General features: G+C 41.6%; 2 protein-coding genes across 2 annotated transcripts; both read right to left on the bottom strand.

The window, feature by feature from the left end:
• Nucleotides 1-11,049: 11,049 nt before the first annotated feature.
• On the bottom strand, nt 11,050-13,323 carry LOC122661031 (pentatricopeptide repeat-containing protein At2g17210). Its single transcript, XM_043856331.1, has one exon. The coding sequence runs from the start codon at nt 13,317-13,319 to the stop codon at nt 11,082-11,084; it is 2,238 nt and encodes a 745-aa protein (XP_043712266.1). The 5' UTR covers nt 13,320-13,323; the 3' UTR covers nt 11,050-11,081.
• Nucleotides 13,324-15,192: 1,869 nt separating this feature from the next.
• LOC122662145 (probable galacturonosyltransferase 3) lies at nt 15,193-71,378 on the bottom strand. The gene is made up of 9 exons (XM_043857710.1): nt 71,223-71,378; nt 51,501-51,553; nt 51,281-51,341; nt 18,511-18,570; nt 18,298-18,435; nt 17,993-18,118; nt 17,572-17,909; nt 16,540-17,485; nt 15,193-15,797 (listed from the first exon to the last, which is right to left on the bottom strand). The coding sequence occupies exons 1-9, from the start codon at nt 71,286-71,288 to the stop codon at nt 15,522-15,524; spliced, it is 2,064 nt and encodes a 687-aa protein (XP_043713645.1). The 5' UTR covers nt 71,289-71,378; the 3' UTR covers nt 15,193-15,521.
• Between the last annotated feature and the right edge of the window lie 711 nt (nt 71,379-72,089).

The following is a 72,089-nucleotide window of genomic DNA, read 5'->3' as shown; positions in this document are numbered from 1 at the left end:
AAAGGAGAGGTCAATGATGGATAATAGCATGCATAATGCACCACTTTGGAATCCTATCTTTAAATCCGAATGTTTAATGTTAATAATTGTGATTACTCGGTTTATTTTAGTTCATAACCATTCATTCCTCATGTGTTCTGGCGTGGGAATTGTTGCACTTTTGATGAGAAAAAGAAAGTAACTTTAAACATAAATAAAACAGATTCGTATCGGTTTCTGTAGAGATCGATATTGATTCTTGACCGGTACAATAACCAATGGTGAAAATATAAATAAAATCAATTTTCATTGAAATTTAGGGGTAAAACAGTCCGATCTTGACTGTTATCGTATCCATCAAGACCGATACCGATCCCGATTGACTGATTACTAAATCCTAGGTGAGTTAGCCGCTTGGGAATGACTGTGTGAGACCCATTTCAAGCATTTTAGTTCTGTAATCTTGAATTAGAGACTTGGATTAGTCTCAGATCTGATATTACAATAAGAATTATGGAACCATAACATTACAACGTACGGAAATGGGCCGGGGAAATATTGGGCTCCACACGGTCTTGTCCCAATTGATAATGGCTGGGCTTAGTGTCCAAAAAATTTACTGGGGGCCCACCTGGCTGAGCTTATAAAATCATTAGATACCTTAGATTCCTAAAGAGAGTGAGGATGTGAGATGGATAAGGGTTGAGAATCATTAGATTTAGGGTCAATAATGGGCCCCATAAACTAATGATACCCACCAACCTCCAAATTATTATTATATGAGAATTTTTTATTTTTTTAAAACTTTTGGACCTATCGAGCGGCTAGAGTGAGTACCCCTGCAACTCGTACTTATAGAGAATGAAGGTCCAGACCACCATTTGATGGGCCCATTGAGCCTTGGACTTTTGGTTTTTTTTGGGGTGAAAGCATGTTTATGGAGTGGCCCATCAAATAGAAGTAACCTGACATGAGCATGAAATGGATTTAACATTAGGTGTTTGGTTTTGGACCTTTCGAAGTCTACAAAATCTAAGCCTATATAGGTCCAAAACATATCTACACAAACCTATTCGATGCTTTACCAATTGTAGGTGATCCCACTCACCTCAACTATATTAAACTTTTTCATTTGTACTTTCAACAATCAATTATCAATTGGACAACCATTTCTCAAAGATTTATATTGCCACTTGGAAACATCCTTTTGAGTTGAAGCTTCCCCCCTCCTCCTCCTTTGGCCTGAAACTTTAGGCTGCGTTTGGTTTGATAGAAATGAATAGAAAAGAAATGAAAAGAAAAAAATAGAAAATATTTTTGTTTTCTTTTCTTGTTGTTTGATTGACATAGAAAAGAATAGAAAAAATATATATATTCTTGGTGATTGGATGACAAAGAAAAGAATAGAAAATTTTTTTTTTCTTTACTGTTATCTTAACATTAAAATAGAGTAGGGGTGTCAATCGGCTGATTCGGTCCCATTTTTTCGATTTCAATGTGGCTTTTAGGGAAATCAAAACCGAACCAATAAGGACTTTTTGATTTTGGCTCGGTTTCGGTTTTGATGCGGTTTGGTTTCATGTCGATTTCAATTTATGATAACAGGTTGACAACGGTTTGGATTCGGTTTGATACCGGGTTTTTTTAAACAAGTTGGATTCAGTTTGTGCCTATTTTTTTCGCTTTCTCTTTTCAACTACATAAAATATTTCATTAGCCCTACACTTAAAAAGGAGATCAATGGAAGAAGCATTGTTACAAATCAATTTCCCTATTTTCTTAACCTCATACTCATTGATTTGTAACAATTTCCCTTACAACCATAAATTTGCCCACTAATATTGAAATCAACTCAATTATTCATAACCTTATACTCATTATTTTTTTATCGATTTCATTCGGTTCGATTTTCGATTTGTTATCGGTCGGTCCAGCTTTCAGCCAGTTCCGTCATACCCCTGTCCAAAACCAATCCAATAAGGTTCGGTTCGGTTTGGGCTCAGGTTTTTTAAGTCGATTTCAGTTGGTCTTAACGGTTCGGGCTAGGTTTTGACACCCTTAAAATAGAGATTACAAAATTAAAAACGTCATTATTCACTCCTAAGTCCCACTTCTCAATCTTTGATTTCTGTGCTAGAAAGCGAGCAATCCCCAACAAAACATAGTTACAACACAATTTTAAAAGAGTTAACGTTAATACAATCCAACTGAATCTTTGAAAATATTTCATAGGCCTCCCATAACCAAACCACACAATTCTCCTTTGGAGCCAGAAATATTTCAAAAACCTCTTTTGTTATATCATCAAAGTTATTGAGATAGTACATGATAGAAAAATTTGAGGCGGGTGTGACAAGGACATTAGTAAGGTTAGTGAAGCGACAAGGGACATGAAAAAAATTAGAAATGGATAAAAGATTTGGAGATAGGTCTAGATTCTTGATCCACATTGAGACATTTACGAGAATAACATAAATACTGGGTTTAAATACAAAACAAAAAACAAGGCCCAACATAATCATGACCCATTGCAGCAAGTTCCACAGTAATAGTCGTTGTAGCTGCCAATGCCCATGTCATCAACCATTCCATAGTGTTCTCAGGATGATTCATCTATTCCATAGGGTTCTCAAGATGATCCATCTAGGCATTGTATATAATTTACGAGGATTTAGGCAACATGTGAGCAAATACAACATTAGGAATATTTTGGTATTCTAACTCATTCTTTGATTAAATACAAAACAAAAAAACAAGGCCCAACATAAACACAGCAGCCATGTACAGATAAAAATAAAGCATGATTAATGGCTATGAACATATATTACTCAAATAAGGAAGAGCTAAAATAGTTATAATACATTCACAGGGTTATGAACCAGTGGCATACAACTTACCATTCACTATTATCTATCGTTAGGCATATCAAAAAAAGCTAAGAGATTAAATGGTGGTTAAGATACAAATTTCATTTCTACAATGGAAAAGCTAAAAACATAAGGAAAAGAGGCAAAAAAAAAAAAAAAAAAAAAAAAAGAGAAATCAAACTACCAACAAAGAGAAATACCGGTCAGATTACATATGGAGTACATAAACATTGAATTTATAGTTTATAACCCTCTTTTTTAGGTGTTTGAACTAAACTTGTATTAATCAACATATAAGAAGGAAGAAAAGAGAAAAGAGCAACAAATCAATGAAGAAAATAATCCCAAATTTCCAGATTGGAATTTGATAGATCCCCTCAAGTCAAAGACAAGAGCTTATTTGACTCTAGAATCAAAACAGGGACAGAAATCAACACCCCGATATCAATTAAAAAAGCTTCTGAAATATGTGGAGAGAATCCTTTCTCTCATGTCTGCAAGTTTTCCACAAAGAAGATTCTGATTTCATGTTTCCTAACATCGACGATTACCAATCTTATGTTTCCTAGTGGCCAAACAGTGTCTCACTACAAGAACAAAATTAACAAAGAGTAATATCTGTTTCCCATTACTTAGTACAAATTTTCAAAAGAATCTTTGTTAGTCTTTCCATTTCCCAAACCAGCCATAACTTCAGCAAAAATTTATTTAGACACAAAGATTGGAAAGAAATTTTCAAAGTGATTGAAATAGAACTCTAAATCATGTTTGATGTACTATATACCAAGGCTTTATCTCGTCGTCATAAATGGAGATTCACTCTTAAAATCCTCAGCTCTATTTCGATTTTGACTGTTTTAATCTTCTTCCTATTTAACATCCAAGATGGTGATGGTGGTGTTGATCAAGACCTGGACCCAATGGTCCGAATTGACATACTAATCACTCACATTCTATTAAGTGGTGCCCTAATTCTCGAGATCTACCAAGGAATTCTTCTACTTAGAAACGATAGGACCTTGATCTTGCTAATGAAAAAGTATAATAAGCTATATAATCTTGTTCACAAGGTAATCCCATTCCCATCATCTCGGCTTGACCTTTTGTATGAGGTGCCAAGGTGGTCCAACTCCATGGGCCAATCCAATCTGTTAAGTATTTGCCTTCAAAGCATAGATGCCAAGACACAGAAGCTTTCATTCATTAAAATGAAGAGGTTTCTTTGGATTAAAGATATGTTTGAGAAGTTCTGGAGAATAGATGTTACTTATAAGAGAATTGATAATGAAATAAAAGAAGTAATCTTGAAGCATCTTTAGGACAGAGTTAGTATTTGGGAAGCAGAGGTTCAAAAATCTTGTTTATATGGGCATTTCCAGGGAAGATCATTTCAGAAGCTTTTTTAATCGTTATGGTAGGGGTGTGAATACCTAAACCGGCCCGACCTGACCCGGATGAGACCGAACCACACCGGACCGAACTCTTATTGGATCGGCTTTGGTTTGTGGGTTTAGAGCTCATTCGGTTTTGGGTCGGTTCGGTCTAAGCCGCCGGTGCACCGTTGAACCCGCTCGATAGTCCCGACCCGACCCGACACAAACCCTAGTAAAAATAAAAAAAACTAAATACCCTAACCCTAGTAGACTAATCCCTAAATCCCTTTCATAGTTTCACTCTTTCAACCGTTTCAGACTTTCAACCTTCAGGTTTTCGTTTTCATTTTTTCGACTCGACTCTCAGCTAAGGTACTAAAACTCGGGTCTTGGTACCAACTTGGCCCTTGGAAAAACTGAGTTGAGTCGAGATCTCACTGAGATGGTGAGATCTCGCCGAGTTGGTGCATTTTTTTTTTCTCGACTCGAAGCCTCAACTCGGTGGGTTTTAGACCTAGTTTGGATTTGAAACTTGGTATTCAGCTTATTTTAGACCATTTAAACACTATGACACTATCAGATTTTGCAAAAACAAAGTCCAAATATGAGTTTCAATTCGAACCATAGGTTGGTAGGCGATGACTTACTAAAAGACCCTACTCTACACATAATTTAGTAATAGAAAGCAAGCAAAACATTCAATTAATAGCTAAACAACTTAATTAAGAATTAGAAATGTTAAAGTAATACATCAAACTGTTTGACAGTGTTACAACTATCATCACATAAAATGACTTTGAATCAAGTATTCAGTCCCTGCTAGTGTCACATAGTCTTCACATAACAGTGTTGCTGTAATGTTGCATATAGTGCTCCACAACAAGCATATAAGAGTTCTGTCGAGTTAGGTAAGTAAATACATAGTAGATGAGTAATTTCCATGGGCCAACTCGAGATCCGAGATCTCGCCGAGATATGTCGAGTTCTGTCGAGTTAGGTAAGTAAATACATAGTAGAAGGGTCATTTCCATGGGTCAACCCGAGATCCGAGATCTCGCCGAGATATGTCGAGTTCTGTCGAGTTAGGTAAGTAAATACATAGTCGATGGGTCATTTCCATGGGTCAACCCGAGATCTCGACCTGAAATTAGATCTTGCCGAGATTTCGCCGAGATCTTGTATTATTTTGTATCGTATCCCATCTCATCTTGGTTTCCCAAAAAACCGAGAAACTTGCCGAGATCTCGCGAGTTCTCGAACTATGCTCTCAGCGGCATTCAAGGTAAGTGGTCAGTGGTCACTCAAGACCTCAACAAGGGACTATCGACTCTCAGCGGCAGCAGTCAGGCAACGGCAACGGCACAACCAGCTCTCAACTCTCGATTCTCACCCGCACTCAAGCAATCGGCAGCGGCAGGTTCGTTTTCACTTGAGGCTTTCCTTCATTTTTTCTCTCGTTGCTTCCCTCATGGCTCATGATATGTTTCGGTCACCTGGCCTTCTCTGGAGGTCAAAGCTTCATCCGACTTGTAACCGATTCATGAGGACTATATTTCATGTAAATGTAGAAGGCACTTTTCACAGAGGATTAGAAAATTGAAAGATGAGTTGTATATTTCAAGTAAATGTATAAGGCACTTTTCACAGAGGAAATCCAATGTGGGGTTGTGAATATTATGGGTGCAAGCAGCATCAGTTTTAACTTTTAACCTTTCACTAGGCAGAATTTCATTTTGAAATTACAGAACCGAATTACTCAATATCTATGCTAAGAGATTGAGACTCAATTTCTGCAGCATTAGTTATGAGTAGGTTGCAACTTGGGCTGTACAAACCTGACTGCCTTTGAAAGGCAAAATCTGCAGTGACCCAGTTTTGAATGTTTCTTAACTCATAAGGATAGGCTAGGGTTGAAGCCTCTTATGACCTTTCCCAAACTGGAATTAAGCTCAATTGCTCAAATATGGCGCATAACGAAACCGACACGAAACCAAACCGCACTGAAACCGAACAATCCTTATTGGTTTTGTTTCGGTTTCTCTAAAAGCCACACCGAAACCGAAAAGTCCGAACCGAAACTGGACCGAACTGACCCATTGACACCCTTACGTTATGGCAAGACTGAAGATTTGGATTTCCAACCCAAAACATTGCTAAGCCAGGAAATTAAGATTTTATTCAGAAATCTAATTCAATAACTAACAAGAAGGATTAAAAGTCTCTCCCTACTGGAAACAGAGTTTGATGTTAATAATTAATAAGAAATTGGGCACTTGAGAGGCCCCCTGACCGTGTAAATTAGTTGCGAAAATAATAAGTATTGCAACAAAGACTCCTAAATACTGAAACTAGTTGAAACATGGAGTTCAATTAGAAAGTAGAGGAATATGAGGAGAAAAGTGGCCATCGACAGCCAGATTGGATCTCCAATCTCCAAAAACCAGAAGAAGAAAAATAGTGTAGGGAAGAAGAAGGTATTCAAGAGAAAGCAGGAAGGGGAAGGAATGTATACCTGAAAGGCTGAAAGGCTTTACTCCTCGTCAGAAGCTCTAATCGAGAACTGCAAATGCTGTGAGCGGTGGGCTTACATTGGCCCTCGCTCAGCCCCTACAAGGGTGTTTAGAAGTGATGGGTGTTCCAGCGCCTTTGCCTTCACCTGCAGTTTCGGACAAAAAATCAAGCAAAAGAGTCACAAACAACCAGAAGAAAGAGCTAGGGAGCAAAGAAGAGACTAACAACTCAGATCTGAAGAGATCTGCTTAGAGAGTGAAGATTTCGGACTTTTGTGTTGAGAGATGAGAGAGATCCGAGAGATAGATTGAAAAGATGAGGGAGATCGAGCCTGAGTTCGTTTCAGGGAGGAGTAGAGCAAAAGTTTTCCCTCCATTCCTTGTGTGGAGGACGAGATTAGTTTTAGGGTTGGATAGAAAACTTTTGTAATTTTTATTATTATTATTATTTTTTTTAAACAAAATTTTCTTTCTTAAATTTATCAACCAAACAACCAGAAAATATGAAAGCCAAGAAAATTTGGAGAATCTTCTTTTCTTGGGTTCCAAACGCAGCCTTATAGATTAAGGTAGACATGTCTAAATTTGACTGCCAACTAAACTGCCATACGGCAAACATCTATGAACATGGAGACATTTATATTTTGAGACATTACAAATCTTCACAGCTTTTCACCAAACCTTGATCAAATCACTCTTCTATCTCTCTCAAACCCTTAATTTCTTCAAAATCTCTACCTTTTTCTTGAGACCCTAACTTTTCGAATGACTTTCGGAAGGAATAAGGGATTGCGTGATGAATCATCTCACCTTCAGGTTCCTCTCTTCGATTCTGAGAAAAATGAACAAAGTTGGGATCTCTTTGTAGCAAGAAATATCACGCAAGAACGATATGTCTTGGCTTAACATATTTTCCATCTCAACATCTCTGATTTATTTAATGGAAAAACAGGTGTAATCTATCCCTCACTTGTCTGCTATACTTGATTAGTATGGCTTTTCTACTGTAACATGCGCATAAAATGCCATGAGTCATTCTTCGGACTAATCTCTTTTGTCAAGGGAACACAATTGGAATTTGGTACTGCAGAACTAAACACCTTCCTCGGAATTAAGGAAATTAATATGTTCAAATTTTTTGACCCCTCTAGTCTTCTTCTTGCACTAAACGAGCATGATGAAATCTGTGCCACAATCTTCTCTACCATTCCTTCATCTCTAGAAATTAAAGCTCTAAAGATCTTTCGGTCTTCATTCTTGAGGATACCACTGCCAAAGTTGCAGTGATTTGATAGAAATTCATCATCCTCAAGAACCTGTAAACTGAATCTTCCAAGTTCTCTGCTACAGCAATTGCTTTGTCTAGTTCTAATATCAATTTCTGAATTTCAGATCATGTGGCTTCAATTTGTGCAGATTGATTAATTTCGGAATTGGCAGCCATTTGTTACTTTACCGGATTTGCATTCAAGTGATTCTCAAATATATGTGGTCTTTGGTTCGTAGTGGATTACAATAGAGAGGAGTGAATATGGTATGAATGAAGGAAGCAGGCCGGGTTAAATAATCGAAGTTTCTTGTTCATCTTCCTTTTGATTTCTGGTTTGAATATTATCGTAAGTTGGAAATTAGGGTGGATGATAAGAAGAACCAGTTAGGGTTCTTCAAGAGTAGAAATAAGGGATGGAAGGTTTTTTCTTGGTTTTTCTGATTCTAGAGCTTGAATGATTTTCTGGTTTTCAGAAAGAAAAAGAGACAAGGGATGCATTTTTTTTTGGCTAAAATGAACCTTATTTCTTGAAGAACCCTAACCTGCAACTGAAACCCTCTTCACCCCTTCACTACCTCTTCTCCTTCTTCTTTTAAAACCTAATCGAATCACAACCTGCAACTGCCACTGCCATTGCCGCTTCACCATCGCCAACAATACCAATGCTGCCCAGCCGCACCACATCCTCTTTCCCGCTACCAACATCGCCAGCCCCACTCAATCCCCTTTCCCGTATGAAGTAACTCAGCCCCTGCTGCTGTCATCCGTCACTATTTGAGCACTCTGCATCTCCAACCGCACACCTGCGATATCACTGCAACTCAACATCACACCAACCTCTGCAAGCCATTGCAACCCACTCCATCACTAAGCCATCTTGTCATCTTGCTCCTTCAGCCACACAAATCACCACAGATCCTTTTGTTTTTATCAAATTCTCTAAATGCCACCTTCCGAGTAATGGTTATGAGAGAGAGAAGGAGAGAGAGAATCTGTTGCGGTGGGGGAAGACCCTATGCACAAGGTCACAAAGCTTCTCCATCACAGAGGCTTCCACATCAGCTTTGTCAATAGTGAATTCAATCACAAACGCTTACTCAAGTCAAGGGGTCCAGACTCTCTCAAGGGCATTTGTTTATAATAAAGGGCAATATGGTCAGTATAGTAAAAAGTCTTAACGTTTTTCGAAACAAGTTAACGGCTTGGATTAAGTTATTAAATATTTAGAAAAGTAGGGGAGATATGTGTAAATAGTGAAGAAAGGTGGATGCATCGGGGATGTATCGGTAATTAATCGATATCTCAGGGGAGGTAAGTGTAAATTTCCCAAATAAATAAAACCACCAGGAAGTTAAATACAGAAGGAGAGAAAACATGCTCATCTGCTCTTATTTTATTCACATTTGTTTATGACCTTTAATCCTTTTGTTTTCTGATTACTCAGCTATTAGATTTCCCCTTCTTTTTTTTTGTTTCCTGTATGAATAAACTATTTTATTAGAAAAGAGGAGAAACAATGAAGATCACACATTATATAATGGAGCACAATAAAGCACCTAGTTTATCCGACAGATCAAGCAATTCGTTTAAATCAACAATAATAAAGGAGCAACAACGAATGAAACTAATATTAGGTGAGGCTAGAACCCATAAACCTTAGAGATCTTTATTTTAGGTGAAATCCTCCAGTGATATAATGATGAAATGACAATCAAACAAAGCAAGCCTAAGTATGGAACATGAAAAAGAAGAAGAAGGAAAGAGATGACAGCAGTGGGGAAACCTAGGGTTTTTTTCACTCATTGAAATAGATTTATTCTATTTAGATTCAAATCAGAAAAATACAAATGATCTATACCTGATTAGAGCAGAGTTGCTGAACTTATCTTGCTCAAAGCAGCTTCTGAGCTTCGTAGAGAGAGAAAACCAGCATCCTTTAGAGAGGTTGATCTTCCTTGGAGAGCTTCAAAGCTTCAGAGAGGGAGAGAGAGAGAGAGAATCAACGCCTCAGAACTTCTGAGTTTCTCAAAGAAAGAAATAAAGCTGCTAGGATTTTTGATATTTCAATTGAGAGAACACGACTCAAGCTCGGGTTTTGATTTTACTTCCAATTTTGGTCGGGAAATAAAAAATGCAATATCTACTTGCAAGGGAAATTTAATCTCCATGTAAAATAGATTTCACTGAAAACCAAACACTTAAAAAAATTCCCCTTGTAAACTAAATTTCACTTTACCTCAAAAAATTTGCATTCCCCTGACAACCAAACAAAGCCTCACAGTTTCAAATTAAAGTAACTCATGGTGTGACAGTCTATCAGATCAAAGACGGCTCCTCCTTCCTTATCTGTCTCAGAAACATGCTGTAGATTGGGTTCAGTACTTTAGGTTCACAATACTTCTGGCCCAGACATGCTCCCTCTTGGACCACTAGGCCTGCAAAACCAAACTTGATCCAGGTCATCTTGCTCGACTCTTCCTTCTATAGGATAAAAAATAATCAGATCAGCGAAGACGATAGCCAGAGCTTAATCTTTCGGTAGGTAAACCTGAACCTGCCAGTTGAACAACTGAGAGCAAGAAAGATGATTTCAACCTTCCCAAAGGGCCATGGTAAAGGCAAAATGTTAGTAATGTGACCCTCTTATCATGGATGTTCTGGACAATTGGAAAGCATGTGTTCCACTAAGAGAATTTGCTGCAACATATGCTTCATGTCAAAAATCCAACCACCTGCATAGGGACACAGATGAAATGTTAAAGGAATTACAGCTCGTTTGTTTACTGGTAAAGCCCATGTAAAGAAAAATCCTCGGGAAAAATCAGTACAAGGAGTATAATTTACTTGAAAACTATACTTAAACATAGCTTTCATCTGGAAACAAGAGGAGCATTGAAAGGAACCCAGAGAGAGTAAACTGGATTGGAGTACCTTACGGCAAGTTGATCGCTCTATTTTTCCAAAGTACTTTGCTTCTGGCTGCCAGGGGAGTGAGAGGTGTTAGCTGCCAGGGGAGTGAGAGGTGTTAAATGTAGTGGCACCTAGGCCCCGCCTTCTTGCTTCTACACGGGTAAATCAAACTTCAGCACGTAAAGGAATCTTCAAGTGTCTCGTTTCTCCCATCAATCTTCATAACACCATGCAAGTGCTTCACTACTGCATGTATCTCGCCAGCCTGCGGGTGAGTCACCTTTCCGGCTACAAACCTATGTGGCTTGTTCTCTAAGTGCACCAAGCTGTAACCCGCCACAACCTTGACATCCCTCTCCTTCACTAACCCTCTCATCCTCGCCACTTTGCCCCATAATCCACCTGCGGCATACATGCTTGATGCCAGCAGATAACCAGCTGATTTCGAGGGCTCCAACTCAAGTACATGCACTGCAGCTCCTCTACCAACTTCATTGTTTCCATAACTCCTACAAGCACTCAACAGAGCACCCCAGGCACTGGCTCCCGCCTTGATCCCTTCAGGCATATTCTTGATCATATACATTGCACTATTGAGCTTCCCAGCCCGACCCAACATATCAACAACGCATGAGTAATGCTCTAAACGAGGCTCAAACCCATGATTTCGAACCATCTTTTCAAAACAACAAAGCCCCTGCTCCACTAATCCCCCATGGCTACATGCTGACAACACTGAAAGGATTGTTACAGCATTCGGCTTCATACCCTGCAATTCCATCTCAGCAAGCAAAGCAAGTGCATCATTTGCACGACTGTTCATTCCATATGCTGCTATCATAGCACTCCATGATATTACGTTTCTCTCAAGCATGTGGTCAAACACTCTTCTTGAAAGATCTATCTCCCCACAGTTGGAGTACACATCTAGGATGGCAGTTCCAACTTCCACCTCCGTTGACAATCCTCTTCTAATTGCAATAGCATGGGCCCATTTTGACCTTCTCAGATCAGCTGAAACCGCACAAGCCTCCAAAAGGCTCAGCATGGTAACCGCATTTGGCTTCTCCTGCAACTGATTCATCTCCTGAAAGATGGTAATTGCTTCATTTGGCATCCCACAATGGGTGAAACCGGCAATCATTGTGCTCCATGAAATCATATCTCTCCTTGTCATTCTTTTGAACAGCTTCCAAGCAAGATCAACCATATCACACTTGGCATAGGCATCGATTAAAGAATTCAACACCAGATCGTTCAATTCGTACCCCCTACGGAGTACCATGGAATGAACAGATTGGCAGTGCAGTGGGTGTATGAGGTTCTTGATTGCTTGAAGAAGAGTAACCATGGTCACCTCATCAGCCTCGATTCCAGCCTCGACCATTGTAATAAACAATATTACAGCTTCTGAATTCCGCTTGTTATGGACAAATCCAGATAAGATAGAATTCCACGAAACAATATTCCTCTGAGGAACCTCACAAAAAATTTTAAAAGCCGAATCAGAATCATTACACTTAGAATACATACAAACCAACGAATTCTCAATAAACAAATCAGAACTAAAACCTCTACAGATCACAAAAACGTGGAGCATTCTTCCAAGATCAATGTCCTCCAGACTAGTGCAGGCTTTAAGAACATTTACTACCGTAAGGCCATCTGGTTGGACATGGGGTACAGAAAACATCTCTTGGAACAATCCAATTGCAACGTCAGCTTCCCCACAGTGTACAAATCCCCCAATAATCGCGCTCCATGATATAACATCTCTAACAGGCATTCTGTCGAACAAACAACGTGCAGATTCTATATTAGAGTAGTCCACGTACATACTCAATAGAGAATTCTGAACTGAAATAATATCTGAAAACCCACTTCGAATTATGAAACCGTGAATGATCCAAGCTTCATGGAGAGCTCTTAAACGTCGGCAAGCCTGTAATACGAGCACCAAGGTGGAGATGTTTGGTTCAAAGCCTGCAACCCTCGCTTCTCTAAACAACCACAACCCATCCTCAGAAGCACCTTGATCAAAGCACCCATGGATGACTATATTCCAAGAAACTGAGTCCTTACTCCTCAGGGAATCAAAAACACCCAAGGCAGAATCCATATCCTCGCTCTTCATGTAAAAATCCAGAGTGGAATTGCCGATAGAAGGGTACGATTCCAATCCCTTCTTGATAACATGCGCATGAATAGAATATCCTTGAGTCAAGAACCCAAGGTTGGTACACGCTTTGAGAATGGGTGGGAACACGGAAGGGTCCACTAGAGCTCCTGCTTCACTCATTTCATGACAGTTATAAAGTACTTCTTGCCATTGCCCCTTAGACGATGATTCCATGATTCTCAAACTCATAATTGCCAACTTGGAACCAGAAAATTTGGTGGGGATACGCATTCTCGAAATCAAAAGTTTGTAGGTTCACTAAGTTAAGTTCAGCAGAAAAGCTTTCCCAAGTCCCAATTGATTATTGAATGAAGGTCTTCTTTCGGACCAACGATTCTAGTTTACGGAAAGAGGGGGAATACTAAAGTCAGCCAAGTCGGGCTGGGATGTAAGGCGTTCTGACATTGTCACCACAGAGGATCTCTCTACTGCGAAATTCATGGAGAACACAAGCACTACGGCGCTAATTCTGTGGTCCGAACATTGAGCCCACTTATGAGTCCTCTCGCAAAGATGGAAGGGGTTTCAAAAAGAGGTTGTAAACCGTTACGAAGATTCATTCTCACGAGATGAACCATGAGATCGGGGTGAGCATGAAATTCAACCAAGCAAGTCAGCTTCGTCTGGGTTCGCCAACTCCTGTAACAGTCCGCTTCAAGCATGTTGTCGACTTGGCAGCAGGGTTTAGTAATCGGCATCGGTATCAGTCTCTGTTGGTACCGATCTGGATCGGTTTTGTTTTCTTCAAAAAATTTGTTTGTTTTTTGTTTTTTTTAGGGGCACTGTTCTCAGTGCTGCAGCGCAGACTGTGCATAGACACATGGGGGTGAGTGCAATGACCACCCTGACCCCTGCGTGACAGACCCATGTGCTTGAGCACAACCTGCGCTGCGGCACAGAGAACAGTCTCCCTTTTTTTTATTAATATTTTTATCCTTGTTTATATTGATCCACCGATAGATGATTGGCTAAGAATGGGTATCAGTCTCTACCAATACTGATCGCCCGATTGAACCGATTCCTCAAACCATGCTTGGCAGCAACAAAAAACACAAAAAACATGTAACACCCATAGGAAACAACAATTGGTAGGGCTGCTCAGGGGTTGGGCCAGGCTTTTTATAACCTCAGCCCAAGCTTGAGTCCCCTTAGCTGGGCACAGGCTCTATTCGGTTGTTACTTGAGACTTGAAAAATCCAACCCTGTCCCACCATCAGGGCTGGGCTAATCCTGATTGTCCCTGATCATGGGGTGTGACAACTATTGTGCTATGTTCCTTCCTTTTTGGTATGAATGTTTTAGTTCATATTAAGTTGTTTTGCAATTTTAATGTTCACTAGACTGACAATTTAGATTTTGTATTTTAATCACATGGGTTGAAATTCTATTTATTTTATTGGGCAAGAGATCTCTACTTGGTCGCATGGTCTCTACACAAGCGTCTGGACCAATGGTGAGCACACCTGGGTATCTACCCAGGGGACAGAGGTGTCATCCCATAGTGCCCAGTGAGAGGGGTGTAGAAAACTCCACCAAGTAGGGATCTTTTTCTCTTATTTTAATATAAAGTATCATTGCCAGTAAGGTATGGTATAAATACCTTTTTTCTCTTGACCAAAAAAAAAAGTATGAATACCTTCTTTCTAAAGTACCACTATATCTATTATTATGCGCAAAACTACACGAAACTACATGAAATCAGCCGATTTCAGGTTATCATAGTGATAAATCAACAAGAATTATCTTCATGAGATGCAAGGGCAAGGCTAGGCCGGGGAGAAGAAGAAGACGGGTCCGGGCTCAGCTCAAGGCCTCAACCTTGGCCCCGACCCGACTCAAAGTCAAAAATCCCCAGCCCTGAACCATTGGCCAGGGTATCTCAACCTAGGCCTTGTTCAGGCTCAAGCCTAGAGTGCCAAACTTGCACCCCTAACAATTGCAATGCAAATCGTCTTTTTGGGTTTTGGGAGCAGGGAAGGATGTATCTAATGGGAAAAAAATAAATTAAATTGACCAAAATACTTACGTTCCTTTTCCCTAACCTTTGCATCTAGGGCTATATCACATTCCAAAGGATCTCCTACAGTAGACATCGTTGTTTAGCAGTTGCAAGGAAGAAAAAGAGATGACCAATCCCTTGGATCAGATTCCAGAACCCAAACTATCCAGACAGGGTTGTCATGGTCTCATGGATAACCTCTTTCTTGGGCCTTTGGGGTCCATAGTCTATACAGTGGCAGAAGGGATCGCTCCTAGGTTCCTCCATCTTTATCCCTTCCTCAAAGAGTATTATAACAAGAATATGGACATCACCATGGATGGATGAGCAAATTCACAGAAAGGAATCAAAAGAATATGATATTCCTGAACTTACCCAGGCATCCCTAATTATAGAAAGAGCACATATTACAAAACACAAGTAAGAAAGAATGGTTATTCACTAATGCTGCATAGTCGAAGGTAAGTGTTATTAAATTGGACATATCTGGTCCAGTAGGACCTGTACTTGGTTACTGCCAGGTCCAGCCATGGCTTGTAATTCCCATTGTAGTGGATGACAGCAGCATTCTCTATCTCTGTTTGGTTGAGTGCTGGGTCATACCCAAGTCCCAACACGTGCCAGCTCCGATCCAGAGGATATGTCAAATTGTAGAATGTAATCAATCCGGGTGGCAGTGAACCTAGCTTCCAAAGAGTCCGGTCTTCATTCTACATAAATTTAGCTTAGCTCTATCAGCAGGCAGCATAAGCATTAAGAAGTTGAATGAAGAATTATACAAAGGAAAAATAAGTAAAGAGATCATCAATGTGGAAGCACTATAAAGAGCCTCCTCTGTTTGAAATGATCAATCAATGGGAAGACTTAGATTATACCATGAAATGCATCCTTCAATCAATTTAAACAGATATGAGAGTCTCAACAACTGCCCTTCCACAATGCGTCATCAATCTATTAGTAATTAAATTCTTAGGTCCTCTGTAATCAGGAAAGACTTTTTTTTGGGGGGGGGGGGGGTGTTGTGGAGTTTGTTCCTTTTCTCATTATTTTTGAAGAAGGAAAAGTTCACCACCACTCAAGGCTTCCAATTCCTGAAAAGAAAAATTCCTAATACCCCATACAACTCCACCTTCAACAAACACAGTACATGTTCCAAAAACCCAGAGGGGGGGGGGGTTAAAAGTGCAGATAGGGAATGTGCTATGGAAGTTGTTTGAGACATCCTTCTTGTTCCCCCATATGGAGCTTTTCATTGCTGGGAACACCAGGAACATCCAAGAATGTCTCTTGGAAATTTTCCCAAAACAGAAATGACTAAACAAGACAAATACATAACATGCAGCTTTTGCAAAATGATATATGTGCAATTCAGATAAAAATTATGCCATGTAAGAAGGTAGAAAACGAACAGTGGAGTAAAGACCCAAAACAGAAGAATGACAGCCTCCTTACCATGTCTTGCCAATGGTGATAAATTCCAGTGATATCTCGATTTTTCCACTCCTTCAAGTTGAAGATATTCATTCCAAATGCCCACCCACATGCATTTGGATCAAAATTTTGAGAGATCTTTGGGTTAGAGAAGTTGAGATACTTATCAAACCGATGGAAGCTCTCTTTACAAGTCTCCACTGCTCCATTCACCATTCCTTGCAAGTCAATAGACCAAAGAGGCGTTAAATCTTTCTGAACTACAATATCATCATCCAGAAAGAGGATCTTGTCTAACTTTGGGTAAACTTCAGGAAGGTAGAACCTTAGATGGTTCAGCATCGACAAATATTTGGGATTTCTATATTTGAGATTATCAGAACCAGCAGAAAGGGAAGATGGGTGATTAGCCTTGAAATAAAACTCTTTGATTCTTGCAGATTCAAGCTGGCGTAGAACCGAACAGTAAGAAGAATTGAGCCACTTAAAATCATCAATGTTCTCGACTTGGACTGTTGCATCTACAGGAGAATTGACAAGGAACCACATCTTCATGGCAGCAAAGTTCAGTTTATCAGTGACTATATGGAACACATGCTTCTCTGGTTCCTTTGCATGTAACACCGTAGAATTGACTACAACAGATGTGGCAAGTACATTGTCAGAGAAAATGGCATAATGGTAGAGAGAGGAATCTTCAAGCTTGTCTTTGTTTACAACTTCTTCACTTCCACGATCCAGCAAGAAATAGTCAGTTGTGAGCTGTAATGGGAGACAATGCAATGGCTTAGGAACCGTTTTTGCAGCAAGCTGGATTAAGAAAGCACTTTTCCTCTTTAGCTCATTTATATTCCGTTCGGTAGACTGCAGCATGGCTCTTAACTTCCTTGCTACTACAGCAGAGTCATATAATTGGTTCTTTGCCATAGATAAAACACGACCCATTGCTTTAGCTCGATCAAGTGCACTGAATATAGGAAAAAGAAAATATCATGGATATATCATTGAATTTGAACTTAAAACTGGTAACTGGGACATAGGTGTGCAAGCTACCCTGGGTGTAGCTCAGCATCAGAATTGGCTTCTCCAATAGCATGCTGGCTTTCTTTAATGTGTTCCATCAGGGATTCAAAGAGACCTAGATCATTCTTGGACCGAGCAATGGTTGCATATGCTTTGGCCATTATGTTTTGATCCCGCATAAGTTTCAACATGGAGTTAGAGTGCGGAGTTTCATATTCCTTTCTCCATATACTGTACTTTTCTGGGACCGCGGTTGTATTGAGCTGTTTTGACCGTTCAATAGCTGCTACTTGCATCTGTTTTTCTGCCTCTTTATTCTGGTTGATTAGTTCTGCAGTTCGGAGTTTTAGTCTTTCCTGTCGCATTTTCTGGAAGCCTCAAAAGTGTCACAAACCCAAACCCACCATTGATGACATATCAGAAGAATCTAAATAGAAGAATTGCTTTTTACCTGGCGTTTGAGCTTAACAGGGTTGATTGGAGACTCTGGTTGATACTGGATGCTTCCTCTCCCATATTGACGTTCAGTGACGCCTTCCGACGCACTCATCTCATGTTCGAACGAATCTTCACTTGCCTGAGAATAAAAAGTGGAAGAGAAAGATCAATCAACATCATACTTTCTTGAATCCTTATGTTGACCAAATAGAGCTGTTGAAGGTAAAATTTTCCTATATCTCAATTAGAATGGCTTTCTGACTTCTGGAGCTAATAGGACTCCAGCTTTATCTTTTCCCACTCTGAATACTGGAGTACCTGGCTAATTTTCAGCTCATTGTGAATTTTTTCATCAGGGTTCTCCCAGACCCATGAAGCTGATAAATCCTTGGATTTGACAGCACTAGTTCGAATAGCACCAAAAGCATCACTGTATGTCGCAATTATTTCGATGTCCTGCACAACAATAAATGACAAAAAGCATCATAACTCAGTCATCCCTGAGACAAAGGAAAAAGGTTTACCAATTACCTCTTCCCCAGGGTTATTGTCAACTTGATCAGCAGAACTTTTTCTTTTGTAATCTTCTTCCTGCTCGGCCATTTCATCCACACAGATAATGAGAGAAGGCAAAAACCATTGAGATGTCACAAAACAAGAACACAAGCGATGATTTTACACTCCTTGAAACAAATACAAAATATTCTTCCATTCAAAGCCTAAAATGGCATTCCATCTCAAGAAATTCACTAGGTCTTCTACTTACATTTTTATTCCAAGTAGCTCTTCATAGTTCTCCAAATACGAACAAATAAGTTGTTTTAGTAAACTGAGAATGAATATGCCAATACTTGTCCACACGTGATTTCATGTGTGTGCACAAATGTGCAAGTGTGGGGAACAGATACTTAATATCATTTTCAATATATTTCATTCATATATATCGATCAGCAACACCATATCAAGGTATTATTCATGAGAGACGATTAAATAGTACAAAGGAGAGTATCATGGTACAGATATAGCTGCATCCAAATACAAAAGCAAAACCAAAAGCAAAGGAAACCAAAATAGAAAAGATACACAGAAATTTGACATCACACAGTATATACCACTTCCAATAAGAGTCAAGGATTCAATCTTTTCCAATCAAATTTCCACTCGCATAAGTTCAATTCCATCCTACCAAAAAAAGTTCAATTCCAGATATGAGATCCAGTATTGGCACATAATTATGGGTTGTTTTGCTCTTTCCTAAAAGATTTCTTTCTCATCCTACAAGCCCCATAAGATAGGATGAGATACCATTCTCTGACTAATCAACTAACCTGGTCACAGAATCACAGCTCCAAACTGTGAGAGGTAAACTAAAATTCCATTCAATTCCATTTGTTGGATTGTATGGGCCAGAATACCGTGAGGGTATTTTGGACTTTTTACTACTTTTATGATATGTACAGCCATGTCGGCTTAGTTAGGGACAATTCTATCCATGTAATATTTTCTATTCATTATAAATATATGGCTTGGGGCCTGCCTTAGACTATCCAAGCATTCAGCTCTAATTCTATCATAGTTGTCACGGCGTCACTGCGATCCAAGTCGGTGGAGGGGTGTCTAATCGATATATCGACACACTGCCCGCCATGGCGTTGCCATGGCGATCATGTTGACCATAGTAGAATTGTAATTAAATCCAAAGTTGAATCGCAAACTAGTACATAAATCAAGATTTATAAGAGCAATGGCAAAATTGTTATTAAATCCAAAATTGAATGGCAAACTAGTAGATAAATCAAATTTATAAGAGCAATAGCAGAATTGTAATTTATCTGAAGTTGTAAAGGAGTGGCAGAACTGTAATTTAATGGAGTTAAAAGAGAAAACTGAATGGGCTAAACAGAATAGAAATAGAGAATATAGGGGGTTTTATATAAATAATATAAGTTGTCCTTACTTGCAATTTTAAAGACCTAATGTCTTCTTCAACCTTGCAATAACACGATAGAAAGAGAGGCAGAGAGGCGGTGAACTATAGTTCTTCCAGCAGAGGAAACTCCTTATGAAGACGATTCTCCCTGCAATTTCTGGAACAAAATCGCAGCACCAAGGTCTGCTGATCCCAATGAGAAATAGCCCCAAAATTCTGCTGGCAACCGAATGGTGAGATCTGAAATCAGATCTGGCGGATGTCTTAGTTGCAGGTTACTTCGAAAAATTGAATCTCACAGAAAGAGAGACTTCTGGATATGAAACTTCCAGGTATGGCTCACCCAAGAGAAAAGAACTGTAAACAACACCGAATATGAATGCTTGAATGACCAGAACCAATCACCCAGCCCCTTATTTATAATAAAGCCACAAATCATAACCAAAGTATGAATCCCCCCTAGTCCTATTCCTATTAGGAATTCCCACTTCAATTAGGAATCCCAAATAGAGATCGGATAGGGGAAAAATACAAAACAGAAATAAAAATACAGAAAAGATATAAAAAATAAAACACAAAACAACTAAAACAATAGGACTAAATTACCCCTGTCGGGTAAAGTAGCCCATCTCAACACTCCCCCTCAAGTTGGAGCAATGATGTCGATCATGCCCAACTTGACTAGATTGGGATGAAACTATTTCCCAGACAATCCCTTGGTGAAGATAACAGCAAGTTGATCAGCAGATGTCACAAAGGGAATACAAATCAGCCCATCTTCTAACTTCTCCTTGATGAAATGCCTATCTACCTCAACATGCTTGGTACGATCATGCTGCATTGGGTTGTGTGCTATGCTGATTGCAGCCTTGTTGTCGCAGTACAACATCATAGGAATAGGAACACCAAGATCTTATAGCAAACCTTTAAGCCAGAGTAACTCACAAATACCCTGTGCCATAGCTCGAAACTCAGCTTCGGCACTAGAACGAGCAACTACATTTTGCTTCTTGCTACGCCATGTGACAAGATTTCCACCTACAAAGGAGCAATATCCAGAAATAGACTTGCGATCCGCAGAACCAGCCCAATCAACATCAGTGTATGCCTCTATCTGTAGGTGACCATGTGCAAACAAAAGAATTCCCTTTCCAGGAGTTGACTTCAAATAGTGCAAGATACGAAGAACAACCTCCATATGAGAAGAGTAGGGATCATGCATAAACTAGCTCACAGTACTCACGGCGACAGCAATGTCAGGACAAGTGTGTGAGAGATAAATCAGTTTCCCTACAAGTCTTTGGTACCGGCCCCTATCAACCGGCTCACCCTCTTTTTCCTTGAGTCGAACAGTAGGGTCCATAGGAGTATCTGAAGGGTGGCAGCCTAACAACCCGGTTTCAGCCAATAAGTCTAGGACATACTTCCTTTGGGAGAGAAAAATGCCTTTAGAAGATCTGGCCACTTCAATCCCAAGAAAGTATCGTAGTTTCCCTAGATCTTTAATCTCAAATTCTTGTCCTAGGAAGGTCTTCAACCGTCTGATCTCATCACCATCATTGCCAGTAACCACCATGTCATCAATGTAGACTATAAGAATAGTGAGTTTTTCACCAGCCCTCTTTATAAAGAGTGTGTGATCAGCATTACTCTGCTTATAGCCCACAAAAATCATGGCCTTATGGAACCGGGCAAACCATGCTCGAGGTGACTGCTTCAACCCATATAGTGCATGCTTTAGCCTACACACTTGTCCTTGGTTTCTGTCACAAGAGAACCCTGGTGGAATGCCCATATACACCTCCTCATCCAGTGCTCCATTTAGGAAGGCATTTTTTACATTTAGCTGCTGCATATCCCATCCAAAGTTGACTGCACAAGATAATAACACACGAACAGTATTTAACTTTGCAACAGGTGCAAAAGTTTCCTGGTAACCAATGCTCTTGCTTTATACCTATCCACAGTGCCATCCACCTTCTGTTTCACCACAAACACCCACTTACATCCAACGGTTTTCTTCCCAGGTGGAAGAACCACAAGCTCCCATGTGTTATTTTTCTTCAAGGCCTCCATTTCTTCCATCATAGCTGCCTTCCACTTTCCATCTGATAGAGCTTCCTGCCAATTGTTAGGAATACGAACAGAAGAAAGAGAGGAAACAAAAGCACGAAAGGATGGAGAAAGGGAGTCATAAGAAACAACAAGAGATATGGGATGCTGAGTGCAAGTCCTGACGCCTTTGCGAAGAGCAATAGGTAATTCAGGAGAAGGAACATTACCAGGTGGAGAGGCAGGTTATGGATCCGGGTTCGACAATTGGATGGGTACTAGAGCAACGGTTGATTGAACCTGCTAATGTTTCCTTCCATAGGTCTTCACAGTACTTTCATCAATCCTCCTCTGAAATTCACTAATAGTCCTCTGGATAGGAGTCTGGACCGGGGTAGGTTGCTCCCCCTGAATAAAGATAGTCTCCCCCTGACTCAGGGGGAGTACTAGGGGTAGGCCGAACTGGTTCAGACTCGTGGTAAACAGACTGAAATAGAGGTGGAGAGTCAATAGTCAGCACATCTTCACTAACACCCTCCCCCTGAAGAGGTGGGGACTCATAATATGGAACACTTTCATGAAAGACGACATCCATGCTGATAAAAGTCCTGTGGGATGGAGGGTAATAACATTTGTACCCCTTTTGGGTAGCAGAGTATCCTAAGAAAATGCAGCGGAGACTACGGGGGTCAAGTTTACCAGGGGACCTTGTATTCCTGGCATAACAAACGCAGCCAAATACCTTGGGTGGGACTATAAAGGAAGAAGAGCCAAGTAATAGCTCAATAGGGGTTTCGGAATGAAGAACCCGACTGGGCAACCTATTAATTAAATAGGCTACAGTAAGGACAACATCTCCCCAATAAAGGGAAGGGACATTGCGAGCAAACAGAAGAGCTCTAGCCACCTCCAAGAGGTGGCGGTTTTTCCTCTCAGCCACACCATTTTGGGCTGGAGTATCGACACAGCTGGTCTGATGGAGGATTCCATGGGCAGCAAGTTATTTTTGGAACTGACCTTCCATATACTCTGTCCCATTGTCACTCCTCAAAATTTGAAGAGTGGCGTTAAATTTGGTCTTAACCAATTGGTGAAAATGCTGAAAACATGAACCTAGAATAGCAGTCTATAAAAGTGACATACCACTGATGACCAGAAAGGGAAACTTTTCTACTAGGACCCCACACATCAGTATGAACAATATGAAATAAGGAAGATCTTTTATCAGAAATGGGATAATTTGAACGTGTCTGTTTAGCCAAGACACAAGGCTCACAAAAAAAATCTTCCTTATTATAATTTTTAACTAATGCTGGAAATAAAGTGGATAAAATACCTAAAGGGGGATGGCCTGGCCTAGAGTGCCATTGGTGTAATTCAAAAGAGAAAGATGCTGGGTGACAGAACCTAGAAGGTAAAGCCTGTGTAGATGTAGGATCTCTATCAAACAGGTACAATCTACCATGCATTTTACCCGATCCAATCGTCTTCCCCAAATCCAGTTCCTGAAAAACACAATGAGTGGGAAAAAATGTCACTTTACAATTCAGGGATTTGGTGATACTACTAATGGAAAGAAGGTTAATCGTAAATTTGGGAATATGCAACACAGATGACAATGTAAGAGAAGGAGAACAATCAATGGATCCTTTCCCTGAGATGGAGGAGAGGGACCCATCAGCAATTTTGACTTTATCTTTACCAGAAGCAGGAGAATATGTATTAAAAAGACTGGAAGAACCTGTCATGTGATCAGTAACACCGGAGTCTCTGATCCAAGGAGTGGAGACTACTGATGCACAATGACTAGCAAAGGAAATACCTGTACAAGCAAAGAATGAACCTGAATTGGCAGCAGATGTAGTAGAGGCAGTGGATGTGTTCAACATACGCCAGAGAGCCTGGAGTTCTTCCTAGGAGAAACCAATGTCAGCAGTGGGAGTTGGAGCTACACTTTTAGTGTGATTGGCTTTGTTTTTAGACTTAGCACGACCACGTTTGGCCTCAAGATCAGCAAGCTTCCCATGTAATTTCCAACACTGAGCCTTAGTGTGATATGGTTTGTGACAATGCTCACACTTCACAGGCTCTTTGGCAGTAGTAGTAGCAGCAACACTGTCTAAAGAAGTAACGGGGTTGGAGTCAGTAGTCTGTAAGGCTGATCTCTCAACTTTGGGAGTAATCATCATGGCAGCCCTTCGTGTCTCTTCACTGTGAACATAAGAAAAAGTCTCCTCTAAAGTGGGGAAAGGAACCCGACCAAGGACTTGCACCCGAATAGGATCATAATCATCATTGAGGCCAACCAGGAAATCATAGACCCGAAACTGATCAACATAAGAATGATAGGCAGTAATGTCAGCAGTAGTAGTAGGTTGGAACCGAGCATAATGATCCAATTGCTGCCATAAACACTTGAGGGCAGCATAGTATTTAGTGACAGACATCTCCTTCTGAGTAGTATTTTGGAGTGTCTTCCTGATTTCATAAACCTGAACACCACTACCTGATCGACCATAAGTTCCCTTGACAGCAGTCCATATCTGAGTAGCAGTGTCAAGGAGGAGATACTGACTGGAAAGGTCAGTGGTTATAGAATTCAAAACAAATGACATCACCATAGCATCGTTGGCAGCCCATTTAGTACGGGCAGCACCTTCTTCAGTAGGCTGTTTGGTGGTGCCAGTAAGATGGCCAGTAAATCCCCTACCAGCCACGGTTAAGGATAGTGATCTGGTCCATATTAAATAATTTGTACCATCAAGCTTAATGGCAGCAGCATAGGGAAGAAAGTCATTCCTAGTTTGACCATCCCCTCCAGAAGTAGCAGTAGTCATATCTGAATCACCCATAATTCAGCCAGGCAGAAATCGATCCACTAATTTGAAAAAATCTTCAAAAAACTGAATCGAGTGTGAAGGATGGGTTTTGAAGTTGCAGCAATTTCAGCCGTCAGAATAGGCTGAAAATTAAATCGAGTGCTCCTCTAGTAGTGGGGAAGAAGTCCTCCAAAAATTAGCTCCTTCGGATGAGCTTAGAAACCCTAAATTTATCAAAATTTAGGAAAAAACACTGATTTGCAGAGAAATCGCAGGATGGGATCTAAATCAAGTTTGATCCAAAGCTGCAGTCTTCAATCAAGGAAGGGTGTAGACCAATAATGGTAGGAACCAATCTCCAAAAAAACAGAAATCAAACTATAGTTGAAGAAGTAGCTTGATCTCCAAGGATGGAGGGATTCTGCCGGCAGATTTAGGTCACACCAGTTGTCTTCGATCTTCAATGAGGTGTCATTGAGGGCAGCAACTAAATCTTCATTGGATCACCTCAAAGTTGCTGCCCTGAATGAGATAGAGAGTCCGAGAGTGGTGGAGAAGAAGAGAACCAGTAGCCGAGAGAGTTGGAGAAGAAAAACCAGAAAAATCGAGAGGGCTGCTTTTCAGATCAGGGGTGGCTCTGATACCATGTAAACAGCACTGAATATGAATGCTTGAATGACCAGAACCGATCACCCAGCCCCTTATTTATAATAAAACCACAAATCATAACCAAAGTATGAATCCCCCCTAGTCCTATTCCTATTAGGAATTCCCACTCCAATCAGGAATCCCAAATAGAGATCGGATAGGGGAAAAATACAAAATAGAAATAAAAATAAAGAAAAGAAATAAAAAATAAAACACAAAACAACTAAAACAATAGGACTAAATTACCCCTATTGGGTAAAGTAGCCCATCTCAACAAGAACTTATAAATCAAGTCTCAGAACCAGTCGATATGTGTGTAAGGATCCTATGATGGCTTTCCAAAATCTGGTAGTACCGCTCAGAAAGAAAAAACTCAGAAACCAGGGAACAGGGAGTGGTCTAAGGTTGGGGAAGAAACAAAAAATTAAAGAAGAAGAAATCGACGAGGGAAAGAGAGATAGGACACCATGGCGTAGGTCAATATGAACATTTTTCAAGCACCAGGATGCCATGGCGACCCCATGACAACTATGAATTCCATTCCTGTCAACATGGCATCAGAGCAGGTTTCGAATTAGGGCCTCTCCTCTCTCCTTTTTTTCAGCCTTCCTTTTCCCTTCTCTCTCTCTCTCTCTCTCTTCCTCCCTTTCTTCCCTTGTTTCTCTTATCCCAATAGGGCAGCACTGATGAGGTGATCAATCGATCAAGTTGCTGCCCTTTCTCACCTCATTCAATGCAAGAAAAATTCTGATCGATAGGAACCTCCCTGCATGCGATATCTGAAGCTTCAAGTTGTTTTTTTTGGATTGTTTCCCCCTCAACCTATTGGAACCAATTCCTTTTATCTTCAGCCAACTATTGTGAAGACCGCCTTGGATCGAATTCTCCCCAAATTAGGGTTTTCTCAAAACCCTGACATATATCAATCTTGGAGTTATAGGTTTCTATTGGTGCTGATATTTGAAGGACTGATCAAGCCCCTTTGGAACTCCACTCGACCAAAGTTTCAAGAGCAAACAGCAATTTTTTTGAAGGATTCTCCCCTCCATCGATTTCAACAAAAACAAGGTTTTTTTTCAAAACCCTGACAATGTCTGTCACACCCCAACCTGGTTAATAAGGGCATGGTGTGACTAGATGCCAACTAACACCCAATCAACCTCCAGGATGACAAGTACAGTACTCCCATTTATAGTTTATCATAACACAGTAATCAAAACGCAGCAGAAGAGAACAAATAATAATGATAACAGCAATAAATAGGAAGATCTGAGTAATAAACTTGATATTTATATAGATTAAAACTTGTATTACAACTATACAGTTCTTACAAAAGTAATACAAGTCAGAAATGTAACCAGCTACTATAAGCTTTACTATACAAAAGCAATTTATAAACACAAAAGAAACATAACCTGCTCCGTCAGGCCAGATCATAGGAACACGCACGCATCGCATATGCAGGACACATCGTGCATTTCAAACTCCTGCACCACACGACCCTCATCGGTGTGGAAGTCCGAAGCAGCGTTAGGTCCAACACCTAGTTTCTCAGAACCAACCATACCATCTGAAAAAGAGGGATATCCACAGGTTTGAGCTCCACTGAGCCCAGCAAGGGAAAACATGCAAGCAAATGCAAATAGTCCATGATGCATGTCTTAAACTAAACATGCAACTAGCAACAAATCTAGGTCTCATGAGGTTTAAGTGCTACTGTAGTAGGTATGATATTCTCAGTCCCGGAAACGCAAACCAAACATCGGTCACCCGAGAATACCACTCTACTATGGTGAAGACCTGCCAGTTCCGGAATGTACACATCAGACCCCAACAGACCCTCAATGTTAACCCTACTGTTTGTTCCCATTTTGGTAGTACTCTTCAGACCTGGGACAGTGAATGGCATTCCGGAATTACCCTTCAGACCTACCACGGGTTATCCAACACCTCACCCCTGTTGGCAAGGGTCGTAGTACTGGGTTTATGACAGCCTAACCATATGCATTTCTAACATGGATGACACATGAGGCAGTAAATAGTATAGTAAGCAGTTCTAGCATCATTTGTCAAACACATCAATATAGATCACAGTAAAAATTATGCAAATGCAGTATGAAATGATAACCTAGAATCATGCATTCATCTAATGTAAAAGAAAGCCCTACCCAAAGGTCTGATTTTGTTCGAATTCCTGCCACAGCTACAAAACTACATGACTAATACTACTATAATGATGCATGTCAATGGCAGCCAGCATAAACAGCAAAATAAGTAAGGAAACACTCTCAAAATAAATTAAAAATCCCTTACCTGGAGTTAGATGACTGTACAACTCTGTAGATGATACAACTCCCAAACAAACCTCACCCAACAGGAAATTACAATCCTAACAGGTGGTAAACAGCATGGATTAAACACTACATAAGTCTGGGATAAAGCCTAAACCATCCAGGATCCAAGCTGGGATAGTCGGGGCCAACCGGATTCAGAATTGCCCTGAATCCGGTGCCCTAGGGGTCACAGGCTTGAATCCGGTGGGTGAAACAATGTCTGATTTTTTAGGTCTAACTCATGGATCTTGCCATGCATGGAACCTAATCCCCCAAATTAACTTAGGGGAACCCAAGGGTACTGCCATGGGGTCATTTTGACCCATTTGCATGTATGATCAAGTCAAGAATTCCAATCATAGAGAATTAACAAAAGAGTTCTTGAAGTCTTATGAACATGGCAGATCACCAGAGAAAGAGGGCAAATGGGCACAAGAGGTTGGAGGTGATCCCCATTTGAGTTGGATGAACCCAAATTGAGTTAGGTTTTAGGGCCTTTATAGGTCAATCTATCTAATTTCAAGAGACTTGGGTTGATTGAGTCACAAACTCAAATGGAAATCAAAGAAGAAGGGAGGAATTGGAAATTTCAGAATTTGGATGGACCACCAACCTCGAGTTTGATGTGGAGCAGGTGGTAGTACACCACCAATGGTCCTCTCCCAAGCTCCCCAACTTCAATTGCCAAGAAATTTCAAGCCCTAGATCCTTCTTCCCTTTCTCCTCCTTCTCTTCTTCTTTTCCTTAGAGCAGAAAACGAAATTGCCTTGAGTTGAAATGAAATCCTAGACTAAGGGCAGCTTATATATGAGTAGGTTACTAAAAGCTATTTGGTTAGGCCCTAGGAGAATCAGTTTTTAGAAATAGCTTTTGTAAACTAATTAAACTAGAATTTATAGCCTAAAGTCCTATGTTTAAGTCACGGGTTAGACATATTATGATATAATTAAGGCCCCGGGCATGTTGGCACACAGGCAGCCCCGAACCACAAGGGATGTGGGTCCCACAAGAGAAAATTACGTTTCTGTGAGACCCACCTCTAATTTGAACCTTTTTGAACTTGTATGATTTTAGGTTCTGGTTCAATGTCCATGCTTGCCTCTATGTTGTGGGCTGCATCTGTTGTGGATTCGGATCAATCCGTTGACTCACCTATGGAGGATTCCGGGGAGCCAACACAGTTAGCTAACATTGAATCCGAAGATCCTGCCAGGTTTCAGCACATTAGCTTCATATGTCAAACATGCTGGATTGAGTATATGCAGAACCTCACAATCTCATAGGCCAGGTTTAGGTAAGAACTTATTCTTATATATAGGACTGATGTTTTAATAGTGTAATGGGGGGGCTGAATCGTGAATTTTCCCTTGTGGGACCCACATCCCCTGTGGTCTTGGGCTGCATGTGTGCCAACATGCCCGGGGCCTCAATTATGTCCTGTTATGTCTAACTAGTGACTTAAACATAGGACTTTTGGCTGTAAAATCCTGGTTTAATCAGTTTACAAAAATTCATTCTAAAAACTGATTTTCATAAGGCTGAACCAAACATCCATTAGTTATTACCTCATATATAAGCTGTCCTTAGCTTTTGAGATTCATTTCCAACCTAAGCCAAAATCGGTTCTGCCCTTTGGAAGAGAGGAAAAGAAAAGAAAGAAGAATCTAGGGTTTGTGAATCCTTGACAATTGAAGGTTGGGGAGTTTGGGAGAGGATCATTAGTGGATGCTACTACCTTTTACATAGCAAACACAAGGTAGGTGAGCCTTCCAAATTTTGGAATTCCTTTTTCCTCTCTTCTTCTTTGATTCCCTTTGAGCTTATGGCTCAATCTTAGGTAAGTTGACTTATAAAGACCCCAAACCCTAACTCAATTGGGTTAATCCAACACAATTAGACATCACCTCCAACCCCTTGTGCACCAATTGCCCTTTTTCTTTGATGATCTGCCATGTTCATATGGGTTTCAAGAATCCTTTGATTACCTTCTATGATTGGAACCCATGGATTGATCATACATGCAATTTGATCAAAATGATCCCATAGCAGTACCCTAGGGTTTCCCTAAGCTAATTTGGGTGTTGGGGTTCCATGCATGGCAAAATCCATGTGTTTAGCACAAAAAATTAGCCACTGTTTCACCCACCGGATTCAGGCAGGTGACCCCTATGGCCGACCGGATTCAGGACAGTTCTGAATCCGGTTGACCCTTGCAGTCCCAGCTTGGATCCTTAATGGGTTGGGGCTTACTCCTAGGTCTATGTAGTATCTAATTTATGTTGTTTCCTACCTGTTAGGACTATAAATTCCTGTTGGGTGAGGTTTTTGGTGGAGTTGTATCATCTTCGGACTAATACACTCATTCAACTCCAGGTAAGGAATTTTTGGACTCATTTTGAGTGTGTTTCTTTACTTAATATGTTGTTATTGTTGGCTGCCATTGACATGCATCAATGTAGGATTATTAGACATGTAGTTTTGTAGCTTTCTTTTGCATTAGATGAATGCATGGTTATAGGTTATCATTCCATACTGCATTTGTATAATTTACACTGTGATATATATATATATATATATATATATATATATGATGTGTTGACAAATGATGCTAGAACTGCTTACTATACTATTTACTGCCTCATATGTCATCCATGTTAGAATATATATGGTTAGGTTATCATAAACCCAGTGCTACGACCCTTGCCAACAGGGGTGAGGTGTTGGATAACCCGTGGCAGGTCTGAAGGGTATTTTCGGAATGTCATTAACTGTTCCAGGTCTAAAGAGTACTACCAGAATGGGAACAAATAGTAGGGTTAGCATTGAGGGTCCGCCGGGGTCTAATGTGTACATTCCGGAACTGGCAGGTCTTCACCATAGTAGAGTGGTATAATCGGGTGACCGATGTTTGGTTTGCGTTACCGGGACTGAGAATATCATACCTACGACAGTAGCACTTATACCTCATAAGACCTAGATCTGTTGCTAGTTGTATGCTTAGTTTAGGACATGCATCATGGACTATTTGCATTTGCTTGCATGTTTTCCCTTGCTGGGCTCAATGGAGCTCACCTCTGTGGATCCCTCTTTTTCAGATGGTATGGCTGGTTCTGAGAAACTAGGTATTGGACTTAATGCTGCTTCAGACTTTCATACCGAAGAGGGTCGTGCGGTGCAGGAGTTTGAAGTACATGATATGTCTTGCGTATGCGATGCGTGCGCGTTCTTTTGATTTGGCCTGACGGAGCAGGCTATTCTCTTTTGTGTTTATACATTATTTTTGTATAGTGAGGCTTATAGTAGCTGTTTATACTTCTGACTTGTATTACTTTTGTGACAACTGTATAGATGTAATACAAGTTTCAATCTATATAAATATCAAGTTTAGCACTCAAATCTCCTTATTTATTGTTGTTATCATTATTATTTATTCTCTTTCGCTGCATTTGATGTACTGTGTTATGATAAACTATAAATGGGAGTACTGCACTTGTGATCCTGGAGGATGGATTGGGTGTCAGTTGGCATCCGGTCACACCATGCCCTTATTAACTGGGCCGGAGTGTGACAGTTTCAGTCCCTATTACACTATTAAAACATCAGTCCTATATGTAAAATAAGTTCTTACCTAAACCCGGCCTATGAAATTGTGAGGTTCTGTATATGCTCGATCCAACATGTTTGACCTATGAAGCTTATGTGCTGGGACCCGGCAGGTTCTTCAGATTCAATGATGGCTAACTGTGTTGGTTCCCCGGAATCCTCCATAGGTGTGTCAACGAATTGGTCCGAATCCACAACCGATGCAGCCCACAATATTGAGGCAAGCATGGACACTGAACCAGAACCTGAAATCATACAAGTTCAGAAAGGCTCAAATTAGAGGTGGGTCTCACAATGTTAATCTAGGGGATTTACTTGTCAGCTACTGCTGATTTTTGGAGACATATATTCTCCCATTGAAAGAAGATTCTCCTCCAATTTTCAGCCCTTACCTTGAAGGAATTCTTGGGTTTCTCATCCCACCAACTTCTCTGCGATCATGGGTGACTCAGTTAATTCGACTGAAACTTCTGTTGGTGATGGCCAAGGCAAATCAGATTTTCATACCTTGCCTCCTAATCCAATCAAACTGGATGGTTCCAATTACATGTTTTGGTCTCGATCTGCTTCCTTTGCCATTGCTGGCCGTGGCCTTACTAGCCATATTAATGGTACCAGTGTTATGCCAACTGAGACTGGTCATGCTCAAGACAGATGGCTTGCCAATAAGGGGGTGCTCATGTCATACATCATTAGTTCAATGACTTCAGATCTTGCGCATGGCTTTCTTCTCCTTGATACAGCCTCTCAAATATGGACTGCTTGCAAGGAAACTTATGGGTAGCTTGGCAATGATGCCTAGGTGTATGAACTCAAGAAGAAGGTCCTTCACACTACTCAGGGAGAATTGTTAGTCTCCAAATACTATGCTACTTTGCGCAGCCTTTGGCAGCAATTAGACCACTTCTTTGGTTATCACCCTACTACAGCTGCTGACATTACTTCATACAAGAAGCATGTGGACAAGATCAGAGTTTATGATTTTTTAGCTGGTTTGAATGTGGAGTATGACAAATTCGGGTTTAGGTGTTGGGCCATAAACCTTTTCCGACCCTTGAACAATCCTATGCTTTGGTCTCCTTTGAGGAAAAACCGTAGGGCTGCTATGTTGCACCCTCCTATTACGTGCGACGATCGCCCCTCCGGACTCCGCCCGCTACTTCTCTTGCACTTGTTGGCACTCCTTCCGGTGATTCCACTATCGGCACTATTGTTTGTGAGCACTGTCACAAACCTTACCACACCAAAGAGAAATGCTGGAAACTTCATGGAAACCATGACTTTGAAACTAAGAGGGTGCCAAGAAAAAGCCAAAGAACAAAGCTCATCATACTGAGTCTGTTACCACAGCCCCTACTACTGATACTGGTCTATCTCAGGATGATCTACAGGCATTCCTACGTGTGCTAAGGACTTCTGTTGCTGCTGCCTCTACTACATCCGTTGCTACTGCCAACCCTTTTGCTCCTTCAGGTTCACATTTTACCTGGTCAAGTATTCCATTTGGTAGTCATTGAGCTTCTGTAGCTTCCCATACTTGGATCATAGATTCTGGAGCTATTGATCACATGATCGGTTCCTCTAGCCTGTTCAATCGTTATTCTTCCACTTCTGGGAAAGACAAGGTCAAAGTAGCTGATGGTTCCCTTTCTTCCATATCTGGAAAAGGAATCATCAACTGCACTTCCTCTCTTCCTTTGTCCTCTGTATTACATATTACTAATTTTACTACTAACTTTCTTTCTATTAGTAGTATTACTCGTGATCTTAATAACAAAGTAACTTTTTTTCCTTCCCATTGTGATTTTCAGGATCTAGGCTCTAGGAAGACGATTGGATTTGGTAAAGTACACGGTGGATTGTACTTGCTTGAAGATAGTCGTCCCTCTCCACCACCATTACCTTCTTCGCTACACCAGAACTCCTTGGTCTCTTCTGAACTTTACCAATGGCACTCTAGATTAGGTCACCCTCCATTAGGAATTTTAGCACATTTATTTCCTAGTTTGGTCACCCAATGTAATAAGGATGACTTTTTTTGTGAGGCTTGTGTTCTGGCCAAACAAACACGTTCAACTTATTCTTTATCAAATAAAAGGAGTTCTTCTTGTTTTCAATTGGTGCATTCTGATGTCTGGGGTCCTAGTCGTAAAACATCTCTTTCTGGTCATTGTTAGTTTATTTCTTTCATTGACTGTCGCTCTAAGCACACGTGGTTGTATCTTTTACACACAAAAAATCATGTTTTTGAATGTTTTCGGCATTTTCATAAATGGTCCAAACTCAATTCCAGGGAACTCTCAAAATATTGAGAAGTGATAATGGAACCGCGTATACAAAATCTCAATTTAAAAAATACCTAGTTGACCATGGTATTGTTTACTAGACTAGTTGTGTTGATACTCCAGCCCAAAATTGTGCGGTTGAGAGAAAAAACCGTCACTTGTTAGAGGTGGGCAGGGCTTTGATGTTTGCTAGACATGTTCCCTCTCAATATTGGGGAGATGCTGTCCTCACTGCAGCCTATTTCATCAATAGATTACCTTCTCAGGTTGTTGACTCCCGTAGTCCAGCTGCAGTTTTAATGGGGAATTCCTCTTTTGTTGTGTCTCCCAAAGTGTTTGGTTGTGTGTGCTATGCTAGAGATACAAAATCTCCAAGCAAACTTGAACCTAGGAGGTTACGTTGTATTTTCTTGGGTTATTCTCCAACCCAGAAGGGTTATAAATTGTTACCATTCCCCTTCCCGCAGTACTTTGGTTAGTATGGATGCTATTTTTCATGAGACCCTTTCCTATTATTCTTCACCACCGCTTCAGGGGGAGAGTTCTAGTGAAGATGTGTTATCCTTAGAGGTTCCTCCTCTTCTAGCCCCTACGGTTGCTGTCCAACCCCTTACGGCTGTTGTCCAGCCCCCTACGGTTGCTATCCAGCCCCCTATGGCTGCTGCCCAGCCTCCTTTGACTGCTGTCCAGCCCCTCATGGCTGCTGCCCAGCCCCCTTTGACTGCTACCCAGCCTCCTTTGGCTGTTCCCCCCTCATCTGAAGGGAACCCTTTACAGGGGGAGACCATGAAAAAGAGTGTTATTGATGTTCCTATTCAGGGGGAGCTGACTCTAGTCCAGAGAACTATTGGTGAATTTCAAAAGAGGATTGACAACTCCAATATGATCACCTATAAAAAGGGAGGCATCAGAAGGGGGCAGCTTCAATCCATTGTAGCTCCAATACCCATCCAGATGCCGGCTCAAGATCCAAATCCTTCCTCTCCAGGTAAGCCCTCTTCTTCCAACCTACCTATTGCTCATCGCAAAGGTACTAGGACTTGCATTCTGCATCCCATATCTCGTTTCGTTTCTTATAGCTCTCTCTCTCCTTCTTTTCGTGCATTTGTATCTTCTCTTTCTTCTGTTTCCATTCCTAAAAATTGGCAGGAAGCATCTACAGATGGAAAGTGGAAGACAACAATGTTGGAAGAAATGAAAGCACTACACAAAAATAATACGTGGGATCTTGTGGCTCTTCCTCCAGGAAAAAAAACAGTTAGATGTAAATGGGTGTTTATGGTCAAACAGAAGGCAAATGGGGCAGTGGATCGATATAAGGTACGTCTAGTTGCAAAGGGCTTCACTCAAACTTATGGAGTTGACTATCAGGAGACCTTTGCACCAGTGGCGAAACTCAACACTATAAGGGTGTTATTGTCTTGTGTTGTAAATCTTGGGTGGGATCTTCAGCAGTTGGATGTAAAGAATGCTTTCCTCCATAGGAAGCTTGAGGATGAGGTATATGTGGATATTCCACCAGGCTTCTCTAATGATAGGATCAGGGGCAAGGTCTGCAAGTTGAACCATGCTCTCTATGAGTTGAAGTAGTTACCTAGAGCTTGGTTCGGCAGGTTTCACAAGGTTATGATTTCAGCAGGATATAAGCAAAGCAATGTTGATCACACTTTGTTCATCAGACGAATTGGTGACAAGGTAACTATTCTCATAGTGTATGTGGATAATATTGTGGTCACTGGTAATGATGGTGATGCAATCAAGAAATTGAAGCACTTCCTTGGCCGTGAGTTTGAAGTAAAAGATCTGGGAATTCTAAAATACTTTCTAGGGATAGAGTTGCTCGATCTTCAAAAGGCATCTTTCTTTTCTCAAATAAAATATATCCTAGATCTATTGTCTAAGACTGGGTTGCTAGGTTGTCATCCTTCAGATACTCCTATGGAAGCTACTACAAGACTTTAGGAGAAAAATGGTGAACCTGTTGATAAAGGTCGTTATCAGCGATTAGTGGGCAACTAATCTACCTCTCTCACACACGACCAGACATAGCCATTGCTATAAGTTTGGTGAGCCAGTTTATGCATGATCCTTATTCCTTTCACATGGAGGCAGTCCTTCGTATTTTGCAATATTTAAAGTCTGCTTCAGGAAAAGGAATCCTTTTATCTCCTAATGGTCATCTGAAGGTAGAATCTTATATTGATGCCGATTGGGCTGGCTCTACTGATAGAAAATCCATTTCTGGCTATTGTTCCTTTGTGGGTGGGAATCTTGTCACATGGCGTGTTAAGAAGCAGAATGTTGTGGCAAGGTCCAATGCTGAAGCAGAGTTCCGTGCAATGGTACAAGGAATCTGTGAACTTTTGTGGGTTAGAGGATTGTTGTAGGATATCGGTGTTGCTGTCCATCTTCCCATGATACTTTATTGTGATAATAAAGTGGCCATTAGAATTGCTCATAACCTTGTCCAGCATGATCGTACTAAGCATGTGGAGGTTAACCGACATTTCATCAAGGAGGAGCTCGAAGCCGGACTCATCTGTGTTCCCTTTGTGAAGTCTGCTGATCAATTAGCCCATGTGTTCACTAAGGGACTAAGTGGCAAAGTGTTTCTTCCTATCTTAGTCAAGTTGGGCATGCATGACATATAAGCCCCAACTTGAGGGGGAGTGTTGGATTGTATGGGCCAGAATACCGTGGGTGTATTCTGGACTTTTTACTACTTTTATGATATGTACAGCTATGTCAGTTTAGTTAGGGACAATTCTATCCATGTAATATTTTCTATTCATTATAAATATATGGCTTGGGGTCTACTTTAGACTATCCAAGCATTCAGCTCTAATTCTATTCCTGTCAACACCATTCTCCAAAGCTATACTCACTGACGGGTGGTTACAACTTCTTATAAGACTCCAACAACTTAAAAATAGCAATTAAAAAGAAATAGAAGCTGTAGAAAACTAGGTAACTGAAAAACAACCAAATCCCTATGCATACCCAAAGCCCCTAAAATAAAATAAGATTGCAAAAATTACAAAGATAATCTAAATCCCCTAAATAATCCTACTGGTAACTACATCAGCGCGAAGTGCTGGGTGCAGAAATTTGGCCGAAATTACCGAAATATTTTGGTTTTCCAAGAAACCGAAACGAAATGGCTATCAAAATTTATATGCAAAATTTCACCGAAATAATTGGTTTCGGTAGAGGGCGAAATGGGGGTGAAATCTGAAATTTCGAACCTTGGAGACAAGGCACCACAACCATAATATAGGAATTAAATCTTCCCAAAAGTCTTACATTATGAGGTTTACTAGGCTGAAGAGACAAAACACTAAAAAATCTATTAGAAAACTAGAACTGCAGTGAACCAAAACTGAGAACATATGGCAGAAAAGTGATAGTAATAAGTCTCTCAATCCATCCAACAGATGGTGCTGAAACTATGGTCGAATGGAGGTTCTAATAGGTGGATTATGTGTCTAAAAGATTAAGGCAAACTGATGGTTAGATTAGGAGAAACAAGTGTCAACATAAAAAAGAACCTTAAAAAACAAAAAAAACAGAATTTAGTAACTCATACGAGAAGCAATAACTCACAAACTGTTGGTCAGATGCCTCCCAACAGTTAGTATGGATGGTAGAGGAGACAATATCAGAAAAGACAGGCCATCCAATGGCTGGATTGGAAGGACCGAAAGCACGAAGTTCCTGCAACTAGAATGGAATAAAACAAAAATTGCAGGATAGGAAAAACAAAAGAAAACTGGCAGAAAATAAGTGAGTAGTAGCAGCAGGAATAAAATAAGAATAAGACACAAAGGAAGGTTTAGAAATCATCCAATGATAGGCCACAATAGTGACGTTACTTGCTAGAACTGACAGAACAATAAAAGAAAAGGAGAGGAAGAAGAAGTAGAAGGAAGGGAGAATATGACCTGGCTTCACAACCAAGGCCTGCAAGAAAGGCATCGCCACCAGTCCCAATCCAAGGATTCACCACCTTGGAGCTGCTGCTGCTTCACCACAGCAGCCATCAACTTCCCAATGAAGAAGACACAAAATATTATAGCCAAAATCGTTTGGGGGGGGGGGGTGTTCTCTCTTTACTTATATTTATAACAATAAAGGCTGGATTACAATACAAGTAACTCTCTGTGTGAGAGTACTAAAATAACAACTCTTCTAAAAGGAAGATGTTATTGCTATTACATAAAAAGGAAATAATCAAAATAATAACTACTAGGTAGTTATTGACTTTAACTACAAAGAATTTATTACAAAATAGAAACTAAAATAAAAGGTAGTCACTAGGAGAATATTTCAGTGGATCTTCAAGATCCACACAAAATCTTCTAACAGAATATTCCACAGCAAAAATAAAAACTACCAGCAGTAGTCAAGAGTCACTGTTTTGGTTTCCTAACTGAAAACTAGAGGGAGCAAAAGAAGTAACTGAGAAGAAGAAGAAGAATAGCAGATTTGCAGTTGTCTGGTGGGATGTAGCTGAAATCTAGACAGAGATTTGAATTTAAAGCATTTTGATAACATCTTATACATAGTAAAAAAGATATTAAACAAAACTTACATGCAATTGTTTCAAATAGCACATTTATCATATTTTTGGAGTTTGATAATGCTAGGCAGATTCTCTCCTAAAAGATCAGAAGGATGGGAATATTATAAGTGGGATAGGAGTATTGAGTATAAGCATAACTCACAATTGGTTACACGTTCAGTCCCATAGTCCATGTCAGCACTATACCTCATCATGTGTTAGATTATTAGCCCAGTGAAATAGCAAATCTATGTTTCAAAACCTGCCCAGAAGACAAATTTCTTTTTCCACATGGTAGAAGATCCTTGGGCTGAAAGCCTGAAACTTGCCATGAGGCAGAAACGTATAGCCATTTCAGACAGCCAACTAAGCACACCATGCATAAGATTATAGAGTCCAGAAAACCTTTTGCAACATAATTTGTCCAGCAAAACAAAGTCCATCTATCTTATCCTTGTAATTGCAAATCGAAATTCGAACGAAATCTGTTGAAATTGGCAAAATACTTCTGTTTCCCTATAGGTCAAGGTATGGCCAAATAAGAAAGCTATTGTATTGCACATGACATCATTGCAATGTAGAAACTCTTGTGCATGATTTTTTTCTGAAACTATTCTCCATGGTTGATGTGTAAAAGACTGTAGGTTCTCTTCAGCCTGCATTATTGTATTTTCTTTACTGTTTTTTTCCCCTCTTTTGGTTATCCAAGAGAAACCGACTTATGGTGTTATCGAAACTCTCCAACATCTCCAAGGGATGAAGACGACATGAGCTCTCCAACACCTCCGACCATCTCGCCAGCCATCTCCACCTCCACCATCTACACTACCACCACCCCCACCCCCGCATACACCTTCGCCTCCATCATTTCCACCTCCATCACCCCCGCCTCCACCAACACACCCATCTTCACCCCTCCCACCGCTCATGCCAAACCAAAATCTTGGTCCTCCATTTGCTCGCAGCATCCTTCTTCCTCTGATACATCCCTCCACTTTGTCAAGCCTTCCTCCAAAGATGGAACTTCCTTTACCCATTGCCCCTCTGACCTGCTATCCCCTGAAATCTCCAAATGGCAAGTTTGCCTCGTAGGCCACTTCCTTGGACCCAGGCCCAACTTCAACGTTGTCAAAGCTTCCCTTACGAAGCAATGGAAAGCTCAAGGGGCTCTGGACCTTTTCCTTCTCGAGAATGGAGTTTTTATCTTCAAGTTTTTCTTCGACAAAGTCAAAGCTCGCGCTCTTGCTGGAGCTCCTTGGATGGTTGGGTCCAAACCGATCTTTCTCTGCCAGTGGTCTCCCTTTCTTCTGCTCCACAAGGTCGACCTCAGCTCCATTCCCTTGTGGATCACACTCCCTGGTCTCCCTTTACACTATTGGAGCCAAGAGTGCCTCAGCCGCTTAGGCTCGGTCATCGGATTCCCGCTGTACTCTGACGCTCGCACCTTGAAGATGGATAGACTCTCGTATGCTCGAATCTACATCGACATCTCAGCCGACAGTCCTCCTCCTTCTTCCATCTCCATTGTTGAAGATGACGGCTTCAGCTTCGAACAGCCGGTAAAATATGACTGGCGGCTCCCCTCATTGCATCCATTGCAAAGTTTTCGGCCACCAGTCGAAGGATTGTCCGGCAAAGCACCCCTCTCCTCCGCCTCCATCAACGATCTCGATGCCCCTGCGGTCGTCTCTTGTGCGACGGACCATCAACTCAGGTCTTCTTCCCCCTCTGTTCCTCCGCCGCCATCTCGCCCCATTGGGCTCTCTCGTAGAGGAAGATCTTCTTCTCGCCGTAGCATGAGGCTTCGCCGACGTGATCCCTCCGCTGCTTGTTCTCGCCCTCACAGAGTGTCGCCACTGCTTGCTGGTCTCGGGGTCCCTCTGGCCACTGTTGAGCTTGACGTCTCGTCTCTGCCAAAGCCTGCTCCTCTGCCCTGTGATCTGGACAAGGACCTCTCTTCAACCTCTCTGGTGCTTTCGTTGATGCTTCTGCAACTGGAGACGAGGCTCCCCCTTTGGTGATTGAAAAATCTCTTTTGCTGACTGGCTTGGCCCAAGACGACCTCTTAGCCGAGAATGGAAGATCTTCTACGCTTGCCGCCTCCTCTATTGTGACGCTGAACCATGCTTTGCCACTCCAGGCTCCTCCTGCCACCGTTGCTGCCGATGTTCAGGTCTGCGCCTCCTCCTGTGGGTCTTCTCTCGACAGACGTACCTCTCTGGTGCGATCGCCTGAGAACCTCTCCCCTTCTCCCCAACCCCTTTCCCCTTTTAGTAGTCGCCCCCCTTTTCTTTCTTTTCCTTATTCCCATTTACCCCCCCCCCCCCGTTTTTACCTAACCCATCACCCTACATCATATTGGGCCCTCCCCCATCCATGTGTCCTCTTAACCCTACCTCCAGTACGTCTTCTCTCCAACTTTTCAAGCCCACTCCCCACATAACCCCCAACCGGCCCATCTCTTCGCAGGCCCTTAAACCGACACCTATACCAAGCCCATCTCCCCTCCTAAACCAAGCCCACCTATCGTCATCTACCTCCGTTTCCCTTAGACCTACCCATTCCAACCTTCAAGCCCTTTTTTCTTCTAATCCGGCCCATTTGCCCCCCATCCTCAACAAATCCTTTTTCTCTTACAATCTCCCCATCGTTACCCCCCAGCCCACCTCTACCAAGCTCACCTACTCCTCCCCCCCTCCCAGACTGCCCTAACCCGTACTTCCTCTGACTCCCTCATCCCCTCCCCTCCTTTACCCTCTGACCAACCCGAGGCCTCTACCTTATCCGCTGAGCTGGCTCCCCTCCCCCCGGGTCCTCCCAGACCCTCTCCCCCGGGTCCTCCCAGACTCTCTCCCCCGGGTCCTGTCAGACCCTCTCCCCCTTACCGCCCTTATGTTCGATGCCCGGCTATTGCCTACTCCTGACGAAGATACCGTAGTATGCCCCCTAAGAGATCCTTACCCCTTGCACTTTAGCTCCCCATGTCTGCCGGATTCTTTTGGAATGTTAGGGGTCTCAACTCCCTATCTAAGCACCAAGACATTAGATCTTTTATCAAATCCACTCACTCTTTTTGCACTCTTCTAGAAACCCATGTTCTCCAAGAGAATGCTTCTCGCATTGCTGCCTCCATTGCTCCCTCTTGGTCCCTTCTCTCCAATTATAACAGTTGTAATATGGGTCTAAGGGTAAATCTGTCTTAGGGGTATTTTTGTCCTTGTACCTAAGGAATTAAGTATCGGAGCGTATCGTATCGTCTCGACCGATACGTCTCGGTATCGGTCATGGCCGAGACGAGACAGGTCGAGACGTATCTTTTTTTTTTAAAATGCAAATGTCTCGAATGTATCGGTATGTATCGACCGATACATATCGATACGATACGATACGGTCGATACGTATCGATACAGACGAGACATGATTTAAACCATTATTTTATTATTTTTGAAATAACGATACATACCGAGACGTCTCGATACGTATCGGCAACTTAAAAACCACATGGGCCCAAGTCTTCTCAAAACAGAAAACTCGAGCAGGAGCAGGCTAGCAAAAAAAAACAGTTCCAGCTTTGAGAAACCATAAAAAAACATCTTTAAACTTGGTTTTTGCCAAAGATTTGTTGAGGGCTTTGATTCCTTTGCCAAAAACGATCCTAAAGGAGGTGAAATCTCATCATTTGCTGCATCTAACAGCCCACATTCGAAATCAAAAGGTGTTCTTGAAGGGCAAGGTAGGTTTTTTGAAAAAAACTTGATTCTTTTGTTTAAATCTTTGATTTTTGGTATTTTTTTTGTTATGATTCAAAGGGAATATGTTGAACTAACTTAGTATTGCATTCTTTGTATACATTTACAAAGATTTGAGTTCAAAATCCATGTTTCTTTGCATTTTTTACCTAAAACCGAAAATTGCTTCTTTAAAATGATTTTTTTTTTTTTTTCTTCTAAAATTTAAAACAAATGCTAATGTATATAATATATGTACTATATTATGTATAGATCTATCACATTCCAAGAAGATTATATATTTACCCTAAAATCTATCACAATAGTCACTCCTATTGTTGAAGACCCTTACAGACATGACTTTGATCCACCCCGACATTCTTCATGGCAATTGAGTGACTTTACATGTAAGAAATTTCATCTTTTAATCTTTTATAACAATTTCAACGAGCCGCACTTGTCTGGTTATTGATTATTCACAATTCTCAATATATATGCATGATATATGACACAAATTGCTTGTTTATATTGTTTTTATTGTCCAAAAGTGTATTTTCATGTGTATTTTGATCATTTTCATGCGTTTCTGCACCGATCGATACGTATATCCGATACGATACGATACGATACGATACGATACGTCTCTTAAAATCGCCCGACCGATACGATACCCGATACCGATACTTAAATCCTTGCTTGTACCTATTCTAGAATGTTCTCTGTTATATTATAAATAATGTTGGGCTATGATCACATTGATCAAGCCAGTATTCTCGGAATTCCACATGGTATCAGAGCCAAAAATATTTCGGGGATATGGGAAGTAAAATTTTTTCGATTTTTTCTCTCTTCTTCCTTTTCTTTTTCGTCATCCTGCCCTAAAACCACCCACCGCCAGCCCCTCCACCACTTCCGCCAGCCACCGCCAACTCTTCACCGCCTCCGCCAGCTACCGTCGATGACCGCAGGCCCTCTCCCTTCCTCCCGCAACCTCCGCAAGTCCCTCCCTCCTTTTCCGCCACCTCTACACACCTGGGGGGGCTTCCACCTTGTTCGATTTTTTTAAAAATCCTTTGGTGGTGAGTTGACTCCCACCAAGGGTTCCTTTTTTCCCCTATACATGTTATGATTTTTTTTGGGGATTTGTCTTTGCCAATTTTTCTCCAGCCACCATGCCTGACGAGTCAGAGATCACGACTGCTTCAACTGGTTCTGAAGATTCCAACCAACGGGACTTTGTTCCCTTTTCGGTGAATCCCACAAAGTTGAATGGCAGCAATTATCTTCTGTGGTCTCGTTCCTATTTATTTGCTATTGGTTCCCGTGGGCTCTTTGGTTATATCACGGGCACTAAGGTCAGGCCTACAGAGGCTGGATCGGCTCAAGATCGATGGATGAATTTCAATTTTTGGTGCTGTCCTATTTGGTTAATTCCATGGACCAGACCATTGCTGGTCGTTATCTGCTCCTTGACACCGCTGCAAAAATTTGGAAGACAGCTCGTGACACATACTCTCAGGTTGGGAATGCAGCCCAATGCTATGAACTCCGTTAGAAGCTCCATACTACCAAGCAGCTGGAGTTGTCTCTGTCCCAATATTACAATACCATGTGCACACTGTGGCAGGAACTGGATTTTTTGGGCACATTTAAGGCTACCACGGATGTTGACGCTACAGCCTTCAGGAAGTGGGAGGATGGTTTACGACTGTTGATTTTTTGGCCGGCCTAAACATTAAATTTGATAACATCAGGTCCAATATTTTGAATCGGGATCCTCTTCCCTCTTTGGAACAGGCCTACGCCATACTTTTGGCTGAGGACACGAGGCACACTGCCATGGTTCATCCTGTCACTCAGGAACGATCAACCCTTGTTTCTGGTTCTCAATCTTCCAGTGGAAATTCCTCTCGTCCTCCTCCTACTGATCAGCCAACTAGTGATCGCCCACCTATTAAATGCGATCATTGTGGGAAGGACTGGCACATCAAGGATCGATGTTGGAAGCTTCATGGTCGTCCTGCGGATACTCGTGGGCGTGGAAAGGGGGGGTTCCAATCGGCCCAGTAACCCTCCTGCTAATTAGGCTGCTATGAAGATCAATCTGAACAGTCTCTTTCCTCTGTAATGGCTGAGTTGCAGAATCTGCGGGATATGGTGCATCGCTTGGACACATCTTCTTCGGCATCTGTATCTCCTTCCATGGCCGCTTCGGCTTTGGCTCTACTTGCTCCTTCCAATGCACCTTCTTCCACAGGTATTTCTTTTGGTGGGAATTGCACCTCGGTCATGCCTGATTCTTGGGTTATTGACTCGGAGGCAACCGACCATATGATAGGTTCTTCCTCTGTTTTTACCACATATAATCCTCTTTCAGGCCAGTCAAAGGTTCGGGTTGCTAATGGGTCTCTTTCTTCTATTTCTGGGAAGGGATCCGTTCAGTGCACCTCCTCTCACTCTTTCCTCTGTTTTACATGTTCCTAAGTTTACTACTAACTTGTTGTCCATTAGTAGTCTAACTAAGGATTTAAACTTGCAAAGTAATATTTTTTCCAACTCATTGTTTATTTCAGGATTTGGAAACGGACAGTACGATTGCATGTGGTAAGGTGGTTGGTGGTCTGTACGTGCTTGAGGGTTCCCTGACAGCATTGACATCACAGCCGGCATCTTCTACTTTTGATTATGCATTGCTTGAGTTGAATAATTGGCATCACCGTTTGGGCCATTCCCCGATTAGGGTTTTATCTGTGATTTATTTCCTAGTCTGGTGAAACAATGTAATAAACACAATTTTTTTTGTGATGCTTGCATTTTAGCAAAGCAAACTCGGAGTATTTTTCCTATTTCAGCTAATAGAAGTTTGAGTCCTTTTGGTTTAATTCATTTTGATGTTTGGGGCCCTGCCCGTTGTGTTTCTACATCTGGGTTTAGATGGTTTGTCACATTTATCGATTGTTTTAGCCAAACGACTTGGGTATATTTGATGCATAGCAAGAGTAATCTGTTCAACTGTTTTATGTTATTCCACAAAATGGTCCAAACGCAGTTTGATGCTAAGGTGAAGATTCTTCGCTCAGCTAATGGCAAGGAATATATGGATGGTGCTTTCCGTTCCTATTTGGACAGCCATGGGATCATACACCAGACTTCTTATGTTGATACACCCGCTCAAAATGGAGTGGCTGAAGGCAAGAACAAACATCTACTGGAGGTAGCTCATTCCCTTATGTTCACCATGTCTGTCCCTCCTCGTTTCTGGGGTGATGTCGTGCTTACAGCTACTTACCTCATCAATCGCCTTCCATCTCGTGTCTTGGGTGGCCGCTGTCCCTTGGATATGTTGGTTAGAAAATTCACTTTTGTGGTGCCCTCAAGAGTGTTTGGCTGTGTTGTGTTTGCACGAAATCACTACGTCCATGGTTAGCTTGATCCCAGAGGATTACGGTGCATTTTTCTTAGTTACTCATCAACTCAGAAGGGCTATAAATGCTACCATCCTCCTACAAGAAAGGTGTTGGTCACCATGGATGTTGTCTTTTGGGAGTCAGAGGCTTACTTTTCACCACCGGTACCTCTGCAGGGGGAGACTCAAAGTAATGAAGAGGTCCCGCTGATTGCTCCTTTAGATGTTGAGATACCAACCATTGAAGATGTTTCTATTGAACTAGAGGATGGAGTTACAAGTCAAGAACAAGAAGTGGGACAGATTGAGCAACAGGTGCAGGGGGAGAGACTTGTGAAGCAGAAATACACTCAGGGGATTGATTTTCCCACAGATGGTCCTCGATACAAAGAGAAAGAAACCACCACCGCTGCACCACCTATGCAATCGGCATCTGTTCCTACTCCAAATCTTGCTCCTAATCATACTTCTGGTAAGCACCTTCTTGATCCTAGTCTTGATTTACCCATTGCTGTTTGTAAACAAAAAAGAAGTTGCACTCAGCATCCTATCTCAAACTTTGTGTCCTACAACTCTCTAACTCCTGCCTTTCATACTTTCATATCCTCTTTGACCTCTGTCTCTATCCCTAACACTTGGCAGGAAGCAATAGCCGAACCAAAATGGAAGGAGGCAATGAATGAAGAAATGCTTGCCCCTGCGGAAAATCAGACCTGGGATTTGGTAAGTCCTCACATGGGAAGAGGCCTGTTGGTTGTAAATGGGTTTTTGTTGTGAAGCACAAGGCTAATGGTTCTGTGGAGAGATACAAGAATAGATTGGTCACCAAAGGGTTCACTCAAACCCAAGGAATCGATTATCAAGAGACTTTTGCTCCTGTAGCGAAGATGAATACTGTACGGGTCATCATTTCTTGTGTTGTGAATCAAGGATGGGAACTCCAACAACTCGATGTGAAGAATGCCTTCCTACATGGAGACTTGGAAGAAGATGTCTACATGGAGATACCCTCGGGTTTTACCTCTTCAGAGACTCGGGGGAAAGTGTGCAAGTTAAAGAAGGCCCTAAATGGTCTGAAGCAGTTCCCAAGGGCTTGGTTTGGCCAATTCCACAAGGCTATGATCCCGTATGGGTATAAGCAAAGTAATGCAAACCACACATTGTTTGTTAAGAGAGTGGGACAGCAAAGCAAGTTACCCTTTTGATTGTCTATGTTGTTGACATGGTAATCACAGGCAGTGATGCACATGAGATTCAGAAGCTGAAAGCTTATTTGGGCACAGAGTTTGAAGTCAAAGATTTGAGCAAATTGAGGTACTTCCTAGGGATTGAGGTTGCCTATTCAGCTAAGGGCATAACTCTCTCTCAAAGGAAATATACCTTGGATTTATTGAAAGAAACAGGGATGCTTGGGTGTAAACCAGCAGATACCCCTCTGGAGCCCAACACACATTTGAAGAGTAAGGAAGGTTAGCCAGTGGACAAAGGCAGCTATCAGAGGTTAGTGGGTCGATTGATTTACCTCTCACATACCCGGCTAGACATCACATTTGCTGTAAGCCTTGTCAGCCAATACATGCATGATCCTCACTCTTCTCACTTGGAAGCAGCATACAGAATTCTCCGTTACCTCAAATCAGCTCCGGGGAAAGGAGTATTGTTCTCTCCATAGAGCCATCTCCGGATAGAAGCGTACACTAATGCAAATTGAGCTGGCAGTCCTGATGATAGGAAGTCCACATCTGGATATTGCACATTTGTTGGAGGTAACCTAACTACTTGGAGAAGCAAAAAGCAAGCTGTTGTGGCTCGATCTAGTGCTGAAGCTGAATTCCGAGCTATGGTACAAGGTATTTGTGAGCTTCTTTGACTCAAAGAGCTTCTTCAAGATTTGGGGATGAGTGTTGATCTTCCTATGCGACTCTACTGTGACAGCAAGTCAGCAATCAGCATGCTCACAACCCGGTCCAACATGATCGGACCAAACATGTTGAGATTGATCGGCACTTCATCAAAGAGAAGCTGGAACTAGGAAATATTTGTATTCCATTTATTCAGTCTAGTAAACAGATGGCTGATATCCTTACCAAAGGAATCAGTACAAAATTGTTTTTTCCTATTGTTAGCAAGTTGGGCATGTTTAATATGCATGCACCAACTTGAGGGGGAGTGTTGTAATATGGGCCCAAGGTTAAATCTGTCCTAGGGGTATTTTTGTCCTTGTACCTATTCTAGAATGTTGCCTGTTATATTATAAATAAAGGCTGGACTATGATCATGCCCATAATCTGGCTGCTGACCGTTTGGCCCTTTGGAATGATCTCTCTCTCTCCTTAAAGCTGGGATGGATTCCCTCCCTTGGGGAATGGGTGGCGACTTCAACGTTGTCAGATTCCAATCTGAAAAAATTGGAGGTCGTCCCCTCAATCTTCCTTCTGTCAATGCCTTCAATGACTGTATCGAGGATCTCAGCATTGATGACCTTAGATGGTCAGGTTCTCCTCTCACTTGGCATAATCGGCGAGTGGGCACTGACCGAATTGCTTGCAAGCTCGATCGGCTCCTTGTCAATGAATCCTGGCTCTCCACCTTTCCCCATTCCCACGCCAATTTCCTCCTCCAGGGTTTATCTGATCATTGTCCCTGGCACCCTGCCACCTTCTTATTCAATCATACTCCTCCTTCGGTCCCAAGCCGTTTAAATTTTTTGATATGTGGACCTCCCACCCACTCTTCCTCCCCAGTCCCCACCTTTCTCCAAGCGTGGTGCCCTCCTGTCTTCTGCCCCTCCCTTCCTCTTATTGCCTTTGCTAGAAAGCTCCGCCACACCAAATCTGCTCTCAAGCTTTGGAACCTGTCCACTTTTGGTAATATTCCTTCCCGACTTTCCTCTTACCGGTCCGATTTACCCGAGTTCAATCCGGGCTCCAATCGGATCCGCTCCTCCTTGAGCTGGCTTTGGAAGAAAAAAAGCTCTCTGAGGAACTTTTCTCTCTTTCTCTCCAAGAAGAAAGCTTCTTACGCCAAAAAATTCAGAATCAAATGGCTGAAGCTAGGAGACTCTAATTCGGCGTTTTTCCATCGTTCCTTGCTAGCCAGGATGAATTCCAACTCTATTACCCAGCTCCTCGCTAGTGACGGTACCCTCATCTCTTCCGTCTTTGACATCAAGGCAGAAGCAGCCTCATTCTTCTCCTCCCTCTTTAATCCCATCCTTGCCCCCCTCCCCCATTCCCCCGAACCTCATTAATAAGTTTGTTCCCCCCTCCTTGACAGACTTCCTTCTGGCTATTCCCTCTGATGATGAGATCTCCAAAGCTATTCTCTCCCACAAATCCAACAAAGCTCCTGGTCTGGTTGGTTTTAGTATGGGCTTCTTCCTCAGTTGCTGGGACTCCATCTAAGGAGATCTCTTTAAAGCTATTCGTACCTTCTTCTTTAAACCCAGCCAGCTTGCCCATTTCAACCATACCTTCCTCTGTCTCATCCCCAAAAAGGATGGAGCCGCCTCCTTCTGATTTCAAACCTATCACCCTTTGCAACCTTCTCTACAAGTTCATTGCTAAAATCCTTGCCAATAGGATTAAGTTGTCATCCCCTCCCTGATCAGCCCCAATCAATCCGCCTTCATCTCTGGGAGAAGTATTGCGGATAACATTATTCTCTGTTCAGAGATTGTGCGAGGTTTCGATCGTAAATCTCATTCGCCCACTACCCTTATGAAGATTGATCTCCACAAAGCCTTTGATTCCCTCCGCTGGGACTTCATCTGTGATGCGCTCTCTCAAATGGGCTTCCTCCCTGCTTTCGTCCGTTGGATCTTCGCCTGCATCTCCTCTCCCTCCTACTCTGTCCTAGTTAATGGTTCCCCTGCCAAATTTTTCCATTCCAAAGTCGGTATCCGCCAAGGCTGCCCCCTCTCCCCCTTTCTTTTCTCCCTGGAAGTCCTTTCTCGGAGTCTCCAATCCAAAACGGATCTCCACCTTATCTCCCCCATCCCCAAATGCAAGCATCTCAACCTCACCCACCTGGCTTTTGCAGACGATCTCATGATTTTCTCAAAAGCCTCCCCCTCCTCTATCTCCGCCATCATGTCTTCCCTCCACCTTTTTTAAGTCCTCTCCGGCCTTCGTATCAACCTTCTCAAATCCAAAATTTTCCCTGGCCGGCATCCCTGACTCTGACAAAGATGCTCTCCTGCGTCATACTGGCTTCTCTATTGAAGCCCTCCCTGTCAAGAACTTGGGCCTTCCTCTCATCCTTGCTAGGCTCTCCAGTCACCACTGCACCCCTATGCTCGACAATATTCGCAAGCGTCTCCAGCTTTGGAAAGGCAAACTCCTCTCCTATGCGGGAAGGCTTGAATGCATCAGATTGGTCCTCCAATCATCCTACACGTACTGGTGCGGCATCTTTGGCATCCCCAAATCCACTATCAGAGCCATGGAGAACCTTTTCTGTGCCTTCCTCTGGAAACGGAAAGAAGCCTCCAAAGTTCTGCATCCAATCAGTTGGAAATCCATTTGCCTTCCTAAGGCTAAAGGGGGCTTAGGCATTTGCCGCATCTGGGATTCCAATACTGCAGGAATCCTAAAGCTTATCTGGAAAATCTCCTCTAGGCATGACTCCATTTGGGTCTATTCTCATCTCCTAAAAAATGACTCCATCTGGATTGTTCCCATCTACTCAGACTCCTCTTGGGTTTGGCTAAAGATTCTTCTCCTTCGCCCTCTTGCCCTTAGAGCTACCTCTACGGTCGTTGTTGATGGATCTCTAACCTCTCTTTGGCTCGACCCCTGGCACCCCCTTGGAATTCTCTATAATGTCTTTGGTCCTAGAACGATCTACTCCTCTGGCATCCCCAAATCTGCCCCCTTATCCTCCATCATCTCTCTTGGCTCTTGGCTTCCTCCCTCCCCTCCCATCCCTATCCTCTCTCAGATCTGGCCCACTCTCCCGCCCCTAGCCCCCTCTCCCCCAGCTCTCAAGGATAAGGTTGTCTGGCTCCCCTCCCCCACTGGCTACTTTAGCTTTAGTTCGGCTTGGAATTTTGTTCGCAACCCTAGCCCCCCCGTCCCTTGGCACAACCTAGTCTGGTTCAAAGGCCTCATCCCTCGTCATAGCCTTACGGCCTGGAGATCGCTTTACCTTTGCCTCTCGACCCAAGACTTCCTCCTTCACCGAAACATCCCTGTCTCCCCCTACTGCATTTTTTGTTGGAATGTTTTTGAGGACACTGCCCACCTTTTCTGTGCTTGTACCTTTACTTCTACCATCTGGAAAAAAGCCCTCCTATCCATTTGGCCTCACAGCAAGAGACACTTACCTTTTGATAGAGAATGCCTCTGGATGATCACGACCTACAAAGGCAGCACCCTCTGTGATATGGTTGGAAAGCTGGTTTTTGGCTCTACCGTTCATCACATTTGGATGGGGAGGAATCTTAGGAGATGGACTTCCAAGTCTAGATCTATTGACTTGATTTTCAAAGACATCTCTTTCGATGTCTCCTCTAAGCTCAGTACCTTACCCCATAGTTCTTTTATTGACACCCCAAGGAACAGGCACATTGTTGTTACCTGGGGTTTAGACCTCTCTCTTTTGCGGCCTCCCCTTTCTAGGATGGCCTGATTTTGCTCTCCCCCCCCCCCTCCTCTCTTCCCTCACCGCTCTCCTTGTATATCCCCCCCCCCCTTTTTCCCCCCTGCCCCCTCCTGGGGTTTGGTAATATATTTATTCACCAAAAAAAAAGAAAACTATTGTAGATTTCCCCAGGATTTCAAATCACTCCCCAGTAAAAATCTCAAACATTGATTAAGAGTTAGAAGACATAAGGTTAAAAGTCAAAAGGAAAACAGATAAAGTTCACATAGATTGGAAGTAAAGGAGACAGCGTTCCATTTATTCAATACTAAGGAGGAAGGAGGCATTGAAACCTTTCTATCACTGTATTGCACAGAGTCATGTAGCGGCTGGTAATCTTTGAGTTCCCTTCGACTGGAGGAAGCAAGCACAGCTCATAATTAATAGGGAATTAAAAGGTAGAATATCAATATTTATTGCTACAAACCAAGACCTAGAAGATTAAACATAAAAAGTACTTTAGCATGAGATGAACATGAGTCCATAAATAGATGCACTTTTGAGTGATCATACCTCAATGGTGTATCTAGCATATATGCACTAACTGGAGTCACAAGGAACGTAACCTACATGATGAATTCGGAAATATAAGTTTATATTCTCAAAAAGAAAAATTAGAATTGTCACACATCTTAAAAGGGAAGCACAAGATAAGTTATAAAAAAAATACCAAGGTGGAAAGCTTAAAATGGATAACAGATGGCTATATAAGAAAGCATTCAGACATGTATAATCTAAATCAATAAATTTGTTCTGATGAGTTTCTGGAAACCTAAGGTTGCTAGGCTCAGAAATCCAATGAAACCAGAATTGTAGTGACAGGTATAGAAACCAGAATTCAAGAGATCTATAAAAACAGATAAACCAAGGTTCTGGTTTTATCCAAAATCTGGTTGAAGGTCAATTATAGGGAGAAGAATGGTTTCCCAAAGTATGGTTCAAATCTGATGGACAGATCTGAAGTTATAGGTTAATCCTACGGGGTAGGATTCTAGAAACAGAGTTCAAGAACAGTATTAAATAACAGCAAGTTCAGAGATCTTAACATAGTAGCACTAATGATCTGAACTAATAAATAAATAATACTATGAAACTGTAACAGCAAGCAGCAACCAGAACTTGAAAACAGAATTTAGAACTAGTTGAGTGAAATCAGACTAGAAATAGGATTTTAAGGAATCAGTTCAAAGTTGAGATTTTGAAAAAGCAGGGTACTTTCGTACAAAAACCTAAAGGTTAATGTGAAATCAGATTTGAATTCCAGTGGTTAAAAGTTGAGTTTCAAGGAATTCCATGTTGGAATAGGAATTCAAGAAAGTTGAAGAAAAACTGGGTTTTATGCATAGATCAGATCCAGAACATTATTGGTAGACCCTGTTCTATCTCCTATGTCGTAGGTGCATTATACAGATGCCGGATTTGGCCATTTGCATCGTGGATGTAAGCACACTGCTGAACCACGTACATCTCTGTCTTGTGATTGTGCATGTGTATTCTGCTTTGGCATATTATTTGCTGCAGAATGGTTTGTGTATGTGGATGGGGTATGTTATGTGCGTCTGGTGATAGCCCCAGCTAGTGATAGTCGTATGTGTTTGTTGCAGGATGATTTGTATGTTATGTACACATGGTAGACCTAGCCACATGGTTGTGAGTGCATGTGGTTGTGAGGTGTGTATATCTGGATATGTGTGTGTGCCTTGTGCTTGAGTGCCAGTGACTGCTTACAAGTGACTTGTGGAGAAAAACGAGTTGGGATTGAATTTTGGGTACCACTGATTCACCCACCCTCTCAGTGGCCATCTCAGTTTAACAATTGGTATCAGAGCTCAGTCCCATTCATTGGCTATGTTACAATATCAAAAACCTTGTAACCAGATTAGAGAGAGAGAGAGAAGAGAAAGAAAGAAACAAAGCTGTCCAAAGAGGAGAGGACAGCCTACGGCAAGAATAGAATAACTTGTTGCAGGACTGCTCCCTCATATATATATATATATTATTGAATCATAAAATAAACAAAGTACAAAGGACATAACTACCCCTGTACCGCACGACACTGTTCACGTGAACAGTGTCACAGCCCACACTGTTCAAGATACTGTTCATGTGAACAGTGTCACAGCCCATAAGAACAATTTACCCCTGGAAGCTCAACACTCACCCTCAAGCTGGAGCATATATATCACCCATGCTCAGCTTGTTACAATACTGACGAAAATTAGAAGCAAACAAGGACTTAGTGAACACATCAACAAGTTGATCTGATGAAGAAACAAAGGGAGTCTCAATCAGTTTCTTCAATATTGCACTACAAACAAAGTGACAATCCACTTCAATATGCTTGGTTCTCTCATGAAAGACAGGGTTACTAGCAATGTAGACGGCTGCTTGGTTGTCACAATACATCTTCATAGGTGTTGGCACACGAAAACCCATCTCAAGAAGTAAAGATCGAATCCACATCAACTCAGCAATAGTATGAGCCATGGCTCTGTACTAGTGTACTCTGCCTCAGCACTAGACCTGTCAATGGTGGTCTGTTTCAATATAAAAAACCTTGTAACCAGATTAGAGAGAGAAGAGAAGAGAAGAGGAGGAGAAACAAAGCTGTCCAAAGAGGAGAGGCCAGCCTGCGGCAAGAATAGAATAACTTGCCGCAGGACTGCTCCCTCATATATATATATTATTGAATCATAAAATAAACAAAGTACAAAGGACACAACTACCCATGTACCCCACGACACTGTTCACGTGAACAGTGTCACAGCCCATAAGACCAATTTACCCCTGGAAGCTCAACAGGCTAAATCAGCTGAGGGAGATCCGACAGTGTTGGAGATGGCATTAGTTGAAGGTTTGAGCATGTCTTCTACTATGACACTGGAAGATAATGGACAAAACTTTGCAATATGAAAGAACAGAATGGAATCATATATTGACAGTTTGAGCTATGATGTATGGGAAGCTGCTATGAAAGGTTCAAAGAAGAACTCCAAGTTTGACTCTAAGGCTAGAAAGGCAATTTTGAGTGAACTGGTTGACAGTGTGAGGGTCAAGGTCAGTGCATGCAAGTCAGCAATGGATGTGCGGAACAAACAACAGAGTCTTTATGAATAAGTCAAACATCAAGGTTAGGCAGTCAGCCAGTGAAAATTCTACATCAGAGGCATTTTATAGATTAACAGATGATTGCTCTTGCAGTCATTTAGAAGGAGGAAGAAATGGACCATCTTCTATAATTTTTGGTGAAAAGGAACATCATTTGATGAATGAGCTTGATGAAGAATATGATATTGACGAAATACAGGCATGGGTTGATTGGGAAGGAGAGCTGATTACAGCTTTGGATGGATTGAGCTTGGAAAGAAAAAAAAAAAAAATACTCAAGAGTTACTTCAAGAGATCTCAAAAATGCAAATGAGATCATCTCGAGGCTTGAGGTCTAAGTGAAGGAGTTCAAACTCATCACTGAAGAACTAGAGGCTCAAGTAATTAGAAGAGATGAAAGGTGCAACAATCTTGAGGAAGAGAGTCAGAGACCACTGTACTGAGGCATGGTTGTCGGAGTTGAAGGAGTCAAACATTCACCATTTGGCAGCAGAAAGGAGTGACTCAGTAGTTGAAGCACTTGAAGTCTAGCTCAACAAGCAAAGTAAGACTTGCAGCAACTAGGAGGATGAGATCACAACCTTGAAGTTACAGATGTCAGATATGAGTCGAGAGTTGTGTTGTCTTTGGAAGTTTGAAGAAGTATCTAATAATTTTGCAACAAAGATCAGAGTCTTGCAGACACAACTATCAAAGAAGAACCAATCATGCACTCCACATATGGCCAATGAGACATGTAGACAGCCAAGTCTGCAACCATTAGCTTGTGTACGTTGTGAGTCTTACTGTGAACATCAGGTCTGACCTGAAGCTTTCCACCAGACAGTTTCAGCCATTTAGTGGGATTTCATCTCTTGTTATTTTGTGTGACCACCAGTTGGGTTCAAGAGGGTAGGAGATTGCGAATCATGCCCTGAGTTTCTAAGGATTTGGACTCAAAGAAAGAGGGTCCGATTGAGTCTTCTATTCATGGGGAGTTTGAAGCTTGTGAAGATGTACCAAATCCATTACCTGCTGCCCAACCTGTTCCTGTTCAAGGAGGACCTTTTTTGGATGTAGTTCAGGGGGAGGAACCTACTCCTGGCTCTGTTAGAAGACAGGTTGAAAAACTTCAGGGAAGACTTGATCGACCAGACCTTCGCGTTTCCACTCGAACCTCTAAAAAGCAAGTTGAACCACCACCCCTGCGGCACCTTTACTCATCCCATCGCCATCTCTTGAACCAGAGCCTACTAGTCCGGCTGGTAAGTCTTCTTCTCTTGAATTACCTATTGCTGCCCGTAAAGGTGTTCGATCATGCACCCAACATCCTATATCTCATGTTGTTTCTTATGATTCTTGTTAAGATCTATCGTTTTATGTTTACCATATTCTGGGGGTATTTTAGTCCTGTTTATGTTTCTAGTTATTTCTATTGTCTTAGGCGTATTTTGGGGTAATTGATTGTATTTTAATTATTGCTGAGATTATAAATAAGACTCCCCTCCCCACAATTTGATTAATCACAAATCGTGGGAGAGTTTCATACTCTCTATCGATCTCTCTCTTCTCCTTCTCTTTGTTCTCTATTTTCTTCTTCTTCTTCTTTGTTCTTTACTGCAGATTAGCCTAGGGTTCTGTTCTGTTACACGGTATCAGAGCCCTAAGTCTGATCCACAGTCCTCCTTGGTGTTGCGGTTTTGAATCCTTCTCCTTCTCCTTGCTCTCTTGCCGTGGTCCACAGCAACCAAATGCTGTATTCTCTTGTCTGACCCCTAGTCATACACTAATCGACTAGGGTTCCCTGATATTCTGAAGACTGATCGTGTTTTGCACCTGCTGCTGTCCAAGATTACTGCAAATTGAACTGGTGTTTATTTTCATCTGAGAAATCGATTTCTCAAAACCCTGTGAAATCGATTTTTTCTCTTCTCCTGGGAATTCTTCTTCACATTGGCTGCTGGTTTGGGGATCTTTATTCTCTTTATTTTGGTGATTATTTACACCAACAATTGGTCACATATTGGGCTGTTTTAGCCTCCTCTGCAGATTGTCGATTTTTACCCTAATCAGGGTCTTGGCTGGAATCGATTTAGTGCCTTATTCCCCTTTATTGCTGGCTGTTGCTGCTCTCTATCTATCCCAGGAATTATTTCACAGTTTTTACTTGGTCTCATGGCTGAATCTAAGCCTCCTACAGACAACTTCAATATTCAGATTACTACCATTAAGTTAAATGGTGCCTCCAACTACCTTCTTTGGTCTCAAGCCTTTGAAGTTTATGTTACTGCTCGCTGGAAGATATCTTATCTCACTATGACACCACCAGCTCCTACTGATGACAAATATGATGATTGGAAGGCAGAAAATGCCACCCTTCTGTGTTGGCTTTGGAATAGCATGGAACCTTCCATTGCCTCTAATGTTATGTTTCATAAAACTGCCAAGGGAGTTTGGGAAGAACTCAAGGAGAGCTATTCTCAAGATACCAATCTGTCCCGAATTTAAGATTTGTATGAGAGGTTTTTCTCTTTCAAGCAAGAAGGAAAGTCTCTTGGCGAATATTACAATTCACTGAAGGGGATGTGGGAAGAACTCAATGTGTACCAGCCTATATCTACTAATGCCTCTGTGATTAAATCCCAACAATCTGAATTTTTGGTTGTTAAATTGCTCTCTGGATTGGACTCTGATCTTCAATCCGTCAAGAGCCAATTACTGGCTGGTGAGAAGATTCCATCTATGAATGAAGCATATTGTCGAATCCAGAGAGTTGTTTCTCCTACGGTGGTGAAATCTGATTCAGCCCCTGTCTCTAAAGAAAATTCTGCCCTCTTCACTTCTACTGGAGGGCGTGGTCGTGGTGGTGGTACCTCTTCTCGAGGTCGTGGTTTTGGATCTGGTCGTGGACGTGGGGCTGGTTCTAGTAGTCGTGGAACTGGTTCTCACCTTGCTGGTTCGTCTTCTGGTGATAGTGGTTCTCGATGGTGCTCTCATTGTGGTCGTCCTAACTACACTATTGACAAGTGTTGGCTGAAACATGGCAAACCACAATGGGCACGAGAGCAGTTTGCAAACGCTGCAGTTTCTGATGGAGCGGCTGATTCTGTGCATCCTCCTGACACTACACATGGGTCTTCCACCGATAGTGGTAGTTCCTCCAATGACCTAGTTTCTCAGCTCTTACAACGCGTTCAGCAACTTGAGGCATCTTCATCTACATCTACAGCTGTTCTTGCTCATCCAGGTACATCCACTGCATGTCTTGCCTCCTCACCTTCTCCGTGGGTCATTAACTCCGGTGCCTCCTCCCACATGACTGGTAAGCCCAATTTATTTTCCTCATTTACTCAGTCTGCTGTCCCATCTCGGATTTCTATTGCCGATGGGTCCTTTATACCTGTTACTGGCAAGGTTTAAAGTATCGGTATCGGGTATCATATCGGTTGGGTGATTTTAAGAGACGTAGTGTATCGTTTCGAAGATACGTATCGAACAATACAGCTACGCATAAAAATGATCAAAATACACATGGAAATATACTTTTGGAACAAAAAATAATATAAATAAGCAATATATAATAAGTGCCATGCATAAAACCTAAAATGGTGAATAATGTATAACCAAACAAGTGCATTAAATTGAAATTGTTATAAGAGATGAGGTATCTTACATGTTGTAATCGTTTATAGCCATGAAGAGTATTGGATGATTCAAAGGATGATGTTGTAGCACTCTTTGATTCGTTTTTTTAGTTTAAAAGTGTGTAAAACCAAGATTAAATGCAAGATTTTAGACTCTTGGTTGAGAGTTTTCCTTCATTTATTTGTTAGATTAGGAGTTGTATTGAGCCTGTGAGTGAAAATGGCCTTTTTATGGAATGTCTCGATGGTATCGGTACGTATCGGTATGTATCGGTGTGTATCGGTATGTATTGGTAATGTATCGGTATGTATCGAGCCGTATCGACAGATACGCATCGATATGTATCGATACGTATTAAACCACCCACAGAACCCTTTACTGGATGTATCGATGGTATCCATAAGTATCGGTCGTATCGTATCGGCCCGTATCGGTCGATACAATTCGAGACAATTCATTTTTTTTTGAAAAGGGAGACGTATCGGTATGTATCGTATCGGTATCGACCGATACCGATACGTATCGATCCGTATCGTATCGTATCGTATCGGTCGATACTTTAAACCATGGTTACTGGTCATGGGGACATCCCCTTATCTTCAGTTTTTTCTTTATCTGATGTTCTTCATGTACCTAAGCTTCCTCTTAATCTTCTATCTGTTAGTCAATTAACTAAGACTTTGAATTGTTGTATAACCTTTCATCCTTCTCATTGTGTCATTCAGGATCTTGCAACAAAGACGAAAATTGGTGGCGGGCATGAGAAGGGTGGCCTCTATTATTTTGATTTGGCATCTACTTCTACGGCAGCGGTTGCTACTTCTTCTAGTGTGTCTCCGTTACATTGGCATTATCGGCTAGGACATCCTTCATTATCCAAGCTGCGTCATCTTGTTCCTAGCTGCAAATCTGTCTCCCGCATTGAGTATGAAGCTTGTGAGCTTGGCAAGCATCATCGTACTGTGTTTCCTTTGAGTCCAGAGTCTAGGAGTACTTCTTTGTTTCAATTAGTTCATTCTGATATTTGGGGTCCTTGTGGGGTCAAGAGTCGGTTAGGTTTTTCTTATTTTGTTAGTTTTATTGATGATCATTCTCGTATGACATGGCTGTACCTCTTGAAAGATCAATCTGAATTTGTATCTACTTTCAAACAGTTTTATAATGAAATTCGTGTTCAATTTGGTGTTCATTTGAAAATTTTGCGCACTGACAATGCCCTAGAAATAATCCAACGTGAGGTTTCCTCCTTTTGTTCTGACAATGGCATCCTTCATCAAACTAGTTGCTCCTACACACTGCAGCAAAATGGTGTGGCAGAGCGCAAAAACCGCCATTTGTTAGACATTACTAGGTCATTGATGTTTCATATGAATGTCCCTAAGTTCTATTAGGCAGATGCGGTATTAACAGCTTGTTTCTTAATTAATCGTATGCCTTCCTCTATTCTTAATAATCAAATTCCTTTTAATATTGTTTTTCCTGCCCGGGCTGTTTTCTCTCTTCCCCCTCGTGTCTTTAGTTGCCAATGTTTTGTTCATGTGCTTCGCCCTGGTCTTGATAAACTATCTCCTAGGGCTATCAAGTGTTTGTTCCTTGACTATTCTCGTACCCAAAAGGGTTACAGGTGTTTTGATCCCGTCTCTCGCCAACAGTTTGTTTCTACTGATGTTACCTTTTTTGAAAACTCCCCTTATTTTGTTGGATTTTCTGTTGCCCTTGGTCTTGAGTTTGATACTAGTGGTGGCGATAGTGTTGTTGCTGCCCCTGTTCCTCCTATTCCATTAGTTGCAAATCCTGATTCCACATCCGTTAAGGTCTACATGCGCCGTGCCCAACAGCAGCCGCCATCTTTGCCATCTCAAACTATTGTGGCTGCCCCTCCACCGCCACCAGCTGACTCCTTGCCTGCGGATCCAACTTTAGACATTGATGATCTCCCCATTGCACAGAGAAAAGGTACTCGTACTTGCACCCAGCATCCTCTTTACCCATTGGCTAATTATGTTTCTGTTTCTCATCTTCCACTCCATTATCGTGTTTTTGCTATTGCTTTACATTCTACTTTTCTTCCCACCTCTTATACGTCTGCCTTGTCCCACCCTGGGTGGAAACTTGCTATGGATGTGGAAATGGATGCCTTGCTTTCTCGTAAGACCTGGTCATTGGTTGATCTACTGCCTGGTAAAGATCTTGCTCAGTGTCGTTGGGTGCACACGGTTAAGTACAATCCAGATGGCACTGTGGAGCGGCTCAAGGCCTGTTTGGTTGCCAAGGGGTTTACACAGACCTATGGGGTCGACTACTTCGAGACCTTCTCTCCTGTTGCGTGGTTAAATTCTGTCCGTATTTTGCTTTCCCTGGCCGTCAATCTTGACTGGCCTCTATTTCAGATGGATGTGAAGAATGCTTTCTTATATGGTGATCTCCAGGAGGAAGTATATATGGAGCAACCTCTTGGTTATGTTGCTCAGGGGGAGGATAGTGTCTGGGTTTGTCGCCTTCATAAGGCAATTTATGGACTGAAGTAGTCTCCCCGTGCGTGGTTTGATAAATTCAGCAGTGTTGTGGCTGGTTGTGGGTTTTCTCAGTGCTATTCTGACCACTCTATCTTTGTTAGGCGTCAGGGGTCTAACGTGGTCATCTTAGCAGTCTATGTCGACGACATTATTGTTACCGGTAATGATGCTTCTGGAATTGCACAGGTGAAGACGTATTTACATGATAACTTCCAGATCAAGGATTTGGGTAATCTCAGGTACTTTCTTGGTATTGAGGTTGTTCGCAGTTCTCGAGGTCTTAGCATATCTCAGAGGAAGTATGTCCTTGATTTACTTGATGAGACAGGAATGTTGGGTTGCACACCTATTGATACTCCTATGGATCCCCATGTTAAGTTTGGTTTTTCTGCTGATGACAAGGAATTTGGTGACCCACATCAGTACTGACGCCTGGTCAGTAAACTTATCTATCTTACAGTTACTCATCCCGATATTTCCTTTGTTGTGGGTGTTGTTAGTCAGTTCATGCAGACACCTAAGCAAATACATTGGGATGTTGCTTGTCGCATTTTACGCTACCTCAAGGGTGCTCCAGGTAAGGGGCTTGTTTATTGTCGCCATGGTCATACCAGCATTGTTGGGTTTTCTGATGCTGATTGGGCTGGTTCAGATGGCGATAGAAGATCGACTACAGGTTATTGCACTTTCTTTGGAGGGAATTTGGTTACTTGGAAGAGCAAGAAACAGACCATTGTTGCCCGTTCGAGTGCAGAGGCTGAGTACAGAGCTATGGCTCATACAGCTGCAGAATTGATGTAGGTTCGTTCTTTTGCTCATGAGTTTGGTTATTGCAGTGATCAACCCATGGAGATGTACTGTGATAACCAAGCTGCCATCTATATTGCCAACAACCCCATTTTTCATGAACGAACCAAGCACATTGAAGTTGACTGTCATTTTGTTCGAGATGCTGCTCAGAAGAAGCTGATTACTACCCCTTTTGTTCGTTCCCAGTTTCAGCTTAGAGATATGTTTACAAAGGCTCTATTTCGACCTCAGTTCTTGAGTGGTTGTTCCAAGCTGGATCTTGGTGATGTCTACGCTCCAGCTTAAGGGGGAGTATTAAGATCTATCGTTTTATGTTTAACATATTCTGGGGGTATTTTAGTCCTGTTTATGTTTCTAGTTATTTCTATTGTCTTAGGGGTATTTTGGGGTAATTGATTGTATTTTAATTATTGCTGAGATTATAAATAAGTCTCCCCTCCCCACGATTTGATTAATCACAAATCGTGGGAGAATTTCATACTCTCTATCGATCTCTCTCTTCTCCTTCTCTTTATTCTCTATTTTCTTCTTCTTCTACTTTGTTCTTTACTGCAAATTAGCCTAGGGTTTTGTTCTGTTACAATTCTCTTTTTCCTTCCTATCATGATTTTGTGTCTTCTCTTTCCTCTATTTCTATTCCTCATAAGTGGCAAGAAGCATTTGCTCATGCAAAGTGGAAAGCAGCTATGGTGGCAGAGATGAATGCCTAAGGAAAAATAATACATGGGACCACGTTGTTCTTCCTCCAAGAAAAAAACCAGTTGGATGTAAGTGGATGTTCGTAGTCAATCAGAAGATGGATGGCACAATTGACAGATACAAAGCTAGACTGGTGGCTAAGGGTTTTACAAAAACCTATGGGATTGATTACCAGGAGACCTTTGCTCCCGTTGCAAAATTGAGCACTGTTTGTATTCTCTTATCCTGTGCTGTGAATTTTGGGTGGGATTTGAAGCAGCTTGATGTTAAAAATGTTTTCCTTCATGAAGAGCTTGAGGAGGAAGTATATATGGAGATTCCTCCAGGTTTCTCATCCGACAAAACTCATGGGAAGGTTTGCAAACTGAAGCGTGCACTCGATGGGCTGAAACAGTCTCCACGAGCTTGGTTTGCTAGATTTCACAAGGCCATGATTTCAATAGAATACAAACAAAGTAATGTTGATCATACCTTGTTCATCAAACGGTCTGGTGACAAGGTCACTATCCTTATTGTTTCTGTCAATGATATTGTGGTGACAGGGATGCAGAGATCTGTCGTCTGAAGAGCTTTCTAGGCCGAGAGTTTGAAATAAAGGATCTAGGGACATTAAAGTACTTTCTCAGGATTGAAGTTGCTTGTTCTTCAAAGGGCATCTTCCTCTCTCAAAGGAAGTATGTCTTGGATCTTTTGTCTGAGACTGGTTTGTTGGGTTACCATCCCTGTGATACACCAATGGAAGTTGGGACTCGATTGAAGGATAAAGTTGGTTAACTGGTTGATAAAGGTCGTTATCAGAGGTTAGTGGGGAAATTGATTTACCTCTCACATACTAGACCAAACATTGCATCTGCAATGAGTTTGGTTAGTCAGTTTATGCATGACCCCTATTCTTCACATATGATTGTTGTTCTTCGCATTCTCCATAATTTGAAGTCAGCTCCAGGAAAAGGGGTTCTTTTGTCTCCCCATGATCATCTTCGTATTGAGGCATATACTTATGCAAATTGGGGTGGTTTTTCTGATCGAAAGTCTACTTCAAGGTACTACTCATTTGTAGGAGGAAACCTTCTCACTTGGCGCAGCAAGAAACAAAATGTTGTGGCAAGGTCCAGTGCTGAAGCAGAGTTTCGGGCTATGGCACAAGGATCTATGAGTTATTACGGATACAGGGTTTACTTCATGATCTTGATGTTACTGTTCGGCTCCCAATGATGTTGTATTGTGATAATAAAGCCGCAATTAGCATTGCCCATAATCCAGTACAATATGACCGTACAAAGCATGTGGAGATCGACAAACACTTTATTAAAGAAAAATTGGAGAGAGGACAAATTTGTATGCCTTTTATGAAAACCGATGATCAACTGGCTGATGTTTTCACTAAACGCTTGTGTGGAAAATTATTTCATCATATTTTGTGCAAGTTGGGCATGTGTGATATCTATGCACCAACTCTTGAGGGGGAGTGTTGAGTTATGTAGTCCGAGGGGCATTATAGGGTTTTTTCCCTATAGCCGGCTAATTAGAGTATTCCTAATTAGAGTTGGCTATATGGGGATTCCCAGTTAGAGTCTGAATAATTGTAACTCTTTTTTATTATAAATAAAGGGCTTGGTGATCCTAATGATCACTCAAGCATTCAGTTCTAAAGGCTGTTAACACCTTATCCTACTTTCCATAAAATAAAGATTACAAGATAATCTCTAAAGTAATTAAACCTCTAATTATCCTACTGGACCGAAACTAAATTTGGATCTGGTTCATCTCTGTCTGGATTCCCAAATGGGTTTGATCCGGTCAATGGAAGTGCCACTGCATCGCACCCTTTTCCCCTTTTTGACCAGATCTAATATGGTGGTGCCTGAGCAGAAAGGTGACCTGTCAAATTGGGTATCCTAAGCAAGGATTGAGGTTTCAGTTTTGAGGCCAGTTTCGGCCAGGGCCAAAATCGAGATACCTCTGGTTTCGATCAAGTTTCGGTCAAAACCTGAGATTTTCTCGCCCAATTGAAACCTAGGTTTTGAGGCCCAGAAAATGGTTTTTTTTTCCTACCTAGTTTTTTACCATTTTACACCTATTCCATGAATTAGTTTCACAAAAAAAACACCCAAAATGGTACTTGTGGTTTGGACCTTGGACCCAAGATTGTTAGTGTACGTTGAATGTTGTTGTACACTAGCCCTACTATAAACACTAACTACACATAATTTAGCGACTAGAAATGTAAATATGCAATTAAAACAATCAAAACATACATTAGGTTATGGAAAGACAAGCATAGAATACTCACCACTTAATATATGGAGTGTCTAGGCGGGTCTAATCCACAAGCTACAACCACTGAAGATGTCAGTGACGCTCCTATGAATACAGCACATATGTATCCCATGACATTTTTGTGCCCAGCACTGTGCAGTCTATGCCTATGTACTAATTCTTCCAAAAATTAGAATTTGGGAAAAAAGCCTACTAACTTCAATGTTCAGTCACTCAAATAAAGTGACCGAGAAGGGTTGAATGAGTAGAATGCCAAAAAAGTAGGAAGAAATAAAGAGACTTAACCTGGAAAAATATCCCTTGGCAGTGTCGAAACTTGCAAACTCCCAGCTCTTGGTTGAAACCTGTTGAGTTATGTAACCCGATAAGGGTATTTTGGGTTTTTTTCCTTGTTTATTCCCTGTTAAAAGCATAGTCGGCTATACAGGGACAGTATTGTAATTCTGCCTTATAAGTGAATGTTATAAAAGAAGGGGCTGATTGTGAAGATGAACTCACTCAGGCCATTTCATATTTTCTCCTCTCTTCTAACATGGTATCAGAGCTAACCCTATTCTGAACTGAGTTTCCAAACCCCAGCGTCCTTCTATCATCTCTTCTTTCTACTCCCCTTCCTTCGATCTCTTCTCTCCTCTTTCTCTTGGTTCTTCTCCTTCACCCTAGGGCAGCATCAATGAGGTGATCTTACGATCTAGTCGCTGCCCTCAAACCTACCTCCTACCTTTGTCATGATTTAAACCTTTTTCTACCTGATAGATGCTGCCTTCTTCCCTGCGGTATTGAACCTTTTCCAAGATTCTTGAAGAACAAAGCCTCTACTCTTTATAGATTGTTCTTCCCCCTTTTGGACCTTCATCTGCATCCTTTTGCAGCATCTATCCATCCATCCATACGCCTTATCCTTCTCTGGAAAGCCTTTTTTCTCCTAATCGATCTTCACTTTCAGGTTTTTTCAAAACCCTGAAACTTATCGATTTTTTGGGTTTGGAGGTTTTTTTTTCCCCTTTCAGCTGCTGGTTCTTTTTGGAGGAGTTTATTTCACCTTAGAGAATCACTCCCCATCCCTTCCAACCACTTGTTTGAGTTTCTTTCAGATTTCCCTTTCTCTGAATCGATTTTAGCATACAAGCGTGCTCAACAGATGTTTGATGAATTGCCTCTTATAGTTCTCCTTCTCAGATTGGTGTGAAATTTTGTGGAAGAAGGACTTCTTCCATCATCATTGCAGAGTACTCGATCAAGCTTTCAGCCTTTTTCGTTGAAGATTTCTTGGGGATATTGCTGTTGTCATTTTCAGCAATTAATTTCTTGTGTTGCTACCTTTTGTTGGAGCATTTCCTTGAATCATCATGACAGGTTCAGACTCCTCTTCTGCAATTTCTGGGCTTGATGGACAGTCCCGGACAGAGTTGCTTCCCCTTGCTGCTCCTATCAAGCTCGATGGGACAAATTACCTCAAGTGGTCTCGGACTACTTACTTGACCATTGCTAGTTGTGGCCTTACTGGCCATATCCTTGGGACTAACACCATGCCGGCTGAAAAAGGTTCTCCACAAGAGAAGCGAATGTCACCTGATGTTATGGTGATGTCTAACTTGCTCCAATCTATGCAACCAGATCTGTCTGACAATTTCTTGCTTCTGGAGACAGCCCATCAGATCTGGAGTGCTGCCAAGGAGACTTATGGACGTATTGGGAATGCTGTTCAGGTGTATGAGATTCGCAAGAAGGCCCATGACCTCACTCAGAAGGAGTTGTCTGTCTCTGCATACTATGCTGCCCTCAATAGGTTGTGGCATCAATTGGATCATTACTCCGACTATCAGCCCTCTACACCTACTAATATTGTTGCCTACCGTAAACATGTTGATAGTATCCGTGTGTACGACTTCTTGGCAGGTTTGAATGTGGAGTATGACCCTATTAGAATGCAATTGCTGAACCAGTCTCCCTTTTCCTACACTAGAGCAGTCCTTTGCCATGGTACATACAGAGGAGACTAGTCGGGCTGCGATATTACATGCTCCTACTGTTGCTAGGTCTGCCCTACAGACTACTTCCAGCCCCACTCCCATTATCATTACTGATTGTGGTAATGTTGCCTCCAAGGAGCCTGTCAAATGTGAAAACTGCAACAAACCTTATCACACCAAGGCTCAATGTTTGAAGCTACATGGGAAGCCTGTTAATTTTGAGTCAAAACGAGGCCGGGGGAAGCTCAAACCGAAGGCAAATCTGACTGAAGCTGCTGCTCCTACTGCTACAGCCCCTTCTACTGACACTGGTTTTACTCTGGATGAGCTACTAGCCCTTCATCATATGCTCCAAACACCTTCCGCTGCACCTTCTACGACATCTGCACCTGCTGCCTCTTCTGGTTCTTACTTTGCCTCAGATATTCCGGTCAGTAGTCATTGTGCATCGGCTGTCTCCAGTCCTTGGATAATATAGACTCTGGTGCCACTGACCACATGACTGGTTCCTCCCATGTATTTCATCATTATTCTCCTTGTTCTGGAAAAGATATTGTTTGAGCGGCTAATGGTTCCCTTTCTCCTATTCATGGAAAGGGTTCCATTCACTGCTCTCCTACCATCACACTAAATTCTGTTTTGCATGTCCCTTCATTTCCTACTAATCTCCTTTCCATTAGTAGTCTAACTAGAGATTTGAACTGCAAAATAACTTTCTTTCCCTTTCATTGTGTCATGCAGGATCTGGTCAAAGGACACACAATTGGGGGAGGTAAGGTACATGGTGAACTCTACATACTTGACACGGGTCAGACTTGTCCACCATCAGTTTCATCCTCGGCTCATCAGTTACATGCCGCAACTTCTTCGGATCTCCATCTATGGCATTGTCAGCTTGGCCACCCTCCTTTTCGAACTTTAGCTTTTTTGTTTCCTCAGTTAGTTAAAGGTTATAACAAGGATGAGTTTTTATGTGAAGCCTGTGTTTTGGCAATCAGACTCGTTCTATTTACTCTCCAATAAATAAAAGAAGTACTTCTCCATTTGCTTTAGTTCATACCGATGTGTGGGGCCCTGCCCGTTTTGTTTCCATTTATGGCCATAGATGGTTTGTTTCCCTTATTGACTGCTTTACTAGGACTACTTGGGTGTATATAATGCAGCACAAGAGCGAGGTTTTTCGATGTTTCCAGCTTTTCCATCATATGATTCAGACCCAATTCAATGCCACATTAAAAATTCTGCAGAGTGATAATGGCAGAGAATACATGTAAGGTCAGTTCCAAACCTATTTGGCAGAGAATGGCATCCTCCATCAGACCAGCTGTGTAGACACCCCTACCCAGAATGGAGTTACCGAAAGGAAAAATTGGCACCTTTTGGAAGTGGCTCGGGCCATTATGTTTGCAATATTGGAGTGATGTTATCCTTACCGCTGCCTACCTCATTAACCGTATGCCTACCCCTGTACTTGATGGGCGTACTCCTGTTGACCTCCTTCAAGGCTCTTCCTCTTTTGTGGTCCTCTAAAAATTTTTTGGTTGTGTTTGCTATGTTCGCAACCATCATTTCATGGTAAGCTCGATCCTCGGAGCATTCGGTGTATATTTTTGGGCTACTCCGCTACCCAGAAAGGATATAAATATTATCATCCACCTTCTCAGCGTACATTTGTTACCATGGACATTGTCTTCCATGAATCCCTGGCATATTATTCTCAGCCACCTCTTCAGGGGGAGCATGATCCAGTATTTGAAGATGTGTCTGCTCATCTACCAGATCCAATTCAAGGGGAATCTTCTTCTATCCTTCCGGCTCCTATTCAGGGGGAGCCTTCTTCTCCAGAGCCTCCAACTTCAGTCTCTAGTTTGCTTCCTATTCAAGGGGAGCGCAGACCTGTGAGTCAAATTCCTGTTGATCAAGTCTACACTCAGAAGCACAAAGAGCAAGTTGAGACTTCCACTACTATACCACTTCTCCAATCATCAGAACTTGATCCAAATCCAGATTCCGCTGCATTACCTAGTAAGGATCCCTCTCTTGATTTACCTATTGCTGCTCGTAAAGGCATTAGATCTTGCACCCAACATCCCATCACCAATTTTGTGTCCTATAATGCTTTGTCTCCTTCCTATCGTGCATTTGTGTCCTACCTTTCCGCTGTTTCTGTTCCTCACAAAATGGAAGGAGGCAATGGCAGATCCAAAGTGGAAAGCAGCCATGTTGGAAGAGATGACGGCTGGCCTTATCTAAAAATGAGACGTGGGAGCTAGTGGTTCTTCCTTTGGGCAAGAAAACAGTGGGTTGCAAATGGGTGTTTGTTGTCAAACAGAAACCTGATGGAACAGTGGACAGATATAAGGCCAGGCTGGTGGCCAAGGGTTTTATTCAGACCTATGGGATTGATTATCAGGAGACATTTGCCCCAATGGCAAAATTAAACACTGTTCGGGTTTTGCTATCATATGCTGTCAATCTTGGCCGGGATTTGCAGCAATTGGATGTGAAAAATGCATTCCTTCATGGAAAGCTAGAGGAAGTTTATACGGAGGTTTCTCCTGGTTTTTCTTGTGACAAGACTCATGGGAAGGTTTACAGACTAAAGAGGGCATTATATGGGCTGAAACAATCTCCTCGGGCTTGGTTTGGCAGGTTCCACAAAGCAATGATCTCTGTAGGATACAAACAGAGCAATGTTGATCACACCTTGTTCATCAAGCGAAATGTAGATAAGGTCACTCTTCTCATAGTCTCTGTCGACGACATAGTGGTGACTGGCAATAATGCAGATGAAGTTTCTCACCTGAAGACTTTCTTGGGACGAAAATTTGAAATAAAAGATCTAGGACAGCTCAGGTACTTCCTAGGGATTGAAGTTGCCCGTTCTCCCAAAGGCATCTTTCTCTCCCAAAGGAATTATGTTCTAGACTTACTCTTAGAGACTGGTTTGTTAAGATGTCACCCATGTGACACCCCTTTGGAGGCTACTACTCGTCTACAATGTGATCCTGTTGATAAGGGGCGCTATCAATGGTTGGTGGGAAAACTAATCTATCTCTCCCACACTAGACCAGACATTGCATTTGTAGTTAGCTTGGTTAGTCAGTTTATGCATGATCCCTACTCCACCCATATGGCTGTTGTTCTTCGTATTCTCCACTACTTGAAGTCAGCTCCAGGGAAAGGGATTCTCCTATCTCCACATGATCATCTTCGCATTGAGGGTTACACAGATGCTGACTGGGGTGGTAACCCTGACAGGAAATCCACTTCAGGCTATTATACCTTTGTAGGAGGTAACCTTGTCATATGGCGAAGGAAAAAGCAAAATATGGTGGCTAGGTCCAGCGCTGAAGCAGAATTCCATGCCATAGCTCAGGGCATATGTGAGCTATGTGGCTTCAAAGCTTACTCCAGGATAAGTGGTGGTTCTATTCATCATCCAATGATGATGTACTATGACAACAAAGTAGCGATCAGCATTGCTCACAATCCAGTGCAACATGATCATACCAAGCATGTGGAGATCGACAAACACTTCATCAAGGAGAGTTAGAAAGTGGGCAGATTTGTATACCTTTTGTGAAATCTGATGATCAACTTGCAGATGTATGCACTAAAGGGTTAAGTGGAAAGTTATTTCATCCTAGTCTAGTCAAGTTGGGCATTTGTGATATCTATGCACCAACTTGAGGGGGAGTGTTGAGTTATGTAACCCGATAAGGGTATTTTGGGTTTTTTCTTTGTTTATTCCCTGTTATAAGCATAGTCGGCTATACAAGGACAGTATTGTAATTCTGCCTAATAAGTGAATGTTATAAATGAAGGGGCTGAGTGTGAATATGAACTCACTTAAGCCATTTCATATTTTCTCCTCTCTTCTAACAAAACCAAGTGTCGAAACTTGCGAAACCGGGTTGAAACCTAGTACAAACCAGTTTCAACCCTTGGTTTCGTCTCGAACAAGGTCGAAACTGTGATGTCTCGGTTGAAATTGCAAGTTTCAACCAAAACTAAGAACCATGATACCAAGGCAACGCCTTAACAACTTTGCACATTTGCACAAACACATTCATTTTTTATTCTATTTTTCAAGTCTTGCCACTCATCCATCTCAACATCTTCATCAACTACACTAGTAATATTACTATAAATTAAGAAATAAGTTTTATAGATACTAATGATGAAGTACTTACTATATTAAATTCAAAATGTCAATTTCAATTTCTTGGGAAAAGAAAAAATAAATGTCGTGGGTTTGCAATAAAACTCCAACTTCATTAAAAAATGATCGATATAATTTACGAGGTTAGATACATCATAGCCCAGCACAAAGCATCTCCGAATGCATAAAGCATTTGTGAGCATCCTCCTCATGAGGATGGTTCCTTAAAAGAAAAAGGCATAAAGTTTGTTTCTTCTTGACAAATTCTTTGGTACAGGAGAAAAACTGTATCTGAGAATGACAATTGAATGGCCTGCCAACTCTACCAAGAATACCATGAGCACTAGATTGTTACACAAAATCATGGAAATCCTCAAAACTCAATAGTTAATGAAATAACAAAGGACATACTACAGAGACAAGTGACCCTCGTAGCGAACCTCATAATATATTGATGATTATGTCACGATGTGTATAAATAAGCAACTTATCTGCATGTGGGAACTATGCTGAGCATACATGAATTTTCATCTAATTTAGGCAGATTGTCCACGGGCGTCTCTCCCCAAGAATAGCTAAACATAGTTATGGTCCTTATGTAGGACATAAGAATTCAACTTCTCGTGAAATTCACTAAAATCAAAATGCTGGTAGCTGACATGTCTAATTAATGATTTGGCCAAGAAAGCCTGAACTAAACAGAGGGAAAAGATGGGGCTGGAGAGGTGCAAGCTATGTGACAAACTAAAGGAACAAAGTTTTGAAACCACATGAAACGATGAAGCCCTTAGAAATCTAAGAATCAGCAAAAACATATGATCGATATATTTAGAAAGAAAATATTTATATAGTCCTTAGAACAGAATGGAAGGGGGTTATACAATTTTTATTTTTTTTATTTGAGAGGGGGGGGGATTGAAACCCTACGAATTATGGACATTAATTTATTGGAATATTGATTATCAATCTTCTTTGAAGTTCAGAAAATCAAACTCTTTTACGAAGAATACCAACTAGAGCTACCACAAACAAGAGATTAAGACGAAAATCGATCACTTGCCTGCAAAATGGAGATAATTAGAAGAACGAGAGAACTTCGAATCGGCGTTCTTGAGCAGGCTTCCATGGCGAGTAAAATCGCAAATCGTGATCAAGAGAAATTGAGAGTGAGGATGAGAGATAAAAGTCTGTCCGAAATCGGAAACCAAATCGGTTTTATTTCAGCGGGAATCCAAAAATCGAAATAGGTCTGTATATAGATACTTTGGCTTTGGCCGTGCCGTTCTCTTGTGCCATCGGAAACGGAAACAGAAGAATAGCTGTCTCTCTTCAGAATCAGCACGGCAGTGGCTAAAATGCCCACAGCGTGACTGTAGTGTCTGAAGTGTCAACCGCCAAAGTAGGACCCATTGTATTGCAGGGATTCTTTTATGAATTAATTGACAGGGGAAATTACATGGATCCCCTAGATAACAACTGCTAGCTCAGTTGGTTCGAGGCATTGCAAATGGCACTCCCTCTTTTCTTCCCATTTCTTCTATTAGTTGTAGATTTTGTGCTTGTCTTAATTTCCCCCCTTAACGTGTAGTTGGCTTGTGGGCCCTTGAGTATGATAGATTAAAAAAAAAACTAAATAAGAAAATTAATTATAAAATAAATAGATTTAAAAGTTATTTTAACAGTTTCAATTTCTTTAATCTCCAAAGTTAGTTATTGATCATGGGTTTCAAGAAAAAACAATATTGAATTTTCTAAAATACCCCCAATATTTTACCTTTTCTCTGCACTATTAATTCATGTTACAAATGGAACCATTGAGGTATTCATATAAAAGAAGGGAAATATGCATTGACTTATAGTAACTTGGGACCAAGTTTTGGAAAAGAAAATGGATATTTTTGAGAAACATCATTTCATCCCCAAGCTG

The sequence above is a fragment of the Telopea speciosissima genome, chromosome 5, assembly GCF_018873765.1.
Source record: "Telopea speciosissima isolate NSW1024214 ecotype Mountain lineage chromosome 5, Tspe_v1, whole genome shotgun sequence".
Lineage (NCBI taxonomy): Eukaryota > Viridiplantae > Streptophyta > Magnoliopsida > Proteales > Proteaceae > Telopea > Telopea speciosissima.
The sequence above is the reverse complement of the archived record's forward strand: the minus strand, read 5'-3'. Positions and strand labels throughout refer to the sequence as shown.

Coding starts and splice junctions, on each gene's coding strand:
- LOC122661031 (XM_043856331.1), bottom strand. CDS start 13,319: ATGCGTATCCCCACCAAATTTTCTGGTTCCAAGTTGGCAATTATGAGT.
- LOC122662145 (XM_043857710.1), bottom strand. CDS start 71,288: ATGGAAGCCTGCTCAAGAACGCCGATTCGAAGTTCTCTCGTTCTTCTA. Junction 18,571..51,280: donor TGCAATACAGTGATAGAAAG/GTTTCAATGCCT, acceptor ATGGCCGAGCAG/GAAGAAGATTACAAAAGAAA. Junction 17,486..17,571: donor GATGCTGAGCTACACCCAGG/GTAGCTTGCACA, acceptor TCCTATATTCAG/TGCACTTGATCGAGCTAAAG.